This window comes from Gossypium arboreum, chromosome 9 (assembly GCF_025698485.1).
Source record: "Gossypium arboreum isolate Shixiya-1 chromosome 9, ASM2569848v2, whole genome shotgun sequence".
Lineage (NCBI taxonomy): Eukaryota > Viridiplantae > Streptophyta > Magnoliopsida > Malvales > Malvaceae > Gossypium > Gossypium arboreum.
Window position 1 is genome coordinate 63107208 of NC_069078.1, and position 72089 is coordinate 63179296.

General features: G+C 31.1%; 3 protein-coding genes and 1 non-coding gene across 6 annotated transcripts; 1 reads left to right on the forward strand and 3 right to left on the reverse strand.

The window, feature by feature from the left end:
• The first annotated feature begins 11648 nt into the window (after positions 1-11648).
• LOC108454229 (pentatricopeptide repeat-containing protein At1g61870, mitochondrial-like) lies at positions 11649-13698 on the forward strand. The gene is made up of 2 exons (XM_017752618.2): positions 11649-12971; positions 13422-13698. The coding sequence occupies exon 1, from the start codon at positions 11770-11772 to the stop codon at positions 12964-12966; it is 1197 nt and encodes a 398-aa protein (XP_017608107.1). The 5' UTR covers positions 11649-11769; the 3' UTR covers positions 12967-12971; positions 13422-13698.
• Positions 13699-17424: 3726 nt separating this feature from the next.
• LOC108454764 (phospholipase A I-like) lies at positions 17425-20313 on the reverse strand. Its single transcript, XM_017753332.2, has 10 exons — positions 19835-20313; positions 19525-19773; positions 19255-19417; positions 18931-19191; positions 18717-18838; positions 18465-18629; positions 18216-18384; positions 18001-18137; positions 17778-17916; positions 17425-17694 (listed from the first exon to the last, which is right to left on the reverse strand). Exons 1-10 carry the CDS (start codon positions 20039-20041, stop codon positions 17534-17536), a joined length of 1773 nt encoding a protein of 590 aa, XP_017608821.1. The 5' UTR covers positions 20042-20313; the 3' UTR covers positions 17425-17533.
• Positions 20314-23207: 2894 nt separating this feature from the next.
• On the reverse strand, positions 23208-26949 carry LOC108454370 (phospholipase A I-like). Of its 3 annotated transcripts, none has more exons than XM_053019552.1 (12): positions 26818-26949; positions 26425-26655; positions 26103-26315; positions 25784-26026; positions 25544-25706; positions 25216-25476; positions 24996-25117; positions 24544-24708; positions 24196-24388; positions 23966-24102; positions 23745-23883; positions 23208-23643 (listed from the first exon to the last, which is right to left on the reverse strand). In XM_053019552.1, the coding sequence occupies exons 3-12, from the start codon at positions 26313-26315 to the stop codon at positions 23495-23497; spliced, it is 1785 nt and encodes a 594-aa protein (XP_052875512.1). In that variant the 5' UTR covers positions 26425-26655; positions 26818-26949; the 3' UTR covers positions 23208-23494. The 3 variants fall into 3 exon arrangements, with proteins under 3 accessions (XP_052875512.1, XP_017608300.1, XP_052875513.1); XM_017752811.2 differs by having other exon boundaries at positions 26772-26930; XM_053019553.1 differs by having other exon boundaries at positions 26103-26344; positions 26772-26930.
• A 13450-nt stretch (positions 26950-40399) lies between these two features.
• Positions 40400-40508, reverse strand: LOC128281298 (small nucleolar RNA R71). The gene has a single exon (XR_008271511.1). It is a non-coding gene; the product is annotated as a small nucleolar RNA R71 (small nucleolar RNA).
• Between the last annotated feature and the right edge of the window lie 31581 nt (positions 40509-72089).

Sequence of the window (72089 nt, forward strand, 5' to 3'; positions counted from 1 at the left end):
TTTTAAGTGGGGCACCATTTATTCAAGGTAGTCAAGGTACTTTTGCCCTAACAATTAACGCATTTGTTATTTTATTCTTGTACTTAAAATAATACGCATAATGAAAATTTTTATTTTTAATATTTACATCTTTTATTAAATTGATTTTTATTTTATTTTAATTAAATTGGCATCTAGCCTTTTAAAATGTGTTAAATATGAATTTCAACCTTTAAAAAATTCAAATTGTTGTTTTTTTATTATAAAATACTTACTAAAATGTTAAATTTTTAAACATGGCAATCTGCATAATAATCCATGCGTACTTCATGCTAACTTTTTTTTAATTTTATGAACTTTATATGTATATATATATATATATATATATATTTAAAATTTTAATTTATTTATTTATGTGGCATATAAGATAAATAGTATCATGTCAACATAAAGTATACGTAGACTGTTTTGTGGGTTTCCATGCTAACATCATCAAAAAAAGTAATGTTCTAGTCAACATTTCCATTAAAAATAATATATTTAATACATCATATTATATAAACTTTGACAAATTATTTACTAGATTTTATCACACCCATGATGTGGGTGAACGAAAATATTTTATATTAAAAAACGTACTAATAAATGATTATAAGTGGGATGGCAAGGGTTTTTTATATGGATTTGTTGGTCTTGTGTTCAATTTTCAACTGATTTTTTTAGTTGTTTCATTGGAAAGTTATATAAATTTATGAAAATATTTTTATAATAATATTAATTACCCTTTAAAGTAATAGTATTTTAATAATTTTACAACTAAATTAGTATCGAATTGACTCGTGACACCAACTTAATTAATCAATAGATATTACATTTATTTATGTACAGATTATAGTATTGTGTGGCAAGTCCATTTCTCATCAGTGTAGGGTTTTCATATCAATCATGAAACAATGCACTGTGGCTAAATTTGGTTTGGCCTAATTACAAGATATAGCATGGTATATAGTATGAAATAAAATGCAAAAGTGTGGGTAGGACCAAATCAGCGTCATGTTGTGCTTAAATTCAACTTTGCCATCTTTGAATTTTATCAATGCCTTTTGACTTAAAAGTATATATATTTGATAGTCCATATTTAGTTGCTCATATCTTCTTTTTGACAGACCCTCTTAATTGGCCTGTTTGATAAAGTTTTGATTTCAAAGCATCTGATACACCAAGTTTATGTACTTGCCCACTTTCTTTGGCTGAAAGAGATTTTTATTTCCAGAATGGTTAATTTACTTGATGGGTCCCTGTAATCCTTTATCTATAAAAGTGAACCTTTACTTTTGAACCTTTACTTGATGGCAATAAGATCGAATGTTAAAAATGTTGATTTGGTGTGTTTTAAAGTGGCTTTTTTTATAATAATAATAATAAGCAAGCTACTGAGTCCTTGTTGCGTTTTAAAAAATATTGAATTTTGATTTTCTTTTCATGTTACTTTAAAATATGATAATCGTCTCCTTGCTTCAAATTAAATGTATAAAGATTAAATTGCTCGCTTTTATAATAGAGGGATTAATTTACTCAGGAAAAATTGGCGATAATCATGACGAATAACATTAAAAATCGATGCTTCAATTGATTTAATATGTGCCATAAAATCGAAGAAAAGTAAAAAAAAAAAAGATGGGTCAAATTCGATGAAAAATGGTTTAAACTAGATTTAAGTTTAAATAATTAATTTTGTTGTTATAGTTTACAAATGAATGTTTATGTTATTATTTAAAGGAAATTATTGGGTATATTGTCAATGGAGTTTTTCGACTTTCCAAGTAAGATTAGAGGTATAATAAAATATTTTTAAAAAAACACATGTTTATTTTTTTAAGTTGCTTGTGGAATAAATAAGATACATTGTGAGTGTAATAAATATTCACCAGTTATTTGTATTTTCATTTTTATGAAATTTTAACATTTTTACTATTAAATTAATTAAATAGAATATTGATAGAAAATCTAACCAAGAAGGTAACGATATGTTGGTTCCATCTTTATTCTTTACAATTAGCATATATAAAGCTTAACGAGTTGGGTTCCATTTGATTATTTGGCCCATGTAAATCAGCCCAAGTTATCATTCAGCCTTTTTTATGCTCTCTATTATATAAATACATACATACACACAGGGATGAACCAGATCCATGAGGCCGATAAATAGAACCCAATGACTCCAACTCCTTTAATTTAACTTTTCAAATTGGACCGATGATCATACCCATAAATTAGACTCCTGAATTACATCAGTAAACTACGGCTCTTGAATTGGATTCATAAACAACTTGATTGCTCCATTTTTGACTAGATGAAGTTGTTTAATTACTTCTTGATATTAGAGGGTTTGATTGGAAATTTTCACCAAAACTAAACTATATATATTAAATCTCAAGCCTCATCATAGTATAAGGGTTAAAACAAAATTTAACCATTATCTTATAATGTAAAAAATAAAACAAGGAAATTTAAAAATAATAATCACGTATTTATCTCTAAAACTATTAGTACATTCAAATTACATATACTTATGTAATATTTTAATAAAAATTAATAATATTAACTATTTTAACTAATTAATAACATTATAAAAATATAATCATCAAATAAAGTAAAATTCAAGGCTAATGGAAAGGTCAAAATTGAATTTTAACAACATTTCTCTAATGCGAAGAAGAAGAAGAATGTAACCACGTGCCAATAGAAGGAAGGTCCTTGGGCCTTCCTTTTTTATATATATAGGTATATAGAGATTATTTCACCCACCTTATTAAAAAAGAAATAATATTTACAAAAATGACACTGATTTAAAAATATTTACTTAAATGATTTAAAATAAATAATAAAATTGGGTTATAGGAACTAGATGGCCAGCACCACTATTTTTTATTAAAAAATAAATTTTTGAGATTTTGGACGTTAGATGACCGACACCCATATATTTTTTTTCAAAATTTTTTTTTGGAATACTGGCACACTGATGGCTGGCACCCCTTTATCTAGTTAAAAAAATTTATTTTTTGGAGTATGTGGTGCCAACCAACAAATAGCCAAAGTCACTCAACAAAAAGGATAGAATTATTGCAACATTAACCCCTCCTTATTTTCCTATCTTTTTGATTTCCCAAATTGAGTGTGGAAAGTAAAGAGATACATATGAAAATACAGAAACTAGGAAGAGTTAAAATTATTTAAAATCTTACTAAGCTAGAGATGATATGTATAAGTGATGCTGTGGATTTATTCACATTGTAAATTGATGAATATAGCTTCATAAGTATTATCTAAACCACACGGCTTGGCCACACAGCCGCGTGACCCCTGCAGTGTTGAAAAATTTTAAATATTTTTGAAAAAATTTTCGAGTTTTCGATTAAGTCCCGATATATATTTTGAGCCTCGGTGGCTCACATAAGGGATCGGTCATAAGCATACTATACCATTATAACCACAAGCGTGCAGTTGAACATAACTCTTTTCAATTAATCATATGATAAGTCATTTGATAAGATATTGCGTAACTTAAAACTTGCCACTCTTTCACGATCACAAGTATATTTTCATTTGAGCACTTGCCGTTTCAACACATCATATAAATAAACATATTACCATTTAACCAATTGCTTGGCACTTGTCTAAGCATCAACAGTAACACTTGTCAGCATACTTAAACATATTCATATAAATTCAACATAGATAAACTTATTTTCTCGTCATATTACACTTGAATTTATTGCTCATCTCAACATACATAATTTCCTTGTAGCAACATATCAAAGATAATCACATTTTTACATGTCATGATACCTATCATTCTTTTGTTGTTTCTTTATAAACATATATCATTCATTTCATTATATCAATATTTCACGCACCATCATTTCCATATATTTCAGGTATATATCTGTGATAATTCATTTCAAACTCATGTTATCTCATATCAGAACTTTACCCATTGAATCATTTAAATATCAATGGTACACTTATTTTAGATCAATATCAATAATAACCATAAGTCTTCCAATACTGTTTTCATATGTCACTTACCAATCTTTGTCAAATTAGAGAACGTCTTGCGGATTTGAGTTCGTCGTTTGCTCAGTGCCACGATTCACAACTCAGTATGGAAACACCATACTTACGTTTTACACTTTGCCATGGATCAACCATGGTCTTATCCGTCAATTCATCACTGATCACTGAACACTTTGCTATGTTTGGCACACTATATCACTTTGCCATGATTGGCACACTTTATCACTTTGCCATAGTTCAACTATGGACTTGCACTTCCACACTTTTCACTTGTCGCTGATCAGATAAATGTAGCTAAAGCTACCACTTATCACTTTTCACTTGTAGCCGAAGCTACCACTATTCACTGATCAGGTAGCTGGAGCTACCACTTTTCATCGATCGGTGGTGAAGCTACCACTTTTCATCGATCGGTGGCAGAAGCTACCACTTTTCATCGATCAAGTAGCAAGCTACCACTTTTCACATTGTACACACAAGGCGTACATTTCCTTTTCAAGTGTACACACAAAGTGTACATTTCCTTTTTAAGTTGTATACACACAGTGTACATTTCCTTTTCCAGTTGTACCTTTTAGGTACATGTATCCTTTTCAAGTGTCACCCTTTCAGGTGAAATTCCTTTTTATAATGAGATCATAAGATTACTCCTTTCGGAATAACCTTTACTGCAACACATGCAATACCTCATTTATAAGGGTAATTACCTGTCCAATCAGAATTCAATATTCGAACGGATTCTTGTACCCTTTTTATCAATCACATATATCAGATGTTAACATTTTCATGCTACATATTCATGTCATTTACATATCACAATTCTCACAAGTCAATAATTAAATCAATACATTTTCATACTTAATTAAGTTATATGAGCTTAATTAAGTTATATGAGCTTCCCTGGCTAAATTATAGAAATATCAAGATTCAGGGGCATTTTGGTAATTTTACATTTTTTCGATTTTTCACCCGATCTTGATCTAAATTAATAATTTCATTCAATTTATTAATTTAAATGCTAAAAAAATTCATTTTCTTCAATTTGGTCCTTTTTTGACATTTTTACAAAATTGCCCCTAAAGTTTTACTCTTATTCAATTTAGTCCATGAACCTAAAACATGCAAATTAGCCATTTTTAAAGTAAACCCATATTAACTAAATATTCATATATTTTCCTCCTCCTCCTCTCCATTCCACATCCTTAATTTATACATAATTCCACTATTTACTTATATGTTCACATCAAGCTGTCTACTTGAGTCATAGTTACTAAATTATTTATATCTTGAGCTACAAAACTCGAAATTAAGATCCGCTAATCTTTCCTGAAACTAGACTTACATATATTTTTACCATAAAATTTTTAAAAGTTTTTGGTGTAGCCAATAAGTACAGTTTATTCTTTAAAGTCACCTCTGTTCTGCTGTCTGACAGTTCTGACCCTTCTTTACTAAAAATTAATTATCTCCTCGTACAGGATTTGAATGATGTTTCCGTTTGTTTATCTTGAAAATAGACTCATTCAGGATTCTAAAAATATCAATTTAAGCCCATAATTATTTTTATCCAATTTTTGATGATTTTACAAAGTCAGAACAGGGGAACCTAAAATCAATCTGACCTTGTCTAACTAAATTTGTTATATCTCACAATTTACTATTTCATTGCTTACACCATTTCTTCTATGAAAAACTAGACTTCTTCTATGAAAAACTAGACTCAGTAAAATTTAATTTCATTTTTTATTCAACTTCTAATTCAATTTCCACAATTTTTGGTGATTTTTTAAAGTTAGACCACTGCTGCTGTCCAAAACTGTTTTAGTGCAAGATATTAATTACCATGTTTATAACACCCTTATTTTCTTTCTTTACACTATTTCTCATCACTTTCTCTTGTTTTCTCTTCACTAACATGTCAAGAACATAGGACCATATGTAAGGAAACTCTACATTAACATCAATCCCATGCTTTTTCAATAATATCAAACTTAAAAATATATTGATATTATGATGTTCTTACCTTGTTCTAGTCTTCATCTTAATTTTCTCTCTCCTCCAGCTTCTATTCCTTGAATCCAATTTGATATTCTAACTCCCCATAGTCTCCTTAACATTTTTCTCTCTTAGTAGCTATGGAAATTCTTTTGATTTCTAGGTGAAAATAGTAAATTTTTTGTGGAATGACTAAATTGTAAAGAAAAGAAAACTTTCTTTCTTTTCTTCTCTTCTAACATTTGCATGCATGGAAAGATGATGAGAATTCTTCATCTTTCCTTCCTTATATACTAAATAAATATTAATAAAATATTAATAAATATCTCATTAAAATATTAATAAAATAATATTTATCTAATTAATTAATTTAAAATATCATCAACATAACCATTGCATTCTAGAATTATCTCTCTTACTAATTGACCATTTTGCCCTTTCTGATCTTTTAGAATTCCATCCTTGAGTCATCACTTAATTTGGTAAAATTGTCATTTAGTCCCTCATAATTTTTCACCTATTCAATTTGGTCCTAATTCATCCATTTTCCTTAGTTTCTAGATCATTCCACCCTTAAAATATTTTCATTATTGGTCCTTCAAATTTTTCATATTTACACTTTAGCCCCTCAAATTTTGAGTATTTACTCTTGTGCAACAAGACTTTTCTCATCTTTACAATTTAGTCTTTTTTTGAATTAATATATCATAATATACTTCCCAAGGTTGACACAACTCAAAATTTTCCTTTTGTCACTTTATTTTCTTATTTTACTATATCAAGGATAATATTTTCTTGTAAAAATTTTCAGAGTATTACACTTACTTTAATAATTTTCTATCTTTTATAATAATTCAAATAAACATTGTTAAAATATTGTTTCTTTTATTTTAAAAATAATGAGTAATATATTTATAAATTTAGAAATGTGTATTACACGTTATTTTTAAAATAAAAGAAACAATAATTTAGCAATGTTTACTTGAATTATTATAAAATATGAAAATCATTAAAGTAGGTTCTAATTTTATAAAAAAATTAATTTAATTGTGCATATTAAATTTAAAATTTTAAATTTAATAATAATGTGAGTGATGCAATAATAATTAAAAACATAATGAGTAGTTCAATTTTATTTTAAAATATAAAATATGTAATTAAACTTGGAAAATAAAAAGATGGAAAAACAAGGAGGGGTTAATGTTGCAGCATTCCCATCCCTTTTGTTGGGTGACTTTGGCCATTTGTTGGCGAGCACCACACATCCCCAAAAAATTTTTTTTAATCAGATAGAAGAGTGCCAGCCATCAGTGTGTCAGCACCAAAAAAAATTTTGAAAAAAAATATATATGGGTGTCGGCCATCTAGTGTCCAAAATCCCAAAAATTATTATTTTTTAATAAAAAATAGTGGTGCAAACCATCTAGTTCTCATAACTTAATTTTACTGTTCATTTCAGGTCATTTGGGTGAATGTTTTTGAACCAAAATTATTTTTATAAATATTAAATTTTTTTGGGTTAGATGGATAAAATAGCCTATATAGATATGATTATTGTTTGAAATATCTTTTAAAGAATTATAGTTAAATCAGTGAATTAGAAAGTTCATTTCAGATCAACTCAATTTAAATATAGGTTAATTCAAATTTTAAAACTTGCATGTTAATTTTATTTAAACTATTTTAATTTTGAGTCATATTTGGTTTAGGTCAATTTTGAATGCAAATTATTTTAATATTTGGTTTAGGTCAATTTTGAATGCAAATTATTTTAATTTTGAGTCATATTTGATTTAGGTAAATTTGAACGCAAATTATTTAGGGTTTGAGTTGTTTTAGGTTTGTTCAATTCGCATTCAAATCATTTAGGTGTTTCAATTAGGTATTTTAGTCAGGTCATTTTTAATTATTTATTCGGATCAGTCTGAAGAATTATTTCTAATTTGAGTTTAATTGATTTTGAATTGATGTTAATGAAATCAATTTTGGAATTTGGATGAAATGTTTGATTATGATATATATAAAAATGCACAAACATCACATATATCCAATCATGTGGATCTACTAATTATACAAATTATAGGATTACTATATCATTTGATACACGAGTTTGGTTTCAATATTCAATGTGATATCTAAATTTTTTTTATTCAATGTAGTATTTAAATTTGGATTTCGTTACACAAAATGATATTTGTGACAAAGGGTGTTAACTTTTTCATGCTATTCGATGTGGTTAATGTAATATTTAACTCATGGCAACGATGATGTTACAACATTGTTATCATTCAAAAATTAGAAAAAATAGTAAACTATCTAGTTGGTCACTCAATTTTTAAGGCACTTTTATTTTGATCACTTAAAAAATAATTCTTGCAATTTTATCACTGCCATTAGACAAATGTATTATTTTAGTCACTCAATTATTAAATCCCCAACAACGACTAACTGGATGTCAGATCTTATTCACGCTTTCATTTTGGTCACAAAAAAATTCTTACAATTTTATCACTGCTGTTAAAGAAACTTATTATTTTACTGATGATTTTCAATTAAAATTTTCCATTTAACAATTGAGATTGAAAATTTCCATTTCCATTACTAATTCAAGTTCATGTTACATCATGGAGATTCACAATCCTATTTTATACACTAAAATCAGAATACAAAATGCAAACATTAAGACACATTTCCACACATCATAACCTAAATTTTACATAGATTGCAAATAAACAAATAAAATACCCAAATGAAGAACACCAAAACTAAACCCATTTTTTTCCATCACTTCATTACCGAAATGAATAACAAGTAAATCAACAAACAAAAATCTTAAACCCCCAAATAAACCCAAATAATCTAATATGATGGGAAATATTCTAAGAAATGAAAAACACTCAAACTATATTTAGAATTTTTTTCATCACTTCATTATTCAAACCAAAAATCAACAAACTAACAAACAAGAACCTTAAACCCTAAACTCTAGATAAAGAACATTCAAACTAAACTCAGAGATGATGTGAGTTTAGTTTGGATTTAGAGTTGATGGTTTTTGTTTGTTGGTTTGGGTAATAAGTGATTGGACAAAATTATGGCTTTAGTTTGGGTGTTGTTGGTTTAAGTATTTTGTTGGTTTATTTGCAATTTATGTAAAATTTGGGTTAATATTTGTTAATGTTTTCATTTTGTAAACTGATTTGAGTATAGGGATGGAGATTGGAAATCTTCACTAATGTAATACGAATAGGAGTTAATAATAGAAATGCAAATTTTGAATATCAATTGTTAATGGAAAATTAGAAGTCAAAATTGTCTACAATAATCAAATTGAAAGGATTTTTTTAGTGATCAAAATGAAAGCACGAACATGAAGTGGCATATGGAGTTAGTAGTTGTTAGGATTTAATATTTTTTTAGACGATCAAAGTGAACGTACTTTAAAAATTGGGTCACCAATTAAGTAATTTATATAATAAAAAAATCTAAAATCTAAAATATATATAAAAATTAAAACTATTTTATAATGTTTCATAAACATTAAAAATCAATTTTAATACTTTTCATATTTTTTATAAAAAGTATAGTTTTTATAAAATAAAATTACAAAAATAAATTAAAAACAATTTATATAAAAAATTAAATCAAACTCATGAAAATGTTCATTGGGTAATAATTTTTAGGTTTTTACTAATATAATTTAAAAAAATAAAAAATCTTGAAATGATATAGGAAAAAAGTAATGACAAAATGATATGGACCAAGGTGGTGCCGCCTATGGTAGTGGCGTGACCACCCTAGGTCCCACTGATTCTGTCATTTTAAAAACGAAAAAAAAGGGTTGTGTGGGTCCCAGAGGCCGCACCGGTTGTGCCTCTGGCAGAGGTGGCACTGGTTGTGCCTCTGGCATAGGCGACACCGGTTTTGCTATACTACATTAAAAAATAAATATATCCAACTCAAATACAAATATTTTTATTATAATTTAAAATATTTAATAAGTAAAATATTTTGGTTAAAATATAATATATTTAATATTTTCGGTTTTTATATAAAAATACTAAAATAATACATTTGAAACATTATGTACTTAAATAATATAAAAAATACGAAAATTGTATATTTTAAAAATAAAATTAAAATATTAAAAATACAAACAAAAGGCCAAAATCGGGTTATTTATTAAATTAATATAAAAAACACTAAATTAATACATGTGAAATATTATGTACTAAAATAATATAAAAAATAAAATACGAAAATAGTATATTTTAAAAATAAAATTAAAATTTTAAAAATACAAAGAAAGGGCCAAAATCAGGATTATTTACTAAATTAATATAAAAACACTAAAATAATACATTTGAAACATTATGTACTAAAATAATATAAAAATAAAATACTGAAAATAGTATATTTTTAAAAATAAAATTCAAAACTTTAAAAATATAAAGCAAGGGCCAAAATCGGGTTATTTACTAAATTAATATAAAAACACTAAAATAATATATTTGAAATATTATGTACTAAAATAATGTAAAAATAAAATATGAAAATAATATATTTTTAAAAATAAAATCTTGGAATTTTAAAATACAAACAAAGGGACAAATTTAGGTTTATTTACTAAATTAATATAAAAAACACTAATAATACATTTAAAACATTATGTACTAAAATAATATAAAAATAAAATATGAAAATAGTATATTTTTAAAAATAAAATCCAAAATTTTAAAAATACAAAGAAAAGGGCCAAAATCGGGTTATTTACTAAATTAATATAAAAAACACTAAAATAATACATTTGAAACATTATATTCTAAAATAATAAAAAACAAAATATGAAAATAGTATATTTTAAAAATAAGATCCGAAAATTTTAAAATACTGAAATTTTTTATTTCCCAATGAATTTAATTAATTACATATTATAATATATTTTAAAATAATATTGAACAACTTATCATGTGTTTTTAATTATTTTTGCATCATTGAAATTATTATTAAATAAAAATTAAATTAAATTAAAATATATTGAATCGCATCTTTGGGTGTATTAAATATATTATATTTTAAATTAAAATATTTTAAATTATAATAAAAATATTTGTATTTGAGTTGGATATATTTATTTTTTAATATAGTATAGCAAAACCAATTGTAAATCTATGCCAGAGGCACAATTGGTGTCGCCTTTAGGACCCACACAACCCCTTTTTTTTATTTTTTTCGTTTTTAATTTTTTTTCTTTTTAATAGAAAATGACAAAATCAATGGGGTCTAGGGTGGTCACGCCATTGCCATAGGTGGCACCAACCTGATCCATACCATTTTATCATTACTTTTTTCCTTATATTATTTCAGTATTTTTATTTTTTAAAGTATATTAGTAAAAACTCTAAATTTTTTATAAAAATAATTTAATTTTTACATAAATAAATTTTATAAGTTTTTGGATTTTAATTTTTAATGATTGATATTACAATGATATCAGGTTAAAAAATTTAACTTATCATTTTATGTAAAAATTTAAAAATATAAAAAATTTAAGCAAATATTAAAATCAAACTAAGTATATTAATTCCATTGTCGGGTCCATTCCGGATCCTGTTTTGGGTACAGTAAAAGGATCCTCCTTTTTTCAGTGTACCATTCCAAATGACACTGATCTCCACCTAAAGCAAAACCCCTAAACCCTAAATTACCTCAAAAACAATGGCTTTGTTCTCCCGCATCCGTACTTCGGCAACCGCTGCATCTTTCCACCTCCGTCGCTTCTCCATCCTCTCTCCAGACTCACCCACTCCTCTCAGCGCTCACCAGAAAACACGCGCCGCCCTCTCCCTCCTAAAATCAGAGCAAAACCCCGACCGCATCCTCAATATCTGCCGCGCCGCCTCACTCACCCCGACTTTCCACCTCGACCGGATCGCTTTCTCCGTCGCAATCTCCAAACTCTCCGAAGGTAACCATTTCCAATCCATCGATACTTTCCTCCGTGAACTCAATTCACGTCCCGACTTGCAACACGAGCGTTTCGTTTCCCATTCTTTAATCCTCTACGGCCAAGCCAAGATGCTAAACCATGCCTTGACGACGTTTGACGAATTTTACAACAAGGGGTATTGCCGTTCGACGAAATCCCTAAATGCTTTGCTTGTGGCGGCTATTTTGGCGAAGGATTATAAAGAAGCGAAGAGAATTTTCGTGGAATTCCCTAAAAGGTATGGCATTGAACCCAATTTAGAGACTTACAATACTGCAATTAAAGCTTTGTGTGAGTCTGGGTCATCGTCCTCAGTGTATTCCATTTTGGTTGATATGAAAAGCAAAGGGATTAAACCAAATGCTACTACTTTTGGGACTTTGTTAGCTGGTTTTTATGCAGAGGAGAAATATGAAGATGTTGGGAAAGTGTTAAATTTGATGAAGGAACATGGGGTTTCTGTTGGGGTTAGTACTTACAATATAAGGATTCGGAGCTTGTGTATGTTGAAGAAATCTAATGAGGCAAAGGCTTTACTCGATGGGATGCTATCAAAAGGGATAATGCCGAATTCGGCTACATATAACCATTTGATTTATGGGTTTTGTAGGGAAGGGAATTTGGAGGAAGCTAAGAGGTTGTTTAAGAGTATGGTGAATAAAGGTTTGAAGCCTGATAGTCATTGTTATTTTACATTGGTGTATTTCTTGTGTCAAAGTGGGGACTTTGAGACTGCTTTGAGGTTTTGTAAAGAAAGTATGGAGAAAAATTGGGTTCCGAATTTTTCAACTATGAAAGCTCTCGTGAAAGGACTTGCTAGCATATCTAAAGTTGAGGAAGCAAAGGAACTTATAAAGAATGTTAAGGAGAAGTTCTCCAAAAATGCAGATGCATGGGATGAAATTGAAAAGGATTTGCCCCAGTAGAGAAGGTAAGCAGGGTATCCTATCTTAGAGTCTTTTATTAAAATTAATCAGTTACATTTTTGCATGGAAATGAAATAAGTAGGGCCTTTTTACTCATGAAGGATGAATTGTTTTCATTTTGTTTGCTGAATTTTTGAAGAGCATATTTTATTTTACTAGGATTATTTTGGCAGTGGAACTATGCCCAACAATAACTTTTTTTCCTTCTTATGGAGACTTGTTTTATAAGTTATTTTAGATGTCCTGGGATCTTTACTGTAAACAGCTATCTCCATTTTTGAATGAAATCTGTTATGAAGTTGATGTTTATGATGGAAGTGCTGCTGATTTTGCTCTAATGCTGGATTAATTGATGAAACTTGACTTTGACAAGTAAGATTGATTGAGATATATTCTTGATTGGATGGTTGAGGCTATGAAACTTATTGAGCTAGTTCTCGAAAGTTACTTTGTAGGCAGCAATCTCTTTTTTTCTGGTACAATTTATGATATGGGGAGGGGATGACAATATCAGAGTTTGGGCCTTGCTCATTAGGGTGCTGGACTTGAGAAGACAATCTTATATCGACGTATTATGCGAATCGTGTTTATCCCATTAGGTTATTTTCAGGTAATTAATTAGGTTGATTTCTCCATCTTGCATTTTGCTTTTGTTGAATGTCTATTTTATTGTTTCGTTTTCCTTTTGAAAGTTAGGAATTTAATGAAAACCAACTCTTTTTAAAGGTAAAACTACCATACAAGTCATTGTACTGTATATTGGATTGCATTTTTTTCTCTTTTATTGCAAAGCAAATTGGTTTATGTACCTTACAGAAAGGAGGAAAATAGACTCTACATTGATGAGAGCTTTAACTACTATTTCCAAAAAAGTGTCTATAGTTGAAGCCTTATTTTGGCGCTTTATATGCAAGGTATAATAACAATTTAGTTCTCAATTTTTGCACTCCTTTTCAATTTGGTCTATAGTCAATTATTTGGAGCAAATTGTGTTTAATTAGGGGTGTGCAAAAAAATTCTAAACCGAAAAAACCTAACCAAAATAATCTCTTTTCTTTTTTCAGTTTTTTGGTTTAATCGGTTTTCATGGTCAGTTTAATTGGTTTATTTGGTCGGTTTTTGGTTTTGACATTTTAAACTGAATAAATCGATTAAGGTCATAAGCTATTACTCATTTACATACCCAAATTCAAATACTCATTAAAACTTAACGCTCTTAAAAGCCCAAACCTAATAAAATTTAAAAGCCAATTCACAATAATATTTAAAACTTAAATTGATAATTTAATTTTTTATGATGTTCATTTTATTTTTTATCATTTAATATATTAAAAAAAAACTCAAATTGATATACACCTGTTAAGAACAATAGCAAACTTCAGAATTGTATGTTGGCCATGTAAGAAAATAAATATATTTTGAGTTGATTAAAAATTGTTTGATTTAAATTTTAATGTTTTTATAATGATTTTAAAATAAAATGAAAAATTTAAATGAAAAAATTATACGTAACTTCAATTAGATTTTTTTCAACTTAAAAAGATTTTAAAAATTGAATTGGAAATTTTTGGTTTAATTTATTCAATTTGACTCCTTAAATTGAGTTTATATGGATACTTTAAGTTATTTGAATTTTGATATAAAAAAGCTGAATCAACTGAATGTACACTCTTAAATTCAAATTTTTTTAGTTGAATTAGACAAAATTTCATTAAAAACATGATGGCAAAGGTGGAGACTAAAGGTGTGCTTAACATCGAGTTTAAAATGTATTTTTCAAATCTATTTTCAAGATTGCAGTAATGTTAAATCGATAGTTTTAAAATTAAATAAATTGTTTTAAAATAGACTTTTCAAGTCAAAAAAGAAATTGAAAATTTAATGTAAGTTTTTAGCTTTTCAAAAAACAGTTTGAGTGTAAAATATTATATATATTCCTTTTATATTAACTATAAATTATAAATATGATTTGTATATTAAAATTAAATTTTACTAAAATTTTATATTTAAAATTTATATTTCATTTAGTATATTTTATTATATTTGAATTATGATTTAAGTTAAATATTTAATAATAATAATAAAGACTTTGAAAATTAAGGATATTTTCATTTGAGTCTATTATTTAATCACTTATGGAACTTCTATTAATTTACAACATCAATGGTTATATGTGATTCTAATATTTAAAATTAACTCAATTTTAATTAATATTTATTATTATTATTATTTTTTATGAATTGCAATAACAAGGCAAAGTTGAAATAACCAATACTACTAATGCAACCAATTAATATTTAGGACCGAATGCTATTTTTAATTCTCATTTATAATTTAAAGTATCTTATGTAATATTTATATTGGGTATATAATTATGTTTAACTAAAATTTATTTCAAATATATAATATATGATTTTGTAATAATTATTTTTAATATTTAAAATATATTTTATATATTCAAATTAAATTTTATAAACAATTCATATTAATTGTTTCAAAATATAAAAATTTATATTTCATATATCAAAATACTAACAATATTTTTTTTATATTTTATTAAAATATCATAATATAAATAAAATTTAACATCATTTCAAATATATACATGTTTTAACATAAATATTTTATTTCTTACAAACATTTTTTAACAACAATACAAAATACTTAAAATCTCAAATAAAAAATTTAACCCTGGCATTATTTTGCCATTAATGACAATTTTTATCTCATAAGCAATGCAAACAACAATGCTAATTAAAAGGGCACACACGGACACACTGGCCTTAACTTCAATCTTCTTTGAATTTTTAATTTTTTTACATATTTTATATTAAAATAGTAAAAATATATATTATAATTTATTTTTTTACCTTAAATTGAAAATAATCATAAATAAAATTTAGTTCTCAACATCTATGATATTTTTATAGTTAAATTTAATCATTTACCTTTAAAAAAATCAAATCATTTTTTAAATGGAAATGATTATTAAATTGTTAAATTTTTAATGATGTTAGTATCACAACCTACATGTTAGTTCACGTGTACTTCATGCTAACATGATGTTATTTGTATTATATGTCACATCAAAGAATAATTTTAAAATGATATAAATATAATTTTAAAAAATATAAAAATTAATAAAAATTCAAAAAGAACATGAAATATCTGAAGATTGTTATGCAAACTACCATATTTAAAAATTTAAAATTTTGTTATAATTCTGTTAAAAAATACTAATTCGATTTTTGAAAGGTTAAAAGCAAAATTTAACTTAAAAAATAATAAATTAACTAAAAATATAAATTTCAAGGACTAAATTTAGCATTATACCTTAAAAACAAAATACATGATTTTGGCTTACTGTGGCACTATCCTTCTCAAGCTCAAGTTCAACTATGGTTATTTGAATTGGACGAGCTAGCCAGGTTGAGAATAAACTAATGTATCGGTCCGAACTTGTTGAGTAAGGAAATGGTTGAATTGGATGATTGAATTTTTTTAAAAATATTTTTATGATTTTCTTAATATTTATTTAGTTAAACCGGTCAGGTTTTTTGGACTGATAAATTGATAACATAACCAATTTTACCACTAATTAAAATTTTAAAATCTTGAACTAGGGGCGTTATCAGTTTGGTTTGGTTGGGTTGTTTCGATTTTTTTTAAATGTCCATAATTTGATTTTGTCCAGTTCTTGATTTTTCTATATTAAATTTTGGTTTTGGATAAACATAATTTGACAAAATGAGGTTTATTTTATGGGTTTTGAATATTATTTGATAAACTTTCAAAAAAAGAATTCATAAATATTTGAATAACTTTTAAATTATTTTCATTGTTTTAAATAGAACATAATTATTTTTATATCATAAAAACTTAAAATTGAATATATGTTTAATAACAAATATATTTCAATTCGATTTCAAGTTTTTAAATCGATTTTTGGTTTTCTGAAATTTCTTGACTTAAACTGATCGGCCCCTACTAAAAAACAACGGTTGTTGGGTAATTAAAAAGAAGGTCCCAACTCTACAAATCCATGTGGGCCTAAAATATCTTTCAAATGCATTTTTCAATTGTGGGTCCAATTTTTCATTAAAAAATTTCTGGTCACTGTCTCTTTCAATTTTGAGCTTTTATCCCTAAAATAAATAACTTAAATCTCTTTCAATACAAAAAAAAATGGTAACGAAGTAAAAAAAATATTTTAAAGGATTAACTATGAATTATAAATTTTAGAGAGTTAAAATGTAATTTTATAAAGTTTTTAAAAATTAAATGATAAATTTATCATTTTAGGGAGACCAAAATTTTTTAACGCATTATATTAATCCAATATATATATAAAATCTTGTTTAATTTTTAAACGAAAACATGTGATATTATTGAAAAGATTTAATAAGTTTTTCTGTTTCAATAATACAAGAATTTTGGATTAAATTATTTCTGAGTGTATAATTGAAGGAGGTGTTGAGTATATTTATTGTAAATTCAAAAGAGGCAACATAATAAGACAGTTCCATCGTCTTGTACTGATCCGACCAGACAAAGATCAAGTGTTTTTTTATTTCTCAGTATCCCTATTAGCAGAGGCTTGAACCAGTGTTTCACATGCTATATTAAAGTATTCCGAATTATTTTCAATGTAATCTTTTGTAGCAGCTTCCAACTTCTGCCAAACTGCTGGATCAGTCTCGTCCAGCTTCATGTCACAACGTTCATCCACTGCAACATTATATCGTATACCAAAACTTCATTATCAAGGATTACATTCGAATATAGTTATGGATACATCCCGGGATTCTTACCTGGATTGAACCGGAAGTAACGGATCTTGGGGTGCATAGGCAACAATGCATTCAGTGTTTCCTCGACTCGGTCCACCGAGCATGCGCTCTCAATCAGCACTTGCCCTGCATCTAGACATCGCCAACCGCCTTTTCGTGCCTGCAACGGAGGAGATAGATAACTCGTAAAATCGATGGCATGGAGTAATGGCTCATTAACCACACAATTCTGATAGGCAGTTACCTTAGTAGGTACGGAACCAGAACCAACGGAAACTAAACAGTCAATTTTAGTATCAGGCCATAGAAGTTGTGCTTCTCTCATTGAAATGATTGTCGGATTATTCGCCATTAAACCACCATCTCGCCACCGGTATACATCTATATAAGAAATGTAACAAGCTTAGGCAAATTTTAAACAAAATTGTATACTGAAAACCAGCAGAAAATAAAAAATACCATCTGAGAAATCATCTAGATAATATGGGGCAGCACAAGATGCTCTTATAGCTTGCCATAGTTGGTATTTACAGCTTCCGATGAGACCACTTTGTTTGTGGCTAACCCGAGCGGTGGTTCCTGAACTTTCAGATGTCACACAAGGTGCCTCCGGTGTTCCCACGGGGTACTGCACATTAAGAATGTATAAATGCATACATTCTGCCATAATGGATGACAAAATAGCAACAGCAACTCTTGACCTCGAACCTGATAATTACGGAATACGAATGGCTGAGCGGGCATAACACTCACTAAAGTCGAGATGAGACAGACTTTTGGAATGTTCTTCACAGCAGACTCGATTAGTCGGTCATCACCATCCTCATCGGCACACAAGTCCTTTAACAACCTCTCTAACTTATCTGGATTGTGCTGCAAATAGTTTCACATGGTCACTAAACATTGTCAAGTAACTCTATCGACATGAATTCGCATATGGTGAAACGAGAAAACTCATACTTTGGATCCTTTTGCAACAACTCTGAAACTTTGTGATGAGCTTTTGTAAAGTTGGTCCAACTTTTCTTTCCAAGTTGCAGAATTGTTATCCTTCCGCACAGGTTCGGAGAAAACGACTTTTCCTACAAATTCAAAAAAGGATAATAGAGTAAACAAAGTGAAACTACAGCTACATATGAACAAATGGTTCATTATGCAGATCATATATAGTTACCGAAATTTTTGTATATTTCTTCCAATCGGTACGCGCTCATCGACTTAATACTAAGTGCAGCAGCGTAAATGCCACCGGTTGATGTCCCACATATAAGGTCAAATAGCTCATGCATTCGTTTTCCGGTTCTGTTCTCGATCTCCTCAAGGATCTGCACAGTTGCAAGACCTTTCATGCCACCTCCATCCAACGATAGTATGCGAATGCCTCGTTTTGGTATCTGTCTCCCTCCAATAGCGCATCGCAAGCTCTCATTCTCTCCTACAAAAGAACATAATATGATGATCCCATGATGTAAAGATTCTCAAAATCCAAGAAACATACCAAGAATTGCCAAAGCACGAGCTGCAGCTTTATTTACTCGTGGGTCGGGCGTAGCCGTCAGCTGCACAAGAAGTTCCCTCAAGCCTTCGACAGCGACAAGTTCATGACGATTCTCCGGACAGAATCCCAAATTCCCAACAGCTAACAAAGCAAGCCTTTGCACCTGATTGAAAACAAAAGGTTCATTCATCATGCATAAACATAACAATTCAAGAATCAATAGAAGAGAATCAATAAAAAAAAATCAGAAAGTTATTATTAGTTTATTACCTCTGGGTTTTTATGAACGCAAAGTACTTTTAATGAACTAAGAACATCATTGGTTACCACCATCTCAGCTATGGTATCTGATCTAATAGCCAATGTGACCACAACTTGCAGCACTGAAACCAGATTTTCTGAGACAGAAGAGACCATTAAAACAGCTCCAATAGGTTGCATGATGTCGCATTTCATTAACTTCATTGCCACGGAAACATCAGCAGCAAGTGTGGATAAAGAAGAACAAGCTTGTCGGACCTGACAATATAAGCCGTAAAAAAGCAGACTATGAAACAGAGAACAAGAACATGGAACTTACCACATGGTAGTTGTCGTTGCTTATCATGCTAATGAGCTGCCGTACTGGTTCATCATCTTTACCAACGAGTACACGGTTCCCAAGGTCTTGGAGTATTACCTTGGATACTGCAGAGGCTACAAAGGGATAATAAGGGAATCTGAAAATGAAAGAGCAAAAGGCACCCAACTTGTGTCCAGATGCAGCAAAATATGAAGTGTTCTCCATCTGCAACACCAACACAACACAACCGGTATTTGCACCGACTCCACCGTCGTGATCCGCCGCGATGCCACCCCACACCGGGTCTACAACCTCCTATATTGTAAACCCAAGAATCTAGATCTTTGAGTTCGTGTTGAAGAATCAAGGGTTGTCTAAATAAGGGAAATTGGAGGAAGCTAAGAGGGTGCTTGAAGATTATGGTGAAACGTTTATTTTACATTTCACGGTGATGATTTTTGAGACTGTTAAAAGTGTTTGTCAATGATATCATATATATCAAAAGAAACAACAGAGCTTTCTTGTGGTACCAAAAAAAATATGGGTAAAAATCCTTTCATTTTCGAAATTGAGTAAATTAAACTTTTTAAAAAATTAAAATAATTTAATTTTTATCAATTTTAAAAGTATATAATTAAAGATAATTAATCTTGAAATTAATAATTTTGTATATAACTTTAATTAATATAATAACAAATTTAATTCTCAAAATATAATCATTCTATCTACGTGGCTTTGATTTAACAAATTTAGTCTACAATATTTATGCAAATGTTGAGGCTAAATTTGTTAATTTTTAAATTAAAATTAAATTAAAAAATATGTAAATGTTAAGGATTAAATTTGTTATTTTACTAATCAAAACTATGTGATTAATTGTCTAACTTTCAAAAACGATAAAGATTAAATTGCTCCGAACTTTTTAGAGAAATCAATTTACTTAATTTCAAAATTGAGAGTTACTAGGGGTTGTTTTACAAAAAAAAAAAATCTGTTTTTGGAATGGAGCTTTTGTTTCTAAGTCAATTTGTTTAGAAGGTCATTGTACTATGTATTTTTGTCAAGTTTAGTCTTTTATGGTAATTTGATATTTTTAGTAGTTTAAATATTCCATAAGGACTGTACTTTTAATAAATTTGGAATTTAGTTCTTGTACTTTTATTTTCAGAAAATTAGTTCTCTTTTTTTTCGATTTCAAAATTTAGGTTCGATTATTAATATTATTATTTTTTGTTAAATTTATTTATGGGACATTCTAAAATAAAAAAATCACTTAATAGCCATATAATAATAAAAAAGACATTGTAATGAATTTGAATTTTAAAAATAATTTTAACAGCATTTAGTCTTTTTTAATTATAATTTGATATTTTTAGTAAGTTAAAATGCCATGCTATAAGTCCTGCATTCTTCACAAATTTAAAATTTAGCCTATGTACTTTTATTTCTAAGAATCTATTCATTTACTTTTTAGATTTTAAAATTCAAGTCCAATTGTTAAAACTTGTAAATCTTTTTGTTAAATTTATTAACGTGATATTTTGAAATAAAAACATACTCACTTAATAACTATGTAATTTAAAAAGATATCCTAATGAACTTAAATTTAACAAAATAATGTTAATAATGTTAACTACTAAAACTAAATCTTGAAATATGAAACGTAGAGAGAATAAATTCCTAAAATAAAAATACAAGGACTAAATTATAAATCAAGAATAAAGTAGAATGAAATATTTAACCTTTTAAGTTCTCTACTTTTTGAAATATATATTTTCAACTAATCAAACTTTTTTCATTAATTCCATGAAAGAATTTGATTTTAACTTATTTTAAAATTGGTGAGGTTTTATAGTTAGATAAATATTATATACTTTGTTTTTATCTTTTTTAAATATGAAAAAGAAACTTTGTAATTATAAAAAAAAAAAAGGTTACAATGTATATGTTACGTTTAGAAAAATAAGTGGTAAGAATTTAGTTTTAACAAAATTAATCCCTTGAAAATACATATAAAAAAAACTATAGTTAGAATAATGGTAAGAAAAGGACATGAGACGTTTGAACACATTAATTATTCAATTTAATACTTATAATAATTAATTTAGAATAAAACATGTAATCTGAGCAAGTTGGAAAATGAAATTGGTTGGGTGTTTAATGTTGGATTCATTGATCGAAGTCAAGATGCAATCACTTTCTTCTTGCTTTATGGAAAGGTAAGGTTGAATGAATGAATGAGACAAATTGGCTGGTTGGTTGGTGTGGCAATGGTGTGTGGGCTAATGGTCAGGCTATGTCACATTAATGTGCTTTGGAACAAGTAAATAATTGTGTGGGTCTAAATTTGTAAACAAATCATTCAATTTCGTAATTGTTTTTTTATTGGGTCTAAATTAAATAATTATTTTTATGTTGGGATTTAAATTTTTTTTTATTTAAGTTAATTAATAAATTTAACAATTATTTCTATATTAAAACTTAAACTTAGTACTTATTCTTATATTGAGACATAAATTTTAAAATTTTTAAAGAGAATATCCAAGACTAACCTAATATATATATATATATATATATATATATATCAAAAGTAATTTAGCCTGTAGCTCCAACCAAACCAAAACCTTTCCTAAAATGGGATTTAGAACACTTAAAATATTGGTGATTAAAGTTTTGCATGAGTCATGATTTTGGAGTTTAGTGTTGATATCAAAAGCTAAAAGGTGAAGTTTAGTAAATAATTTGCATTATTTAAGTTTTGGTTGATTGTTATTGAATTTCGGATTTAAATTTAGAATCTTTATATTTCAATTAAACCAAATTTAGGAAAAATCTTTTCTAACATTCCTTTTACCTATTTTATTTTAAACATGGGGTTAGGATTTATAGATATAAAATTTAGGATTTTAAACATGCTAAGATTATAGAATTCTAAGAGTTAGGGTTTAGATTTTTATAAAATGTATTATTTAAGGCGCAGGGTTTTAGGGTCTACAAATTTAGAGTTTGTGGATTTTATAGAAATTATTAATGTAATTTTAATAATAAAATACAAATTATAAGTAAACTTATATGTATAAAATTTTAATATTAAATATTAAAAATTGCTAAAAAGAAAAATTAATGGCTTTAACATGTATATTTACCCTATTATTTATTACCAAAATTTCCTAAAAGATGATATTATGATGATTTATTTTTCTTAACAAAAATTCCAGCTGGTCCTTATGATTTGGATATTTTTTTCTTTTATGAAAATTCTAATTTTTAAATGTCCCTAATGATACAAACACAGTTAGGAATTTTGAACATGAAAGGTAAAATATGGTGAGTAAAAGAACATGATTATCCTAATAATAACAAAAGGATAATATTATGTGACAGGGTATAGTTTACAAAATTTACATTTTTTTGAAACTTAATATTCGTAACTTCCAAAAAAAAAACAAAAGTTAACACTGATTTAATTCAGAGTTTCTGCAAATAAATAAATAAAAAATAAAGTTTTTTTTTTTATTACTGCTCTCATCTGATTCATCACAAAGAGGTCTCAGATGTTTTTTTCTTATTCCCTCTCTCTTCATCTACGTAATACGATTTACAACATTTATATCTTTTACACTGTAACAACAAAATACATGATTGGTTGTTGAGATTTATATTTATAACTCTCTCCACTTACGCATTTTTAAATGGTGCAACAAGTCTTTCACAAGCATCCTTGAAAGTTTCCGAATTGTTATCGATGTAATCCTTCGTTGCAGCTTCCAACTTTGCCCAAATTGTTGGATCCGTCTCATCCAGCTCCATGTCACATCGTTCATCCACTGCAACCAGGGACATCCGTTTTACACATAATTATTCATTTTTCCCCACGGTTGTAATGAATCTCGAATGCGGAATGGTACAAGGAAGTAAGAATTCGTACCTGGATTGAACCGGAAGTAATGGATCTCAGGGTGCATAGGTAACAGCGTCCTTAAAGCTTCCTCTGCATGATCTACAGAGCATGCACTCTCGATCAGCACTTGCCCTGCATCTAGATATCGCCAACCACCTTTTCGAGCCTACAATGGAGATACTCATAAGTATATGGCATGAAGTAATGGAAATGTTAAGACGGCGCACACAAAAAGAAAAAAAGGTTACCTTAGTAGGCAAAGAGCCAGATCCAATTGAAACTATACAATCAATTTTAGTATCAGGCCACAGAAGTTGTGCTTCTCGTATGGAGAAGATAGTTGGATTGTTTGCCAATAGAGCACCGTCAAGCCAACGGTATACACCTATGTAAAACATATCTTAACTTAATATAAAGGTTGAGAAGCTTAGACATACTTGAGAATTAATTGTTAACATAATCGAGCAGAAGAAATTACCATCGGAAAAGTCATCAAGATAATATGGAGCAGCACAAGATGCTCTTATAGCTTCCCACAAAAGATGTTTACAACTTCCAACAAAAGCACTTCGTTTGCAGCCAACCTGGGTACCCGTAGTTGGAGATCCTAGCATAGTGGTTCCTGAACTTTTAGACGTCACAATAGGCACCTCGGGCGTTCCAACAGGGTACTGCACATTAAGAAATATAAACATATAAACAAACTACTACATCTACTAAGATATTACCATATTGGATGATAAACTAGTCTACTTATATCTAGAGGGCCAACATAATACTTGAACTCAATTAGATATTATCAAAAAAGGAACAGTTGACCTCAGACCTGATAATTGCGGAATATAAAAGGTTGCGCAGGCGTAACACTCGCTAAAGTTGACACGAGAAAAACTTTCGGAATGTTTTTCACAGCAGTCTCAATTAATATGTCATCACCATCCTCATCAGCACACATGTCCTGTAGCAACTTCTCTAACTTTTCTGCATTGTGCTGCAATACTAAATGTTAAAAGTGTGTTTCTGAAAGAAAAGGCTATTTTGAAAGGTGAACAAACAGGCATTTGAAGTATCGACCTTACCATGCCGAAATACCTCTAATAAAAATAAGAAATAAGTTGCAGCAGGTGTGATCACAATGTTTGGGATATAATTTCATATAATTATTCATCCATCTTCATGCACACATGTACATACATTTTCAAGGAAAACATGAACGGAACACTAGCAGTATCCAATAAATAAGCACAAATTCAAATACAATAGAAGAAAGATTCATACTTTAGATCCTTTTGCAACAACTCTGAAACTCTGTGATGAACTTTTATAAAGCTGGTCCAACTTGTGTTTCCAAGTTGCGGCTTCATTTTTCTTTTTCACAGGTTCAGAGAAAACAACTTTCCCTACAAAGTCAAAACAGGGAACACTATAAACAAAGTGAACTACAAGTATATATACAGTGTTGATGAATAATGATTCTTTATGCAGAGCATATAGTTACCAAGATTTCTGTATATTTCTTCCAATTGGTCTGAGCTCATCAATTTAATACCAAGCGCAGAAGCGAAAATGCCACCCGTTGATGTCCCACATATAAGGTCAAATAGCTCATGCATTCGCTTTCCCGTTCCCCTTTCAATTTCTTGAAGGATCTGCACAGTTGCAAGACCTTTCATGCCACCTCCGTCCAACGAAAGTATGCGTATGCCTGTTTTCGGTACCTGTCTCCCTTTAATAGCACGGCGCAAGCTTTCATTTTCTCCTACAAAATAACATAATACGATGATCCTATGATCTAAATATACCCAAATCAAATCCAAGAAACATACCAAGAATTGCCAAAGCACGAGCTGCAGCTTTATTTACTCGTGGCTCGGGTGTAGCCGTCAGCCGCATGAGAAGTTCCCTCAAGTTTTCAGAAGTGACAAGAATGTTATGATTCTCTCGGCAAAAGGCCAAATTCCCAACAGATAGCAAAGCAAGCCTTTGCACCTGATTTCACATATAAAAGGCTAATTATATGCACAGCCTTTAAATATAAGAGAACCAATTAAAAAGCAGAAAGTTACCTCTGGGTTTTTATGGCCAAACAGTATCTCTAATGATTTCATAATATCATTACACAGCATCTTCTGAGCTACAGTATCAGACCCAAAGGCCAGTGTGACCACAACTTGCAGCACAGAGACCAGATCTTCAGGGGAAGGAGACCTCAAAACATGTTCAATTGGTTGCATGATGTCGCATTTTATTAACAATTCACTATGAAGATTACCAGCAAGATTTGATAAAGAAGAGCAAGCTTGTTCAACCTGACCATAAAAAAATGATAAATCAGAACAACAACGATAAATCACATGAAAAAAGAACAACGTATAAGCAACATACCGAACGGCGATTGTCACTGTTTAACATTCTTATGAGCTGCCTCACTGACTTCTCATCTTTACCAACAAGTAAACGGTTCCCCGGGTCTTGCATTATTAGCTTCGACACAGCAGAGGCTAACAATGGATGATAGGAAGTAGGAGAACGGAATATGAGGGAGAAAAAGGTACTGAGCCTGTGCTTAGATGCAACAAAACATGAACTATTCTCCATCTGCAAACACAAACAAAAGAAACAAAACACTTTTGATTATCGATTTATGCATAAGCATACAAAAAAAGAAAAAAAGAAAAAGAAGCTAATATTTGCTTTAACTTATTACCTTTTATGAGACAAAGCTTTCTTCAAAATCAACTCAAAAACGATGGCTTCACTTCACTCTTTCCACATACAGCATCCTCTGTTTCACTGAAAATCACGCGCCGCCGTCATCTTCAACCTCAAAAAACCTCCGATCGCAACCTCAAAAACCGATTCTCCGTCGCGAAATCCCTCAATGAGGTGTTAAACAGTGCGTTGGGGGCCGTTGACGACGACGCCTCGGACGAAAATACTTAAAAAAAAAAAAGCAAAGGATAAGAAAGAAATAAATATGAAAATGGAGGAGTTTAGTTTGGAAAAAAAAGAAGGGTTTTGCATTAAATGTTGAATGTACTGATTCCCACTTACAATAAAAACAAATCAAAATTATGATCTGAGAGATGCTGTTACTCACTTGTGTCTGGTAAGACAATCAGTTGAGTATCATCCCACAATCCTTACATAATTCAATTTAATATTATTACATTGTCCATCTCTTTTTATTATAATGCACCATTTCCATTTCATTTTTTTATAATCACTTCCTAATGCTTTTTTATATTTCTAACCTTAACTGTATCTTGCAGTATTTATTATTTTTTAATTACCAACAATTTTATTTTTTATAAACATCACTATAAAATTATTGTAGTTTTACACTTTTCCTATCTCTTTCTATGACTAATATGTTAACGATTCAATCATTAACTTTATCAATATAATTATACTTGTTGTACATATAAATTTTCGAAATGCTAAATAGTGAATGTGTTATCGGAACAACGTTATATTCCATTACCAAAGCAACTCAAACTATCGTAATTAATTCCTTCAAAACTAAACAGTGAATGTATTATAATTTTATAAAGTTTCGTGTTATATAATTGTAGTGCACTTAATTTAAGTCTAATGAACTCAGTTATATTTACTCGGGGTCATACAAGGTTAAACACGAAGTCAAGATACACGTTTTAACTCAATTTGTCAAAATGAAAAGTTGTGTTTCAAAACATATCTCTTCTATTTTGGATCTCTAGTTTTAAAGTGAGTTGCTTTAAGACAATCAAATTCATGTATTGGGACAAGTGTAAAATTACCTTAGGATTTTATTAGTCTACTAATTAGTTTGGGTAATATTTATAGATATTTTACTTATATTTTTTGTGGAATTAGATATTACATATTTGGATAATATTTATATTCAAATATTTTAATTTTTATCTATAGTTGATATGGGTATTAACTTTTAGATATTCATTATTTAAATTCATATTTATTATACGAAAAAGTAAAGTGAATATTAACTTTCAATAACCATTAAAACAATGATTTAATATATGGTGCGTTATCGGTGCATACATATCATGTACCATTACTTAATAATAAAATGATACATCATCATTAGTGTAAAATAAAAATATTGAAGGACATAAAATAAATACTATTAACTTTGTTAAACGTAATTAAATATTAATTATATTTTTATTTCTCTTTTGGGTCTTGGTTTTCAATTTTGGCTTTTGAATTTTAAATTTTGGGTTTTAAGTTTTGATTTTTGAGTTTCGGTTTGATGCTTTTGTATTTATTTATATTTAATAATTATAATTAATATTTTTAAATAAAGTTATTTATATTTATTTTAAACCCTTCAATATATATATTTTTGTTTTGCACCAATGATAATGTATCATCTTATTATTAAGTAATAATGCTTGAAACCTATCGTCGATAATGTATCATTTATTCTCCTTTTAAATATGTTGAATTTCATATTCAAATAAATATTTAACATCTTAATAAACAATTTGGTTAATACAATCTACACTATTAATAAAACTAAAATTAACATGCTTAAAAAATTAAACTGCGTTTAATAGATTTATAAACAAATTCTTTACCAATACACTAATAATAATCATTGAGTAAATTTAAAAAATTTAACTTTTAACATAGAATGTTTTCTCTCACCAAATTTGTGCATATAGATAATGCCACACGTTGCATTGGTATTACAAGTTAACTCGATATTTAATTTTAAAATACAGAATTTTAATATTAAATTTTCTTTTCACTAACTTGATAACTTTTGACGTGCTATAGAAAAAGGTAATAACATGATAAACAATTGAAGTACATTTAATATTCTCAATATTATGTATTCACCTATTTTAATTTTTTTACTCATAAGTTAAACTATTTATTTATTTATTTTAGTTTCAGTATATATTACATATGTATTGTTATAATTATTAATTTGAAATAATATATTTTTTATTTATTATATATTATTTTTAAATACATATTTAAATTTAAAATTTATGATTTCTATATGCGAATTTTTAGTATTAATAATTAAAATACTTCAAAATTTTAATAAAGTATAGTTATGTAATAATGGGGTGATTGGAATCTAAAACGTAATACTTTATTTAGACCAATGAACTCACATGTTCTCACCCTTTTTTTTCCTTTTACGCATTAAACTGTATTATATTTTATATATTTAGGGTAAACTACATCTTTAGTTCTAAATTATAGGTAAATTTTCATTTTAGTCACTTCACTAAAAAGTTATAATTTGGTCAATAAAGTTTTCAAAACTATTATTATTTGGTCAATTGTTATTAAGTGACACTTTTTAGTTGATTTAATAACAATTTTAGATCCCAAAATTTATATTTTATATTAATTTGACCCGATTCTATATAAATATTATAAAAATTTCTCAAAATTATTTAAAAATTAAAAATTCTAGAAAAACAAAATCTGAAAAATGTTGTTGAAGAACTAATATGTATGAAAAATAAGGAAAATTATCATTCAATACAAATTAAAAAGAGAACAAAAAAAGTTAGATCATTACATATTTCTTCCGTGTTTTCAAAATCAAATTAATAATATTTTCAAGTCAAGTTCCATGCCCTCAAGAATATCTAGAACTAATATTACATAGGCTTATAAAATTGACTACGAAGTCATTTTCTAGCAAAAATACAAAATATGCCACAGAATTTTCTTTTCAAACTCAATTCAAAATTTTAATTCAATAAATTTATTTTTCAAAACCCAAATTGTAAAAAAAATGATATTCTAAATTTTTCTTTTCTTGTAAGAAAAAGTTATGGCAAAAACAAAAGAGGTAAAAAAATAGAACCAATTATTTTGCTTAATACTTTTTAATGTTTTTAAAGATTGGGTATTAGAGATTTTATATAGCTAATACAAAGAGAAAATTTGGAGGGTTTAAAAAATTTCCTTCATTTTCTCTCACTTGATCTACTTTTGAAAATTTATCTACTCTTATTTTTATTTGTTTTTGAATTTTTAAATTTTTAAAAAATTTAAATTTTATCATTTTACATGTAATCAAAATAAAATTGATAGAAAACATACAACTTTAGTAATCGAATTGTAATTTATTTTTAGTTAGCGACTAAAATAAAAATTTATCCATAATTTAATAACTAATGATGTAATTCACTCGTACTTATATATAATTAAGTCCTTTCACAATGGACACATGTTCATTTGTTTTATCCTCTCTTTTTACATGAGAAGATTATTGGTAAATTTCAATTCAAATCCCTCTACTTTTTAGATTATAAGAATGATTAAATTTTAATTGATCTCTATATTTCGTTCTAAATTGAGATCTAAACCTATATACTTTAACTTTGACATAGTTTGATACCTTAATTTTTATAATGTTATTAGTTAGACTAAATACTTTATTCTAACTAAAATGATTATGTGAATTTTAAGAATTGTTAGCATAATTAAAATTATTTATTAAATTCAAGTCCCTCAAAATACCATACCAATACAAAAGAATTCTAATAGTGTTAACAAATAGATCTAAATTTTAAATTCAAAAATGAAAAAACTAAACTTCTAAAAATAAAAATATGAAAATTAAATTCTAAATATCTGAACAACATAAAAATTCTGAGCAAATTATAACCTTTAAATTTGTACATTATTTAATAAAAATAAGTGGATAAAAATCATACTAATTTATTATCAAATTAATTATAGAATTTTAGCACACTAAAGACGTGTTGGAAAGTCTGGCCAGAAGAAAAAAAAAAAAAAAAAAGGGAGACGTTGGAAAGGTCTTCAAACTGATACTTCAGCTTGAGTTTGGTGGCATTATGATTTGCGATAAATGGAAAGCCCATCATTAGCATTCAACTTTCAAGAAATATAAATTTCTCGGCAAAAAATGGCGTAAAGGCCCTTTTTTTAATTAATTAGGTTTTTAGGTATTTTTTAAATTAATTAGGTCTTTAGGTTGGTTTTAAAATTATTAAGAAAATAGATCGATTTAAATGAAAAACGTGTTTTGCTGGACGAGCTTATTATACAGGTGTCAGGAAAGCTCTTCCAGCTAGACGCTATTTCCAGCAATGGTAAAAAAGCAACTGCTTTTTGAACATTGCCATGCCAATGGTACAAAATAAATATGCCAACGGTTAAATTTTTTTACCCTATAAATCCCCCTCAAATTTTTTTTTTAAATTCACATTCATCTCTCAACTCTCGCGACTCTCTCAACTTTCTCAAACCCTTTCAAGTCTCTCAACTCACTCGTTTTAAAATTTTTGATATTTTAATTTAAAAATATTATTTTTTTAATTATCTCGTTTTTATTTGTTCAAATCGATTTCTCACGAATGGTTGTCTCTCTAATTCGTTTCGACGACATGCATATTTTTGCTACCTAATTAGCAATGGTAAGCCAAAAATTTTAAATTTCGTTAATTTCAATAATGTTAAATTTATTTTTTTTAATTTGAAATTGTTCTTATTGTGCAAATAGGTGGATGATCATGTTCTGGAGTGCTTCACTCATAATATGGGAAAGCTTGCGATCCCTAAAATTCGTGGCCACTTGTAAGCAGCTGGATTCTTACAGCATCTCGCATGTCTAGGGCCTGCAAACTCGATTTGGCACTAATCAACGTGTTGGTGGAAAGATGGAGGCCTGAAACACACACTTTCCACCTTCCATGCAGCGAGTGCATTGATAAACCATAATATATACATATTTTTACCCCATGCTTGGCATATTTATGGATGATTTTTCCTTAGTTTTATTGAATTCGATGCTCCTAATCCTTTAAATTCATGTTTTATACTTAGGTGAGCATAGGAAGGCGAAAAGAGCAAGAAACGGGCCAAAAACAGACAAAATGGGCCTAATTCAGCTTAGTACACGGCCTAGGCACTTCTACACGGGTGAGCCACACGCCCGTGTGTGACACACGGGTAGACCACACGCCCGTGTGTCATGGCCGTGTCGACATTAATCCAAGTCAGAATTGTACACGACCTGAGCCCCTTCACACGGACGTGGCACACGGCCGTGTCCCTGTCGAGCCTAAGTTAATTTTATTCGGAAAAGGCTTATTTTGGGCGAATTTGGGCATTCCAAAGTCTATTTAAAGACCTTAGAAGAGGATTAAAGGGACACGCAGAGTTGAAGGCAGAAAATACTCAAGGACATCCATCAAAATCACCTCAAAGGCAGGATCTACATCAAGACTAAAGATTTCCATTCAATTTCCAAGAAGTTCTTTGGGTTTGTTTATGCTTAATTGTTTTCCAAACTTTGAGATGTTTTCCATTATTATTATGAACTAAACTTCCTAAATACCTAAGGGAGATAAAACCTAAGACAGATGATCGCGTGATTTCGTGATAGATTTTAAATATTTATAATTAATCGTTCTTGAAACTAACTATTAGCGCGATGTAGGCAAGTGTACCTATCGAACAGTAGTATAGTTTTAGCAAGACCGGATTGTCGAACCCAAATGAGCTAAAAGTACTAGTAATGACTGCCTTTTTATTATCTAGCCTAAGAATAAGGGGGTTTTGTTTTCACTAACTAATTAACTAATCTAAGAATTCATAGAAAGTAGAATTGGGGGATTACTTTTGGAAAACGATTGAATTAAGAAAATGTAATGACTCGAATTTTTACAGTTATCAAAAAAGTGCATTTTCGGGTCTCCGTTTCTGAAAATAGATTTGTAAATATTTATTAAAAATATTTACGAAGTTAAGAGAGTGATTAATTAAAGTTTAATGAAGTAAATTAGCTTAAATAAAGGATAATTAGATAAAAGGATTAAATTGAATGAAGTGTGAAAGTTTAATTATAAGATAAAGAAATTGAAAGGACTAAATAAGTAAATAAGCCAAAGGAGTTATGGCAAAAATAAAATACATGTGTAATAAGTATTATACATACATTTGTAATACATGTATGTATTTACTTATTATTTAAGTAAATAATTAATGTATTTATTATTATTAAATTGATATTATATGATGAATAGATTAAATAAAGACAAGTGTATGGTAATGATTTGGTACAAATGTATTAATAAAAAATACATACATTTGTAATATATGTATTTGATATTAAACGGATATTTATTATTTAGTGAAAGATATTTATTAAATAAATAATTATATAATAATATATTTATATGATAAATAAATGTAAAATAACAAGTGTATGGTGGGGATGAAATACAAATGTAATAATATATGTGTGCCCAAGTGTAAAATAAATATTTGATATTAAGTAGATATTTAATAAAGTCATTATTATTATTATTATTGTTATTATATATTATATATATATAAAGTAAAACAAAAAAAAAAAAAGAAGAAAAGAGGAAATAGAGAATGAGACGAAACAGGGGAAAGAAAGGAGGGAAAGAAAAATAAAAGGAAAATTGAGGTTTTTGAAGCCTTAAGCTTTACTAGGTAAGTTAGGGAGTTAATGAATTTTTATGTGTTGATTAAGTTGAACAAAAAGATGAATTAAGGGCTAAATTGATAGAAATTCAAGTTAGAAATGAAATAAGGATTGAATTGTAAAGTGATTCATAAGTTTTATGCTTTAAGGACTAAATTGAAAGAATTTAGAAATTATGGTTTTATGATGAAAAATAGATAATTATGTCTAAGTTTGGTTAAAATTGAGTAGAAATAAAGTATGAATTAAGATAAAAAAGTAAGTGAATTTAGTTAGGATTAAATTGAAATTAAAGTAGAAAATCAATATTTTGCATTAAGACTGTTTGAGACAGCAGCAGTAGTTTAAGTTTGAAAAATCACAAAAAATTGTATAAATTGAATTAGAGGATGAATAAAATATAGAATTAAATCTTATTGAGTCTAATTTCTTATATAAGAAACAATTTAAGCAATTGAATTGTAAATTATAAGATATAATGTTGTGAGACAAGGTCAGAATGAATTTGGGTTCCCCTGTTCTGACTTTGGAAAATCACCAAAAATTTAACAAAAATAATTAGAGGCTTAAAGTTATATGTTTAGAATTCATAATGAGTCTATTTTCAGTATAAATCAACGAGAATATTATCTGAGTTCTGTACTGTGAGATAATTAATTTTTAGTGAAGAAGGGTCGGAACTGTTAGACAGCAGAATAGGGGTGAATTTAAAGAATAAACTGTACCTAATGGCTAAACTAAAAATTCTGAAAATTTTATGGTCATAATATATATGAGTCTAGTTTCAGGGAAAATTAACGGATCTTAATTTGGAGTTCCGTAGCTCGATTTATAAATAATTTAGTGACTATGACATAGATGGACAGCTTGAATATTCATAAAAGTAAATAATAAAAATTATAGATAATGTTACTTACAAGTGTGTTATATACACTAAGGATGTGGAATGGAGAGGAGGTGGAGGAAAAATATGTATGAATATTCATCTAGCATGGCTAATTTGCATGTTTTAGGCTCAGGGACTAAATTGAATAAAAGTAAAACTTTATGGTTAATTTTGTAAAAATGTCAAAAATGACCAAATTGCATGAAATGGATTATTATTTTATTATTTAAATTACAAAATTGAATGAAATTATTAATTTAGTTCAAGATCGGGGGAAAACATGTTTTAGGGATTAAATTAAAAAGTGTTAAAATTATGGAAAATTCTGATATTTTATAGAATTCATGGTTTGCTATCAATATGTATGAGAATAATATCTAGAAATAAGGATTAAATTTCAAGAATTTTATTTTCCTGACCCTAAGGATGAAATCGTCATTAATTAAAAGTTTAGGGGCAAAATGGTAATTTTTCCTAGAGCATTAATTAAATGCATTAGAATATGAAATGAATGAAAATGATGATCAAATTTATTTATAAAGATCTGGACGACTCAAATATGAGACTTGATCGTGGAAAATAAAAGATATCGAATTAAAAAAATTATAAACACAAACAAGCAATGAGGTAAGTTCATGTAACTTGAATTATATTCTTAAATGCTTGAAATGCATGTTTTTGATATGAATATGATTTGAATGTTCATTATATGAAATTTTATGAAACATTGACATATTTGATAAAAGAGAAAGAAATCCCGGTTGAATGAAAGGAAATTTCGATGGATCTCTGAAAAGGAATTGACGGTAAAAAGGATCTAGCCCGGACGGGTGATCCTATCCTGATGTAGCCCTCCCGAAGAATATGTGTAAAATGGATTTAGCCCGGACCTGTAATCCGAATTAGGGTCTGAATTTAGCCTAGATTGGTAATTCAGATCCAAGCTCATTAGAGTAATTGTCATTGCAGAGGATTTAGCCTGGACTGGTATTCCCGACAATACTCTATGAGTTTATATTACAAGGGATTTAGCCTGGACTGGTAATCCCACTGTAAGGATGAGGTTTGCGGGAGTGTGCTCTCTGATATGAAATGTGTAAGACCATAGTTGAAAGATACCATGGCAACGTGATATGAAATGAATAAGACCATGGTTGAAAGATACCATGGCAACGTGACATGAAAAGAATAAGACCATGGTTGAAAGATACCATGGCAACATGACAGAAAATGAATGAGTAAGACCATAGTTGAAAGACACTATGGCATCATGTTAAAAATAAATAAGACCGTGGATGGGAGACGCTATGACATCTATTGAACAATTGATATTCAGGTAATACTTATCAGATGACGAATGGTTATATGAAATGGTTGTGTGAAATGTTTATAAGAACTGGTCATATGGAAATATATGTACAAAATAGTTGTATGAAATAATTATGAAGATAAATAAATGAAATAAGTATAAGTACATGGAATATAATTTATGTCAAGTTTGATATAAACTATTATCGAATAAATATACATAAAATATATGGAAATGATGGGCATGAAATATTGATATAATGAAATGAATGATATATGCTTATGAAGAAACGGTAAGAGCATGATATGTTTCATGACATGTACATATCATCTTTGATATGTTGATACAAGGAAATTATGTAAGTTGAGACTATTATTAAACTCAAGTGCGATATGTAGAGAAAATAAGTATATCAATGTTGAATTTAGATGAAATGTGTGCAAGTATACTAACAATGATGTTGTTTGACGCTTAGACAAGTGCCAAACTATTGATTGAACGGTAACATGTTTAATTATAAGGAGCATTGAAATAGTAAGTACTTAGATGAAAATAAAATTTAAGATTTTGCAAATTTTTTTTTATAATCCCGATTTAATTCCTGTTGGTTTCTAATGTATGTTTGGGGCTTCGAGGGCCCCATAGAGAGACGTTATGATTATTTCTAAAATATGAATAATAAATGACTAAGAATTATCTGAAAATGTTTAGTAAACTCCAGCAATGCCTCGTACCCTATTCCGGCAATGGATACGGGTAGGGGATTTAAATTTAGTGGTATCAGAGCTAACCGGGTTTAGCCGATTCTAGGATTAAGTCGAGTACTAAAAGGAGTCTAGAGGTACATGCCATAATTAAGTCGAAATTGAGTTGGGATCGGATGCTGATATATTTATTTGGTACTGTTTTATAGTTGAAAATGTTAGATGAACATATCAATGGTATTAATTACAAAATGTATACTGGAGACGAGTAGTCTCGTGAGTTAAAAAGGAAACTAAATTGGTAATATTAAGTGTTAACTTAATAAGTGATTAATTGCTAAATGTTGACTGATGAAATGATAGAGAAAAGATGATATATAATTATTTAGCATTATGACTGATGCATTTTAGTGAGTAAAAAGAAACTGTGTTTGCTACGATATCTACCCCTCCTGTTTCTCAATTGGTTCCCGAAGTGCTTTAAGGTACAAGGATTGACCGAACGGGTAAGTCATCTGCTATTAAAACTTTGTGAACATAGTGTGGAAGAATTGAGAATTTTAATTGGAAATGATCTTGGAAGAATTGGAATCTGGTTAGAGAATGTTATCAGGATTATAAATGAATTGTTCTGTACACTGATTAGATGTTAAAAAGGTATAATATTTTTATTAAAGGATTCAGCTTACTAGTGGTAGAAAATGTTGATCTATGTTGTGATTAAGAAAGGGTTATTTGGAAACTTTTTGAAAAGGGTTCTGACAGAAATATATATACTTCGGTCAGGGATTTCTTGATCAGGGATGTGAAGAATTTTTGAAGCTTAAACAATGTTATATGATTGAAACTGTGTATGACCATGGTTAAAAGATACCATGGCAACCTGATATGAAATGTGTAAGACCATGGTTGAAAGATACCATGGCAACGTGATATGAAATGAATAAAACCATGGTTGAAAGATACCATGGCAACGTGACATGAAAAGAATAAGACCATAGTTGAAAGATACCATGGCAACATGACAAAAAATGAATGAGTAAGACCATAGTTGAAAGACACTATGGCATGATGTCAAAGATAAATAAGACCGTGGATGGGAGACGCTATGACATCTATTGAACAATTGATATTCAGGTAATACTTATCAGATGACGAATGGTTATATGAAATGGTTGTGTGAAATGTTTACAAGAACTGGTCATATGGAAATATATGTACAAAATAGTTGTATGAAATAATTATGAAGATAAAGAAACGAAATAAGTATAAGTACATGGAATATAATTTATGTCAAGTTTGATATAAACTATTACCTAATAAATATACATAAAATATATGGAAATGATGGGCATGAAATATTGATATAATAAAATGAATGATATATGCTTATGAAGAAACGGTAAGAGCATGATATGTTTCATGACATGTACATATATGATTATCTTTGATATGTTGATACAAAGAAATTATGTAAGTTGAGACTATTATTAAACTCAAGTGCGATATGTAGAGAAAATAAGTATGTCAATGTTGAATTTAGATGAAATGTGTGCAAGTATACTAACAATGATGTTGTTTGACGCTTAGACAAGTGCCAAACTATTGATTGAACGGTAACATGTTTAATTATAAGGAGCATTGAAATAGTAAGTACTTAGATGAAAATAAAATTTAAGATTTTGCAAATTTTTTTTTTATAATCCCGATTTAATTCCTGTTGGTTTCTAATGTATGTTTGGGCTTCGAGGGCCCAATAGAGAGACGTTATGATTATTTCTAAAATATGAATAATAAATGACTAAGAATTATCTGAAAATGTTCAGTAAACTCCGGTAATGCCTCGTACCCTATTCCGGCAATGGATACGGGTAGGGGGTGTTACAGAAAATACCTAAGGAAAAATCCACCTAGACTTCACTTATTATTCTAACTTCGAATTAGACGATTTTTTCATTTAACTTGTTCCGTAGAGATCCCTAAGTTATGTTATTATCCCTATTCAAGACTAATAACACCTAATCCCTAAATTGAATAATTGAGACTTTTCTTTAATTAACACCCTAAGGTTGCATTAACTCGATCTATGGATCCCCTTATTAGATTTCACCCTAATCCGACAAAACCTTGTCACCCTATCTCTAGGTGCGCAATCAACTCCGCTTAATTATGACAAATGTACTCTTAGACAGGGTCTATTCCTCCTCTGAATAAGAGCTTATCTTGAATCAATATCCTGGGATATTGAAACAAGAATTAAGAACACATAATTAAGAACAAGTTAAATATTTATCATACAATTCAGAAATTAATAACAAGATTCGTCTTAGGTTTCATCCCCCTTAGGTATTTAGGGGATTTAGTTCATAACTAAAAAGGAAAACACCTCAGAAGAATAATGAGTACAAAACATAAAGAAAACCTAAAACTCCTGAAGGGAAATTGAAGGGAAATCTTCAGTCTTGATGATGAATCTGGCTTCTGAGATGGATCAATCAGCTTCCTTTGAGTAATTCCTTCCTTCCTCCCTGTGCCTCCTCTTAGTTTCCTCCTCTAGGGTGTATTTATAGGCTTTAGAATGACTAGAAACCCTCAAAATTAGCCTTTTCTGAATTGGACTCAACTTGGGCTCGGTAAGGACACGTCCGTGTGAGTCGTGCTTCGAATCTACCAAATTGACACGGCCGTGTGGTTTGCCAGTGTGAGGAGGTCCAGGCCATGTTGAATTCGTACTTTGGCCAATTTTTCTCTATTTTTGTCTTGTTTCTCGTTCCTTTCGCTCTCCTATGCTCTCCTAAGTATAAAACATGAAATTAAAGCATTAGAAGCGTCAAATTCACCAATTCTAATGGGAAATCATCCATAAAATGCGTTAAACATGTAAAAATATGTATAAATTACGGCTTATCAACGAATCTTATTATTATTTGAGTTATATGATAAATACTTGTTCTTATTTTTAATTGTGAATTTAACCCTTGCTTTAATATTCCAGGATATTAATTCATGTTTGTGATGTGCTTATTCAGTGGAGCAAAAGTCACTGTTCAAGAGTAGATCATTCATAATTAAGCAGAGTTACATACAATCCTAGAGATAGGATGATATAAAATTGCTGGATTAGAGTCAAATCTAATAAGGGAATCCATAGATCGAGTTAATGCAACAACAGGGGTTTTAATTAGAAAGAGATTTCAATTAATCAACCTAGAGTCAGTTGTTTTTAGTCTCGAGAGAGATATTAACATAAATCAAGGATTTCTACAGATTAAGACAAGTGAATAAATCGTCTAACTCAAAGGTAATAAGTGAAGTCTAGGTGGATTCTTCCTTGGGTATTGTCTTCTCCATCGGTTTTCAAAAAAGTATTTTCCAACTTTAATCTCTGTCGTAATATTAGTTAATTAGATAATTAGTTTTAGTTTAAAAAACATTCTTTAATTCTTAGGCTAGATAATAAAAAGATAGTAATTACTAGTACTTTTAGTCCTTGTGGATACGATAATTCCGGTCTCACCATAACTATACTACTGTTCGGTAGGTGCGCTTGCCTTAGTCAAATTTTTAGTTAGTTTAGCGACCATTAAGTTTTTGGCTCCGTTGCCGGGGACTAAGATATTAGGAACTTTTAATTTTTATTACTTTAGCCATTCTTTATTTTTTATTATTGCAATTTAATTTTATTTAATTTTTTCTTAATTACTAATTTTTCTTTTATTTATTTCTGACAAGTTTTTATAGTTTATGACTAGAATAAACTCGTTAGGACCTTTACTTTTTGATAGCAAAATCGAAAGCACAGCTCGCAGAAACCGAAGAGAAATAAGGTGAAGCCTACAATACATAGAGGAAGGGCAAGAGGAAAATATTCATACCACAACTGAGGAAATGGCTGATAATCAGAATAATCCGTTACCGCTTGTGGTTGTTACAAATCTAGTAGATCAAAATCCCGCTCCTCGTACTATGTATGATTATGCTAAACCTACCTTAACATGAACTGAATCGAGTATAGTTAGGCCTGCTGTTGCTGTAAATAATTTAAAACTGAAACCTAACACGATTTAAATGATACAACAGTTTGTTCAGTTTGATGGTTTGCAGAACGAGGATCCAAACACTCATTTAGCAAATTTTCTGGAATACTGTGACATCTTTAAGATTAATGACGTTTCTGACGATGCCATTCGTCTTCGGCTGTTCCCATTCTCATTTAGGAATAAGGCTAAACAGTGGTTGAACTTGTTTCCGCGAGGATCAATCACCACTTGGGAACAAATGATCGAAAATTTTTTACTTAAATATTTTCCGCCGGCTAAAACGGCTAAATTAAGGAATGGTATTTTTTTTCTTTTGTGCAGATGGATTTAGAAACACTCTATGATACATGGGAGAGATACAAGGATCTATTGAGAAGGTGCCCTTACCATAGGTTACCCCTTTGGCTATAAGTTTAAACTTTCTACAATGGTTTGAATCCCTCGACTAGACAGATGATTGACATAGCTGCTGGTGGGACTATTAACAATAAGACACCTGAAGAGGCTTATGAGTTTATAGAAAAGATGTCACTGAAAGTGGCAAGTCATGAGGACAAAGCCGATGAAAGCGGCTGGCGTTTTTAACGTTGATTCGATTGTTATGCTTTCCAATTAGGTAGAACTTTTGAATAAAAAAATTGATGGGTTACTTGGTTCTTCACAGGTTCATCCAGTAATGCAGTGCGATGCAAGTGGGGGTGGAACGAGCAATTTAGACTATCCATCCTACGGCCTTAACATGAAGAACGAGCAAATGAACTATATGGATAATAATCCTCGGCCTCATAATAATCCTTATAGTAACACTTACAATGCAGGTTGGAGGAACCACCTAAATTTCTCATGGGGAGGCCAAGGAAATCAAAGACCACCACCTTCCCCAAGCTTTCCACAACAACCTTATCAGCAAGAGAAAAAGCCGAACTTTGAGAAGATGATGACAAAGTTTATTTCAGTAACGAAAACTCATTTTCAGAACACTGAAACTGCACTTAAAAATCAACAAGCATCAATTCAAGGGCTCGAGAATCAAATTGGGCAACTGGTTAAGATGATTTCAGAGAGACCACTAGAGAGCCTACCTAGCAATACCAAACCCAATCCAAAAGAGCATGTGAAAGCAATTACATTAAGGATTGGGAAAGTGTTAGCTGAATTTGAAAAGAAGTTGCCACTAGAATATGACTGAAAAGAAGATGAGGAGGAAAAACCCAAAAACAATGAAAAAAACGGTGTTGAGGGAATATAAACCACCAATTCCATATCCAGTAAAGTTGAAGAAAGACCGTATGGATGCACAATTCGGTAAATTTCTTGAACTTTTTAAACAATTACATATTAATTTACCCTTTGTTAAAACTATCTCGCAGATGCCTACATATGTAAAATTTTTAAAGGAGCTTCTAACAGCAATGTTTTTATTATATGTTTCGACTAACATATAGCTTTTACAGGTGGAACCATGGGTCGAGCTATGTGGGATTGCCCGAGGAGTTAGAAGATATTAGGTTATTGTTAGATGAACACTTGGAAGTCGAAGTTAGTTACTTATTCTTTTGAGCCAATATTAATTACGTAATGATTCGTAAAAAAAAATCATACATAACGATATTTACAATTTTACTTTTCAATTTTAATGGATGTTGACATTGATGTAATATCTTGCATCCCGTTGGAAGTGTTGGAAAATCAACAATAATGTGAGACACAAAGGTGCCGTTGGTAATGTACGCAATGGTGGAAATGCACAAATCGGACTGGGTGTTGCAGCAATTCGGGTGAAGGTAATGAATTCCGCCGCCACTGTGAGACCTGAAAGAGTTGCACAAGGTAGTTATGCGGGGGAAGGACAACAACGATTGGGTGGTATAGCACGAGGAGCATATCGAGGCATGAGATTATAGGATGCAATCTTTACTTGTTCGGGAGCCATTTTTCTTAGCGGACACAGTGGCAGTTAATGATTACTTAACATGGTTCAGAGCCATCGGCAAGCCATATCTGCTAACACTAGAGGTGAGAAGTTTGAAAATTTGACCGAATAGGTGACGTTGATTGCCATAGCAGCGTAGGAAGGGACGCAGTTGCACGACAGGTTCATCATCTGTTCCAGTAGAAGATGCGTTGCCTATGGCTACTCAATATCCGGGTCATCTCAGTCTAGTTATTCCTGTTCATTTATCTAACTCTATGTTTTTTCACAAGCACCACTACACTACAGACCATCACACAGGGCCGATTCTTCTATTTCTGCATGTATATATTTCATACCACCGACGTCCCCCGCATACTATACCCCCAAATAGATGTCGATGTTGAACCCCGTGCAGGGACAGATGCTGAACTCCGCTACTAATAATGGTACTGATGCAGACTACAGTACAGCAGTCGATGACGATGTCGATGCCTGGTACCTTTCTAACGTACCAGAGATTTGGGGCACCTTATAGTTACATGCCTATAGTGACCCAAACACCACACGTATCACTTTTTTTACGAGGGTGGCTCATCGTTGCAACCATCGGACGTAGAAGTGGCGAATACACAATGGAAGGCGAGGACAACCTCCTCGTCATTATCATCTACACGACCATCGTCCACTGCCTTGTGGCACACATTCTCCCCAACGACACGATTGAGTTTATTTTTTCTTACAATTATTGTGATGTAAATACAAATATGTCATAAATAAATAAAAATAGAGGTTATTCATTAAAAAAAAAACATTTGTCTTTATTACTATCTATCATGAGTTATGCGTAAGTTAACAATAAATAAAAAATGTCAGATTTTGTTATCGACGTATTATTTTGAATATGAAATTTGATTTGGATTTAGCTTGTGTTTTAAATAAGAAGGAAAAGAAAAATAAACATGCAAAATGTTGAATAAAAAGAAGTAGGTAGATCATATATTTGATGTGAATGACATTTTACAACTAAATAAATTGTATATCCTTATAACCAATCGCAATACAGAACACCAAACTTTATAGTTTATACAGAATACAACATACAATGTTAGTATGGCATGTTGAGGCCCCAACGTACCCTTGTATAGGGACCATGTTGCTTCGTATGCCTTGGGTTTCTATAATACTCGCATAATTTTTGTTGACTGTCTTTCTCTCGAATATCTATATTGTTCCTTATTCGGGTGGAATTTGGGCGACTTTTCGAGATGCGATGTAAGTATTTGTTTGGAACCAACCCAAATAGTGCACTGGACACGGATGACCATATACTCTCATCTAGGATGGCTGAAAATTTAGGATTCCGGACACTATGAATGTGTTATAGTCAGTAGACATTGTTGATGTAAGGCGCATACTCAATTTGTATATTCTCAAATGCGGTAATTGCATGTGCATATGAGAACTGAAGTATTTGGAATCTCCCATAATCGCAGGTCCCTTTCGTTAGATTTATACGATAGAATGCACCTGACATTTCCTGGTCGGGCCTATCATGCTCCGTGACTCAAAAATTGAGGTTCCGACATAAGTGGCACACTACATATATCATGTTTGCTCTCGTTGTATTCCGCTGAATCTCTTGCATCACGTTATCATAGATGTATTGCATCTCTTTATCTTTCCAACATACATCGACTCCATCTTAGGAAACAAGGCGGCCAATCAAAAGAATGTCTCTTTGACAATTGATGTTACTAGAAAATGACGCATTCCCTTCAGTATCGAATTGATACAATCGACCAAGTTTGACGCCATGTGCTCGTATCATAGATCCCTGTCGTACGACTTGTCTAGTGTTTGAACAGTATATTCAAAACATACACAGGACCGTAGGCATTAATGGTGCTCAAGTTGTTCAACTTTTTGATGGAAAACATGTTAGAAGAGCTCGTAACCTGTCAATAAATAGGTACCAATTAGTGCAATGAAGTAACCCTGTATTGAAAATTTGATGTATAGTGAATACATAGTTGGAACTACAAACCCATGTCGAGCATTAGATCTCACTCAATCGCCAAAAGATATTTTTGGTAATAGTTGGATCCCATATGTCATATATAGTACCGATGATGAGTGCAATCTAAGAGGGATCCGTGATGATCAATCACCAAGAGTATTTCGGGTCCCTCATCTGAAATAACACATATGTCGGGTTATGAGCAAACTAGGTTGCGTAATAGGTTCAAGAAAAAATCGCAGTCATTTGCCGTTTCTCCAAGAGTTATTGCAAATGCTATAGGTAGAATCTTTCGATTACCATCTTGAGCAACAGAAAGCATCAGATGCTGCTAATACCTTTCGTACAGCCAGGTGTTGTCAATTTGGACCATAGGATTGTAGTGTTGAAATGCATTTCTACATTACTCAAAGGACCAAAAGAACCAATGAAATACTCTTTTCCTTAGGACCAACTAATCGCTGCAGTACCCTGGGAGCGTTTTAAGGTCAGTTACGAAACATAGTACGTATCGATCCAATACCTGACACCATTGTCATATAGTTTTACGAACTCTCCCACCCGTGATAAAACTTCTCTATAGCCTTCTGTTTTGCAACCCACACTTTGTAGTACATTGAAGTGTACTAGTACTAGCTACGTATGTCTGCAATCAGTATTGGTATTTCAATCTAGGGACTAGCCTTCACCACCAATAAAATAATGTCAGTAATCATGTCCGAGTCTAGCCTCGGGTAGTCCTAACTTGCACCTATCACAACATATGTATAGGGACCGGGATACTTTTTTATCATCCACAACCCTATTTTCTTCTAGTAAGATGTTATAATTTTCCACTTACACCTTTCGTCCTTCATTGCGTACTTTCCTTCGAATTTCTCGGAGCGAAACTTTGTGACATAGTAGTTCATGCCATTCTTGATGTTGTACCGCTTTACTGCAGCAAAAAAACAATCCTTGTTGGGGTATTCCATTCCAACTTCTAGTATTCCTACATCACGATCTGTGCTTGCATGACCAGTTGTTTTGTACGGAAGCCGTGAAAACTCTAAACCACTCTTGATCGATAGGTCGACGTTTTTCATGTAGGCCAGAGGTTCATACACCTTAAATCACACATCTGGGTCTGGAGCATTGTCTGAGGCATCATTATCAGACTCACAAGGTTTCAGCTCTATTGTAACCGAATCTGGTTCAGAAAATAGTGTCACTTCTGAACATCTGGACCGCATTGCCGGATTGGCTCAAGTTCTGACTCCTCCCCCTCATTTGTGTCTGCGTCCCTTTTTCCTCATTTACATCCTCTTCCTCATCTGCACCTTCATTGTCATCTTTGAACACAGTGTTGGACGTACCCTCGCCGGCCCCTATCGAAAGGAATAGGTTATTGGTTTTCTTGAAATCCATGTGTTCGCCAGAATAATCAATGGGTTGACCGGTGTACGTCGATGATCCCTAAGTATAACTTATTTTTCACCATAATATCGACCCAATGCCAAAGTTGAAATCAAATGCACTAATTGAATATCGAGCCTGAGTGTCTAGATTTAGGTTATGTTGATGCCCTGACTGGTACTGACCCTTGAAGTTTAGATCGATGCTGAAAATCGATGAGTGTCTACCCATAAATGTTCTGAGAACATTGTAGTAGCCGCTTTGAAGGAGGCCAGGAAACCCACCGTAAAATTGTGTAGTAGGAGTTTCTACTTCAGCTTTGATACCCGTATTTACTGTGATGGTAGTAGATAGGCCAGGTTTATTAGCATAGGTGAACTTGACATATAACTCAATAACATCATTTTTTCTTAAAATGTGCAATGATATGACCGTCTCGAGATGTGTCTCGCTAATCACATTAAATAGCTCATATTTATAGGGGTCAACAGATGCAAGATATATGTATTGCAACCTTATAATTCTTCCCTGGCTCGATCCTCCAACTTTCCTTCTGCTTCTAGTTCGTAGCTCACGTATTTGAATGGTACTATTGAACATAAATTTTGCGGACTTCGCTCAACAAACACCACCTAAAACTCTATATTACAGATTTGACTGCCTAGTATATAACGAGTTTCACTTGTCGACTCATTTCAATATTGGTTATGGTTTGGATGAATAAACGCAAAAAGATAAGCAGAAAGTTGTCTAAAGGAGTATACACAACTCTCACCCGTGATGCAAGGTTATTCTGTTTCATATTAACTTGATGTGTATCTATGTTATGAAAATTACGCCCATTTTATAAGAGAATTATATAGGGAGAAAGAGAATTCGTGCTATGAATTTTTTTTATGAATATGCATATTCATTGCATAGTGTATGGTGCAAATAATTTTCATCACGCATTCAGAAATCATACAATTTCATTGAGATTCTGTGCTGCATAACGTGTGCAATAGTCATTTGAAAAGTACTTTCTGCCCAGGGAATAGTAAATTTGTTAGAGAAAGCTCACCTAGTTAGGGGGATTTGACATGGCAGGAAAACCCCCTCAATTGGGCAAGCTTTCTCTCACAAATTTATTATTCCTCGAGGCAGAAGAGCCTGATGCTTTGAATAATTTGGATGCTTTAAACACTTCAACATGTTTAGAATATGTTCTAGCGTCCTTTGAAAGTTTTCCTTTGCAAACATATCCTTCCATGCGACTATAAAATGGCTCTAACATTCCAACCTTCATCATCTCTCACTCATATAATTTCTCTCCACTCCTTTCTATTTCTCTACTATAAACTATTTATCAGTCTTAAAAATTTCAGTCGCTGAAAATATTTAGTTTACATTGGAGGTATTATTGAGTCATTGGTGGTGCGATATCACTTTGAGCTGCACACATTTCATATATGATGCCGAGAAGGGATCATTGCGTCCGAAACCTATCATAGAGAAGTCAGTTATGGGGTGATTTTTCTTTCTATGATCAATGGTGGAAGTCGATGTAGAGGTTTCAATTGACGACCGTTATGTGGTAATGGATCGGGGTATAATAGGGGAGCTAGTTAATGGTTGTTACGCAGCCATGAGCTTAATTTTTTCCAAGACTCAAAAATGATGCCCTATAGTTAGCATACAAAAGTTTGAGGGCATATTCATACGGAAAAACTCTAGGGCTTTTAGCTATAATCGGTGTAAATTTTTTCTCCATTTCTAGGAAACCAATACCTTTAACCTTCCGTTTAATTCAAAGGCCAGCATCGTCGTAGACACAGAAGGACTCTTGGGGGGAGCGATTGTTGCGGTATAGTAAAGGTGAGGCTCCTTTCGGAGTGGCAATAGTTGTCATTATTACACAACCCATTAATAACTACAACTGCTGTCGCGACGACCCAAGTTTGAGCTTTATTGTGCCAGAACATTCGCTCTCCTCTTGAGAGCCTTCTTGTGTCCACCTTGGTGTTAACCTTCGAACAAGAATGAAAGGTTAAAGATACTAGCTGCTTGGAAATAGAGAAAAAAGTTATGTTGATTACACCTGGAGTCCCTAGAGTTTTTCCTTATTATTATGGCATCAATCTTATGTATGGTATGTATAGGCCATTGTTTGCGAGTATCCAAAAAACTTGAACTACTAACTGCATAACGACTGTCACCTAGCTCCCCAATTATACTCAAACTCTTAGTCATATCACAGCCACCAGCTGAGACTTTCATCTTGACTTCAACCCCTGATCGTATCAAGCATTATTATCCCAAAACCAGATTTCCCTATGATAGGTTTCTAAGGTCATGGTCCTATCTTGTCATGACATATGAAATATATGTGCATTGAGGCGCATTATCACATCATCGGCCCCTCAAAAATACCTAAGAATTTCTATCATTTCAGTCAAAAACCCTAAACACTTTCAAAATATCCTAAAGCCCTAACCCTCGAAAGAGGAATGGAAAGCGCACCCAGCTAGACATGCTTTTCGTTTCTCTCCTAAAATTGGCCTATTTCCTTAATTAATTTTAAAATTGGCCTAAAATGCATAATTAATTAAATAAAACGACCTATAGGCCTTGTCTCCTCCTCCTTTCACCTTCGTATTGTAACACCACTTACCCGATCTGGTTGCCGATCTCGAGCAATAGGATGCTAGAAACAAATACCAAACAATTACATATAAATTATAACTCAAAGTATCAATTAATTATCAAGCAATTCATAAATAATCAAGTTAACATGTGATTCAATCAATTTTGGGTTAATATCGAGCTTACGAAAGCTTAAAACTAACCTAGTAGTAAACAAGGATCATTTTGAAACTAAACAAAAAGTTAGGAAAAAATATGCAAACAGGGGTCACAAGGCCATGTGGGATGGGACACACGATCGTATAGGCAAGCCGTGCAACAGACTGATATTGTATAGTATTAGAGTCACACGGTTGTGCAAACAATCGTGCACACTCATCAAGGCCGTGCAGGTTAAAAGTGTTAATATTCAAAAATGTGTCACACTGCCGTGTAACAGATTGTGGCCGTGTGCACTAAAATCACTTAAAAACTTACAGACCACACGACTGTGCCATATGCCTATGTATGGAACACAACTGTGTCTCAAGCTGTGTGTACCTGGAATTACTTTTTAATGCAAGATTTCTATGTTAGCTCACTTAAGCAACAAGCAATCCTTTTAAACCATATTTAACTAATTCAAAAGCATCATTTTAAACAACCAGCTTAAGTGCCTAACCAATATGCCACAATTGGCACCTCAATTCACAATTCAGTATTAACTAATCTATCATATTTATCCATACCAATATGCCTTCAAGGCACCTCAAAAAGTTCAACCAAACATATGCTATTAAACTCTTTTTAATACATAATGAACCACTCAACTTCAATCACAAATCATACACCAAAACTTACCATTCAATACAAGATCAATAGTAGCATACCGTTCATCACTTTCAACTAAATACCAATCACCACATCACCTAACATATTATCAAATCAACCTTTAGACCATGAATCACATAAACCAAATTACTTTAGCAAGACATTAACAATATGACCTTTATCACTATATACATAAACATTTATATATACATAATCTCAAAATGCCAAAATGAGCATTATAACCATAAGACATCCTAGGCACATGCCAAGATCAAAATGAACACATCACCAACATTTGAGTTTGGGATTGTTGCTAGATGTTGAATCGATGGTCAAATCTTTAGATACCTAACCTACGCTCAAAAAATAAAACCATACACTAAGTATAAGTTAGTGGCATTTCTATAATTTGAACATAAAAGCGAAACATAATACATTTAAAATGCTCAAGTTAAAATTAGATGATGCTATGCAATTAACATGTCAATTGTGCAAGTTCTTATATTCATTGCTTACTTCAAATACATTCTACCAATAATGAAACATGACAAATCTGCCTCACAAATTATTTGATGTCTCAACTCATATGATGATACATTCTATTTTAATTTCCAAATCCATAATTTCTATTGAACATTTCTATCAATGTTCCAAACCATTTCACAATTGATTACTCTATTTCTTAATTCATTTCCATTTCAACATTAAGTATTTTTTTAATCATTTATTTCCTTATTAACACGACTCAGACTCAGACGGATACATAGATCCAACTAACACACCAGTTTGGCACCCAGTGCCTCATTAGATATATCCAAAGCAAATAGTTGCTCCCAGCGCTATCAATATGTTTGACACTTAGTGTCTCATCAGTATAACCAAAGAAAATTGGCACCTAGTGCCTCATCAACATGTAGTCGAAGTATCTCTGAACTCTTCTTATCCTATAGCATGCCAACTATATTCGACCCTACCCGAACAGTTAATAGGGTATTCATTGCACAATTTATTATCAATCAACATATCATTTCACATATATATCTATTTATCATTTTAATCATTCATCCATATACATGAAAACATCAATCAGCTTTATATGCATTCAGTTACACATTCACATAATCATATACATTTTCACATAATTTCAATTTAGTCCTCCCTACCGATATTCAACTCAAGTCAATTACAAGATAGCTCATCATATCAAAATGTCTCACCTTAAATTCTTACAATGCAACAACAGGTCAATATGCAACAATTTACAAGTAGTTTGAATTATAGAAACATAAACAGTAAATTCAAGCTATTCGCCAATGACTTTGTCTTTTCCTTTGTATTTCGAGGAATCCGGGTTGACGTTAGCTACGGATTAAAACAAAAATATAAAATCATCAATACGCAACCATTTTTACATTCAATTGCTATTTTATACAACTTTGACATTTTATTCAATTTAGTCCATAAAATTAGGACTAACATAACTTTCAAATCTAGCCTCATATTTTTATGTCGATTTCACTCTAGGCCTAATTTAACTTCCTATTTCACATTTCTATAACAAAATTTGAAATTTATGCAATTTAGTTCCTATTGCACAAAATCATCAATTGACTTTACAATTTAGTCTTTTTTCAAAACTAAACTTAACATCTATTAAATTACTCCTTAAAACTCTAACTAAAACTCTAACTATTCAACAATGATAACATCCTTAAACTTTAACAATATCAAAAAACATAATATGAGTCGACTAACTTAAGCTTCCAGGACTCCAAAAACAGAAGAATTATAAAAAAAGAAAAAAGAAGAAGAAGAAGAGACTAAATTAAACTAACCAAATTAGTGCTTGAAAGTTTGGAAAACTTAGCTGTGTGAAGCTTGTCTTCTCCCTAGTTGTTTCGGTTGAACTCTTTGAGGAAAATGTTTTTCCTCCACTAAGTTTCTTTTCTTTTATTTTATTACCAATTTATTTTTATTATCATATTATTTAATGTTTAAAACATAAAACATACATGTTTTTAATTCCTAATCGGCCATTATAAAATTTTAAGGGTATGTTTATTTTATAAGTCCTTACATAAGTTTAATTTAAAGGTTTATTTTATAAGTCCTTACATAAGTTTAATTTAAAGATTCCTTAATAAATTATATTTTCGACACTTTTATGTTTTAGTCTCTCTACGCTAATTAAACCCTAATTTGATAAAATTATTCAATCAAAATTTAATTCGCTTCTAATATAATTCTACAACCACACTTTTCGACATCACTAACTTCTGAATCGTTACACATTTAATTGTTGTTTTGGATAGTTTAACACACTTAAGTTTAAGTATGTTTAAGTATGTAATATATTTTAATTTAATCTTAAGAGTTTAAGAGCGTGTTTGGATGAAGAAATTTAATAGTTTTAAGATTTTAATATGCTTGATAAATATGTACTTTCTCTATTTATTTGTGATATTTCTCCCTTGAATTATGCTATTTATGTTCTTAGTTATATTATTTATACTTGTATTTTATTTATTATTGATTTAGGGTATAGTTGAAGAAAAATAAGTTTAAAATTTATTTTTGAAAAGTTTTTACGGTTTGCACTTTCAACATATTGCAATTTTAGTATTTTAACCATAGCTTGAGCTACAAATTTCCTTTTTGGGCCCATAATTCACCAATTCGAAGAGTAAATAAATTTATTTAATAGATGAAGCCCAAAAAAATGTCAGGAAAATATCCAAAAATGGCCTGCAAGTTTGACGCGCAAGTTGCCGAATTTTTGAAAAGTTCTGCATTATTTAATTAGGGACACTTTTGTATTTTCTCCATTATATTATTTTTGGACATTATTAGGTTAAGATTGAGGAAGACACAGACCTAGCCATTCTTTTTTATTTTATTTTATTTTGTTTTTGTTTTTATTTTTATTTTATAGGTTTCTAAACCCTCTTTCCTAGTCGATCGAAATTTGATTTAATAAATTCCTGAGACTTAATTTGCTCTTTAATTCTTCTTTGTTCTTTGGTATTCATGCAACTTCTGTTATAATTACGATTGTTCAAGTTTATTAAATATGTGACAAGTATTTGATAGCTTAGAATGGTTGCCAAGTCTATTAGAATGATTAAATATGTAATTGTTTAATTTATTTTAATACTAGTGACGAATTGCATAACTTGTTTATGTTGTAGTTTATGTTTATGTGGCATGGATGTGTGATATAGTTTAAATGAACTTCGTTGTGGTGAGTTTGTTGGTTTGAATTAGGTCTCTCTAGTTTTGATGTTGTCGGTAAGGTAGATCTTGGGTGTTGAGTTACCAAGTTATTTATCGATTAGGGAAATAATTTCAAACGAGTTGTCTTTTGGTTATCGAAAAAGTAAGAAGAGATTAGTTGTTTTGCGTTGAGTCAACAACTTGAACTAATTTATTGAAGTCACTGAAGATATCTTTGTATCAATGATCGAGTTCACAGGTTGCACAAAGATTTTACCTTTGGCTAGAGTTTTTCCCCATTGATTTGATTTGATTTGATTTTATGATCTCTTTTCACTTTGTTTTAGTTTTAATTTTAGTTTTTAATTTTAAACCTCCTTTTTATTTGTATTTTTATTAAAGAAATAAAATTATCATTGGTTGTTGTGGATACAACCCTACTTTCTGTAATCTACTAATCTTATATTTTCACTACAGGAAAATAGACTTTTAGCAGCGCTTTTTTTAGCCTTTAGCGGCGCTTTCTAAAACGCCGCAAAAAACGTCGCTATAGGTAACGCCACAAAAATTTGTGGCGTTTATTGGAAAAGCGCCGCAAAAGGTCAAGGCTTTTAGTGGCGTTTGTTGGAAAAGCGCCGCTAAAGGTCAAGGCTTTTAGCGGCGTTTGTGGGAAACAACGCCGCTAAAGATCAAGGCTTTTAGCGGCGTTTGTTGGAAAAGCGCCCCTAAAGATCAAGGCTTTTAGTGGCGTTTGCGGGAAAAACGCCGCTAAAGGTCAAGGCTTTTAGCGGCGCTTTTTCTACAAACGCCGCTAATTTTGGCAGGTTTGTAATATTTTTTTTCACCAATATCCAGCCCTTCCTACATTAAAATCCAACCAAATACAACAAATATAATATAAAATGCAGCCAAAAACAGCAAATTTAACATAAAAAATACAACCAAAGTCATTAATTCTAAATGATACTTCAAATTTAACTAAAGATATATGATATAATTAATAAATAAAGTATAATTTAAAATATTTTTACAATAATGTCTTACAATAAGACAACTAATGTCTAAGACGGCGGCTTTTGCGATTTTTGAAACATATGCATCATCTCTTTGAAGTCAGAGCTGGAGGTCATCGTACTTTTTGCTCGTTCGCTACCATCGCTCGTGCCTCTGCCTCTCCCATTGCTGCATTGCCTCCTCTCTCTCTGCCTCCGCTCTAAGTTGTTGCTGGAGTTCTTCATATTTTCGTTGAACCTCGGCAATTTGCTCAACCGTGTTCGCTTGCATCTGAGCTATCTGGTCTCTTAACCTCTGAACTTCAGCTTGAGCTTGACTTCAGGAAGGCATGTATTCTTTGGTGCCGGATCCAAAATATTGGGCCTGGGTAACACCAGATCCTTGAAATCGAACCCGACCGTACCTTTCAGGACCCAAAACTTCAGTGATAATTCTGTTATCAATGTTCTCAAGATTAATAGAACTATCACTCGAAGCAATCGCTTCATATTCCGCCTTCTTCTCCTTTAGTTTCTCCTAAAAAATCAATTAAAGAGTTAGAAACGAAATATATAAATAAAAAGAAATGCAACATAACTTAACATTATTTAAAACTACTAATGATGAATTGAATTAAACAATTATAATTAAAGATTATAAATATTTAAAATAAATCAAATATTATTAAGTGAATATACCATAATTTCTCCACTTGGATGTCATAGGAGATCCATCTTTCTTCCTATGCGTAATCTCAAAAAGCTGAAGGCGTCCAACTTTTTGTTCGGATTTGACTTCCTACAATATAGTAGTAAGAATATTATTTAATAATAGAAAGTTATTAATATTTGAAAGAATTAATAAATTCATAATACCTCGGCCTCATTCTGAAGCAAAACTTCTCGACCTCATTGTGTGCGTGAATTTTTTTTTACTGCTGCTTGTTCCAACTCGCTCATGGTCCTACATAATAAAATTATTATTACGTATATAGTAAACACTATATATAAGAGTTTGGAAATACGTAATACCTCTTCTTTCTTTGAATTCCAAAATCTAACCGCATCTTCCCATTGATACCTCAGCATTCCTGGCGGAACATTTCTCAGTTTTTCCTCGAGATTTATGTCTTTCTTAAAATATTGTTTCTTTAAAGTGCTTTTATTGTCTCTCCATCTTTTACCTAATGCCTTCTTGATATAATCATCGGAGACTTCTAAAGCAAATCTCTCCTAAAAAACATAAGTTTAGAATGTAAATATAAATGAAACTTAAACCAAAGTATTATAAATTGCATTCACATTTTGTTACCTTAATATTAGCGAGAGCCTGGTTTTGTTGCTATCAGGCATGTGATGCCATGATTCGTAGTTGATGGGCAACATATTTGCATTTCGTGCTAAAATGCCCAAATAGCCTGCTAAAAGTCGAGCTTCAGATCCAACAGTGACGATGAGTATTTCTACTTACTTTAACACGCTCGACAGGATCTAAGTCGTATAAATCTCTAAGTAGCGTCGTCCTCGAACTCTGCGTCCCACCACTTTCAATTGAAAAATGATATACTATTATTATATTAAAATTAACAAATAATTCAATAATAAAAGTCAACACATGTAAAATGAACATAATATTACTTTGAAATTCTTCAGGCTCATCAAGTGTCTTCGGCACATTCGAAGATCCAACAACTGTCTGCTGTTCACTATTTCTTTCTTCCGAATTTGGAGTATTCTGGACAATACTTAAATCACGTACTCTTCTTCTACGCATTTTTCCTACAATACACATAAAATAATTAAAGTTTTAGTAACAAATTACAACAATAGTAGTACATATAAAATAGTTAAATTATATAACATGACAAAGATTAAAATTATAATATTACATATAATTAAAAAAATTGTAAAATCTTACTACATCATTATTCGTAAATATCTTCATCCACATCATGTCGAACCCATTGATGTTGTGTATTAGTACTAGGGATATTTTCATCTAAGTTTTGTTTTGGAAAAGGTAATGTTTCTGATCTTTCGATGATGTCATCTCTACTTCCATTACCCATTTCAAACAAGTCTCTAGGGGTGTTCTGGAGTACAACATACCAACCCTCATCAGTTGGATCTTTCGAATAAAAAACTTGTTTCACTTGAGAGGAAAATACATATGGCTCGTCCATCAATTGTTGTCTAGTGTGAATCAAGCGAGAGAAATTCAACATTGTAAAACCAAATTGATCTTCTTTAATTCCTCGAGCAGTATTAACATCAGCCCAATCACACCGAAATAAGACAACTTTCCATCTGCCATAGTAATCCAACTCAATAATGTCGGTAAGAAGTCCGTAATACTCCACATTACCCTCAACCGGATTACTGTCCCTAGCACTAGCATAACTTGTAATTGAAGAATTAACAACAACTCCACAATTTTGAGTTCTCCTCATTCTCTCACGATACTTTGTATGAAATCTGTATCCATTGATGATGAAGGCACTATATCTTTTTATTATTCTGTTCGGACCTTGGGAAAGCCATTTAACCGTCATTGACGTCCTTTCCACTCAAACCTATTGAATCGAAAGTAAATTGAATAATTAACTAAATTTCGGATTATATGTAACTTATTAACTTTAGTTACATACCGTTTGACTTAACCATTCATGAAAAGATTCTGTGAATAACTTATTAATCTCTCGATGTTGCAATCTTCGAGAGCGTGCACGAGATCTCAAAATTTGTTTGTACTCACTATGTTAAAAACAAGTGTATTTGGTTAGAAGATAAACAAATCAAAACGACAAATATGTGAGGAAATTTTAGAACTTACTTGCGTAACGGTTCAACTAAATCGTGGTGAAAAAGTACATATCGATGTGCTTGTATCCACGATATATCATCTAATTCTGCAATTTCAACTTTGCCGATTGGTTCTCCATAACTTTGGAATAAATAAGTTTCGGCCAAGTTATGATCATTGAGCCCAAGATTTCTATTTGGTCTATTCAATCGTGTTTCAACATCTTCTAAATATCTAGAATGAATGTCATGCACTCCTCGCCAAGTAGCCTTCAAAGAATTGATCCTTCGGATAACGCTTATTGCGACAATAAGATTTCAATTTGCGTAGGAACCTAAACACGATATAAAATATTTATCAAAAGTTGTAACTAAATGTATAGACGTGAATAAATAAATACTTGACAAATAAATTAGCACCTTTCTATTGGATACATCCATCGATAAAAAACCGGTCCACCAAGTATTGCTTCGTGAGGGAGATGGATTACCAAGTGCACCATAATAGTGAAGAAGGAAGGTGGAAAGATCTTCTCCAAATTGCATAAAGTCAAAGCAGCTCGATACTGTACTTTCTTAAGTTCTTAAACATCCAAAACTTTGCCAGAAATAGCTTTCATTATATTGGATAGTTCAATTATACAGGACGTCACATTTTTTGACATGCAGCACCGTAAAGCAACTGGGAGTAAATCTTGCATCAAGATGTGGTAATCATGTGATTTTAATGAATATAATCTTCGATCTTTAAGACTTACACATCGAGATATATTTGACGCATACGCATCTGGGACTTTTATATCCTTCAACACCATACAAAACACCTCTTTCTTCAAAATTGTCTTTTGATTTTCCATCGACATTCAAAATTGTCCCAATTATGTTCTCACAGACATTCTTCTCAATATGCATGACATCAAGATTGTGGCGTAAAATATTATGCTCCCATTAAGGTAACTCAAAAAAAATACTTCTTTTTTTCCACAAGTCTGCCTCATTAGGATCATCCTCTTCGTCAGATTCATCATCAGATTCATCTCTCGATATTCTCTTTGATTTCGTGTTAGGTGGTTGATTCATCTTCCCATAACTAAAGTTGATATCTTTTAACATAAACAAGATTTCAGATCCAACGGTCTGCTGAGGAGCTCCTCTGTACTCTTCAGTACTGTCAAATAGAGTCCTCTGAAATCTAAATTTATGATTTCCATCTAACCACCGACGATGGCCCATGTAAGAGAACTTCTTCCCATTGTACAACCACTTCGAACAAGTTTGCGCAGCACAACAAGGACAAGCATAACGTCCTTTAATACTCCAACCAGATAAATTAGCATAAGCCGGGAAATCATTAATTGTCCACAATAAAGCTGCACGTAAATAAAAGTTCTCTTTTCTTAATACATCATATGTCTCAACACCCGACTATAATTGTTTTAACTCTTCAATAAGTGGCTGCAAATAGATGTCAATATCATTTCCGGGACCTTTCTCTCCAGGAATAATCATTGATAAAATATACGAAGATTGCTTCATGCAAATCCATGGAGGCAAATTGTAAGGAACAAGCACCACAGGCCAAGTACTGTACGAAGTACTCATGATTTTAAATGGATTAAAGCCGTCAGCTGCTAGCCCAAGCCTCACATTTCGAGGATCGCTTGCAAAGCTTGAAAATTTCAAGTCAAATGATTTCCAAGCTAAAGAATCCGTAGGATGTCTTAATAATCTATCATCGGTCCGTTGATCATTATGCCACCTCATAGTTTCGGCCGTCTTTGACGACATGAAAAGCCTTTGAAGTCTTGGTATTAGGGGAAAGTATCGCAAAACCTTGACTGGCTTCTTTCTTAACTGTGCCCCAACTTCATTTGCATTCACATCTTCTGTATTCCCATTCATCCAACGAGACTTGCCGCGAACATTACAACACTGTTGGTTCTTCTGATCACCCCAGTACAACATGCAGTCATTTGGGCAACTATGAATTTTATCGTACCCAAGGCCCAAATCTTTTATTAGTCTCTTCATATCTTGACAAGATTAGGGATTTTGTAAAGGAAACATCTCTCTCGTAAATCAGAAAAGATTGTAAAAGAATTTCCATCCACCCTCCCAAACATTTTAAGTGAAATAAACGAATGCAGAAGGACAATTTCGAATATTTTGATCCCTCGTAAAGTGCTTCGTTCATTTCATTAAGTAAATTGTAGAACTTCGCCACTTCTTCATTTGGCTCCTCATAAGGTGCACTTGTTCCCGTTTCGCCAAAAACATTTCTACCAATATTACAATCATCGGATGCAATAAAGTCAGGTGGAAACGATTGCTCACCATGACTGTGCATATTAAATGCATCCCGCAACATACCTTCCATGTCATCTTGTCTAACATACTGATGGTAATCAGCATCAGGATAAGTTAGATTAATCGTTGAAGAAGTTCCACTAGATGTACACTCTCCATGAAAAATCCATTTTTTATACCCTCGAATAAAGCCATCAACAATTAGATGTTCGTAGACAACTTCACAAGTATGCCAATTGATGTTGCCACACTTCTTACACGGGCAAAGAATCATATTCTCTTGGCTTGCATTTTGAAATGCAAAATTCATAAAAGTTTGTACTCCATTTCGATAGGCGTTGCTTACCCTTGACAATTTCATCCAACTCCTATCCATTTCGTAGTTCTTGAATTCTAAAGTTGACAATAAATTACACAGGTAAGCTGTTTATTATGTAAGTCTTGATATGATATATTTTTATGTTTTATGTAAGTTATGTAGATTATGTAAGTTATGAAATTTGAACTTTAAACTATATGCTTTTAAGGAAATTATTAGATTACACTACATGTATTAGTTAAGTTATGTAAGTTGTAATGTACGTTATGTGAGTTATGTAAATTATGTAAGTTATGTGAGTTATGTAAGTTGTTATGTAAATTATGTAAGTTATATGAGTTATGTAAGTTATGTAATTTATTTAAGTAATGATTAATATTAATACTATTTTGATAAAAATTAGTTATAACTTTTAAAGATATTTAAAATTATTAAATATTAAAATCAAACATTATTAATATAAAAAATAGTAATTTGAATATAGTATTTTTTAAGATTCATCATACGTGGCATTGTTACACCTAGGGAGGATCCATTATATCTTATAGCTCGATATAAGGCAACCAATCAGGTTTCCAGCCTATATACTTTGAATCTTTAAAATATTTAAAAAAAGGTTGGAGAGAAGGTCAGCTATTGTTGTAATTTTAATGGACAAGCAAGCTACATGGTAATGAATATTCAATAGTAAATGAGCTCGATAGAACTTTTTCAAGTCTTTTGAATTTTTAAGATTCATCATACGTGACGTTGTTACACCTAGGAGGATCCATTATATCTTACACTCGATATAAGGCAACCCGTCAAGTTTCCAAACCTATATACTTTGAATCTTTAAAATATTTAAAAAAGGTTGGAGAGAAGGTCACTATTGTTGTAATTTTAATGCACAAGCAAGCTACATGGTAATAAATATTCAATAGTAAATGAGCTCGATAGAACTTTTTCAAGTCTTTTGAATTTTTAAGATTCATCATACGTGGCCTTGTTACACCTAGGAAGGATCCATTATATCTTACAACTCGATATAAGGCAACCCGTCAAAGTTTCCAATTTATATACTTTGAATCTTTAAAATATTTAAAAAAGGTTGGAGAGAAGGTCACTATTGTTGTAATTTTAATGCACAAGCAAGCTACATGGTAATAAATATTCAATAGTAAATGAGCTCGATAAAACTTAAAATGTATGATTTATTTTGAATAAAAAGTTTAACTTAAATGATAAAACAGACGGTAATATTTGTGATAAAATGACAATAATATTTGTGATAAAACGGAAGAGAATATTTCAATAATAATTTAAATTGAAGTTAAAACTATATAAAATATTTTATTAAATATTTGTATATTAGATGAGACATATTATATTAATAAATAAATTTATCAAAAATCGTGATAGAAATATTTTTATATTAGATGAGACATATTATATCAATAAATAAATTTATTAAAAATCGTGATAGAAATATAGAAATATTAAATCACAAATTACGAAAATATGGTAGAAAAAATTAACGTGGCAAGCATACATGTCGAAAGGTATAATATTATTAAAAGGTTGGAAATTGAGCAGAAATGATCCATTTTACAGTACCATTGTAAGTAAAAACATACGCATTGCAACCAGTAGCAAAGAGATCCCAAAGATAAGCAGAATAAGCAAATTAAAAAAATTAAAGACAGCATACCAAGTCTCTAAGGATAAACAACATAAGCAAATTAAAAAAATAATCAAAGGACAGACTTGAAATAAGTTAAAAACATGATCCATTAATTATCCATTAAAAACTAATCTTACAATAAAGAAGAATGGTAATTTAAAAAAACGAAAATAAAAGAAAATAAAAGAGTAGCTAACCTTCTGGTTATGTAAGCTTTGTATTTGAGTAGTATTTGTACTTTGTATTTGGTTTCTTAGATCTCGAGTGGTAACTGATAGAGCAGTTGAAAGCTTCGGCTCTTTTTGCTATTGCTGATCCGATCTTGCCCAATCCAACAATTCCAACTGATTACAATTATTACAAACATGATTAATTATTCAGATATAGCTATCCAAATGAAGAAGAAGAAGTCGACCAAGATAATCTTTTAGTACAATGCCAAATTGATTCAGACTTCCTCATCAAGTGCTGTCATCTACATCCATATCATTCTCCACACCTTTCTCACCCAGTTTGAAGTAGTTGGCAAATCTATTATTAAAAAAAACAGATTAAAAAAGCAAAACGCAAAAAGCAACTGTTACTTATAAACGCAAAAAGCAAATAGCAAATCTATAAACCTTTTTTTATTATTAATTTTAAAACTTGCATGTTTTGATGGTTAATTAATTGAGTTACTCTAACATTTGGCATTTAAATTTATTGTTTGGATAAGATGTGGAGTGTCACAAAATGATTCCTTCCCACACCCAGACTTAACTTGTACTTAAAAACATGGATAATGAGAAAATAAAAGGTATTGCTATCAACCTTGAAAAGGAAATAAATAAGGTAAATTGCTCAAAATTTAAAAAGAAGTATGGATAGACCAAAAATAACCAGGCAACATCTAAATGCATAGACATTTAAATGCAAAATTTAACAAGGTATTGCTATCAACCTTAAACTTTTATCGCACCAAAAATAAACATAACAACATCTAAATGCATAGACATGGAAGCTTATATTTCAAAGAACCCTCATCACCATGTTTGTTCCAAATTTCAACAACTTGCCTAACTACCAACTACCAAGTACCCGTAAATCTTAGATGCGAACAAATTCAGATTTACAAATTGTAAAAGTCGAATCAGCTTTTTATACCATCTTTATATTGCTGCTATTGCTACAAATTAGGTAGGCTCTTAAACTAAACTGATATTTCCACTCATCGGTTCCTCTTGAAATGGCCTGTAACATAAAATGCATAGATCTCTAGGCACCATTTGAAAGTGGTCATTCTGCTAGATGAATGGTAATAGTTTTGTTAGCAAGTAAACCGGAAAGGAATGGCATTTACTAATTCTTAGAGCGAAGCTATAAACAAGTGAGAATAGCGAATTGCTCGCTATCAAAGCTTGCAGATTGCTCTGCCGCCATCAAGGTACAAAGGCCTTGTTGCTCTCTCGCATTTGGCAACAACAAATGTGTCTAGTTGTGGCTCTGGAACTGAAAATCATAAACATAAATCAATAATCAATTGGCAAATTGTAAACAAAATTGTAGCCAATGAGTGGACTTTGTTTTCAAATCAACCACAAGTTCCAAGTACTTGAACAGAAATCACTCAAGAAAAACAAACTAAAGCCTGTTAAGGTGTAAACCTAAGAAAGAACTAGTTACAAATTGCAAGTACTTGATTGTTGTCAGAAAAGCACTACGAAGGTAGAGTGCTCGACTTAGTTCCAGTAGTCGGGGTTCAAAACTTCAAATCCTCATAACCTCAAATATATACAAGAAAAGAAGGACAAAAAAACCTTCTGAGCGCATAACAAGAACAATATACCTCTTCATCCTACTCTTTCCTTTAACTGAGAGAGTGGCCAACAATATTTAATCAGTTGAGATAACAACGAAAATAAATCTAAATTTACCGATTGCTTACAGCAGAGGAGGGCGACGACTATGGTGACATAACAGAGAGTAGAATGGACGGCGCTGAGCAGGTGGTCCGGCCGGCGTCTTCAGCAGGAGATGGTTATGGATTTTGGGGAAATTTTAGGGATTAGGAAATCTGTGGAATTGGGGGAAATTTGTTTTGGAAGGAGGGAATGGCCAAGTATCGGGCAAGCAATAGGATAAAATGAAAGAGAGGAAAACGACAGCGTTTTGCTAAAAAAATTGGACCTTTTGTGGCGTTTCCAAAAACCGCCGCTAAACCCACTTAACTGCACACTAAAACGGTGACGTTTTAACTATTCTAAATTATTTTTTGTGGTGTTTTCAAGAAAAACGCCTCTAATTCTAATCTGTTGTGGCGTTTCCATACTAGCGCCGCTAAATACATCTAAAAAACGGCACCGTTTCAGTCAATGTACATTGTTTTTTGTGACGTTTTTGAAAAACGCCGCTAAAGTTTAACATTAATTCTTGTGGCGTTTTAGTAGAAACGCCGCCAATGCTAATCTATTCCGGCGTTTGGTACCCTTGCGCCACTAAAGATGCATTGTAAAACGGCGTCGTTTCGATTAATGAAAATATGATTTTTGTGGCGTTTTCAAGTGAACGCCGCTAATGTTACTCTATTGCGGCGTTTTTCATATTAGCGTCGCTAATCCCTCTAAACAAACGGTGCCGCTTTTTTTTAAGTAATATGATTGTTTGCGGCGTTTTTGTCTAAAACGCCGCTAATACCTTAAATAGTAATAAATATTTATAGTTTAATTATTTATTAAATTACTTTAAATTAATTTTTGTTTTGCTTCTAACAATATATTTAATTTGTAAACCCCTGAATACTTTATAAACTAAACCATAAACTCAAATACCTTAAACCCTAAATTTTAAACTCTAAATCCTAATTCCATATACCCTAAATTCGTAAACCATAAACGTCAAGATTTTTATTACTTGTTTAAACCCTAAAATAATTTGATTTTTTCTCATTTTTATCAATACTCCTTACCCTAAAACCATATATAATACTCTAAACATGTACTAATTAAGACCTTAAACCCTAAATGGTTAACCACACAAACAACAAAATTTAAATTATTAAACCCCAAATCTAAAATAACAAGCCATAAACTTAACATGATGACCATTAAACCCTAAACCATAAAAAACCTAAATCGTACGTAAACCTTAAACCTTACATATTCAACCCTAAACCCAAAAATAAATTTAATCAATACTAAGTACGTATTACTTCCACAATTTATTATAATACAATATAAGCGCTTTTACATTAATATCTATGTATATACACATCAACATCCATGTGTGAATATTTTTTTGGGATTTAGAGTTTGGGGTCTATAGATAATTAGTACTATTTAGGGTTTATATATATATATATATATATGTTTTTACAATTTAGGGTTTAATTTGTTAAGGTTTAGGGGTTTAGATCTCACAGCGTCGATTTTAACAGCTTGATAACTTAAATGAAAATTTCTAAATAGTTTAGTAATCAATTTGTAACTTTTCATAGTTAAGTAACTAAAATGAAACTTTCTCATAGCTAAGTAAATGGTGTGTAGTTTATATTTTTTATAAAATCAGTTTCAAATATCAAAATAAAATCAAATTCAAAACAAAAATAAGAAAATAATATGAAAAGTAAATCGGATCAAATTGGAATGAGTGTCGGTTATCGTACTCGAAAATGGCTGCTCAACTTTTTATGGCGTTTGGATAAAAAATGGTGCTATATATCAACTATTTGCGGCGTTTGGACCAAAAACGCCGCTATTACTCAGTTTTTTAGCGGCGTTTTTGTGCAAACGCCGCTACTGCATAATCTGTGCGGCGTTTTTTGGCCAAACGCCACTAAAAATGCCGCTATAGCCCTATTTTCTTGTAGTGTTTCAAGTACTTTGTAGATCTTAACAACCTAACAATGCTAGCATTTTAAAATTCATCAAATCAAAATGCTAACATTTATAATTGTTTTGTTCAGATAAAATAATTAATTTAAAAAATTAAGTTATTGGAATTTTATGAATTAAAAATAATTATAAAAGAAGAATAATTATATTAAAAATAAATAGTATAAAAATATTCAATATGGATATTATTATATTTTTAAAAATAATAAATATTTTAATAGCATAAAATTTTAAAAAATATATGTAACACCCCGAACCCGAGTCCGTTACCGGAGTCGAACACAAGGTGCACACAGACTTAACTTAATTGTTTTCACAGTCCATAAAAAAAATTTCCAGACAAGCTGGTTACTGCATCACTGTCGCCTTAAAAATCATATCTTGAGTTTCAAAACTCAAAAATCAGTTTTGTAATTTTTCCCTGAAACTAGACTAATATGTCCATCTAAATATTTTTTTCTAGAATTTTTGGTCAAGCCAATTAGCACAGTTTATTAGTTAAAGTCTCCCATGTTACAGGGGTCGACTACACTGACCTTCGCGCGTTACAACTTGAGTATCTCCCTGTACAGGGCTTCAATACTGATGCCGTTTGTTTCTGTAGGAACTAGACTCAAAGAGGAATCTATACATATATGGCATGACTCCTAATTATCTCTGGTTAATTTATAATGAATTTCCAAATCCGGAACAGGGAATCCAGAAACCGTTCTGGCCCTGTTTCACGAAAACCTAAATGTCTCTTAACATATAACTCATATGACCGTTTCGTTTCTTCCATGTGAAAGTAGATTCATCAAGGTTCATTTACATAATTTATTCACTATTTAATTCCATTCCTACTATTTTTAGTGATTTTTCACATCCATATCACTGCTGCTGCCAGCATCTATTTTTAGGGTAGACTTTATCTAACACATAGTTTCTATGATTCAACTAACCCTTTTGCATATATAGTCCAAAATATAATCATGATGAACCATTCTAATGGCTGATCGTTGCCAAACATTTCCATGCCTCTTAATGAGCATATACATACCGAATGATTATAACATTATGCTCAAAACATTTATAAGCCATTTTCGCATGGCTATCCAAAATTATACAAATCCAAAGGGTCCATGACCCACAACAAAAAGGGGTAGTCCTATACATTAACCAAAATATCCTCTCACTACTAGTCTATTCTATACATGCCATAAGATATTCCAAAACATAGCAGTACCAAACAGTGGATAGTGATAGTGTGACCGCTATTCTTGACGATCCCCGAGCCTGTAGCTTCCAAATGATATCTAATAAACAGAGAAAACAAAGTAAACGGAGTAAGCATTTCAATGCTTAGTAAGTTTTAAGCAGTGTCAACAGATAACAATCAAATTATAACATAGTTGTTCGTATTTTTATTTCACTCTTCCTTCGGGCATACCATCCCTTTTACCGAATATGCACATCTCATCATATACAATAGGCAGATAAACTTTCACATAAAAGTGAGCTCATGTGACATAGATATATTGTATGATTTCACATAACCTCTCACACTGATCCGATGTCACATACTCATAGGAATAGTCTCATGGATTGCTCTCGTATGCATCACATAACTACCTTATGATTTAGTTCAAATCAAGCTCGCATATAAACTTGGAGTACATGCCTGTTTAACCTTTCGCATTGAATATATTTATAAGCAATTCTTATTACGAAGTCTTATAGCTTTAACCTCTACTCGGATTATCGGCGAGACCTTTAGCTCGATTTAAATCTCCACACGGTTATCGGGTCTCACCCGGACAAAATCTCCACACGTAGTCATCGGGTCTTACCCGGACATAATCTCCACACGTAGTCATCGGGTCTTACCCGGAATATATTTCCAAATTTCATGTACATTTAATCACATGTTACAACATTCACATTAGCCATTCGGCTTTACCACATATTCATATCTCATGCATATTTCACATTCGCCATTCGGCTTTACCACATATATACACTTTCACATTCATCACATCGGCCATTAGGCCTTATCACATATATACACTTTCACATTCATCACATCGGCCATTAGGCCTTATCACATATATACACTTTCACATTCATCACATCGGCCATTAGGCCTTATCACATATATATACTTTCACATTCATCACATCGGCCATTAGGCCTTATCACATATATACACTTTCACATTCATCACATCGGCCATTAGGCCTTATCACATATATATATCTCATACATATTTCATATTTTTCTTGTACATCAATCTCAGCAATAGCTTATAAGCAACTCAAATAGTTTCATCAAAGTTTACCACAAAATCACATATTCACTACAAGCAGTTTTCCTGAGCAACAGTCACTAAACTGTTTATAACTGGAGCTACAAAACTCAAAATCAATTTCCGTTAATTTTCCCCGAATGTAGACTCATGTATCTTTCATCCATAAAATTTTCAGAATTTTAGGTGTGGCCAATCAATACCAGATTTTTCTTAAAGTTTTCCCCTGTTTCACTGTTCGACTAATCTGACCACTCCTCACTACGAATCAGATTTCTCATTGTACAGAATTCAAAATGTGTTATATTTAATTTCATTTGAAACTAGACTCATTAAGGAGTCTAAGCATATAAATTTTACCTTATAACCATTTTTTTGCAAATTATAACGATTTTCTAAAAACAGAACAGGGGATTTCGGAGTCATTCTGACACCGTCTCACACAACTTTAAATATCTCTTTATAGGAAATTTCTTTGCTCACACGGCCTCTTTTATAAGGAACTAGACTAATTAAGCTTTGATTACATATTTTATTCAGCCTATAATTCCACACTAACAATTTATGGTGATTTTCTAAAATCACGTTACTGCTGCTGTCCTAAGCAAATTATTACAATTTGCTCTTAAATTTCCAAGTCCAAACACTTATGAACTTACCATTTGAGTTTAAAACATATCATGGCCACATCATATCTTATTAAATCAACTCATTATGTCCTATTATGATTGAATTTACTCAACGTTTAATCACTTAAAACTTACCTCGGATGTGGTCGAACGATCTCGGCGGCTATTCGATCACTTTTTCCCTTTCCTTATCCAACTTTGGTCCTCTTTGCGCTTAAGCTTAAGTAAAACAATAGATTTGCTTAAGTACTTAACTAATGTTATTCACTTAACAATCACATTTGGCAATCACATATCATTTAATCTATATCTAGAACAATAGATTTAAATATGTATCATATTTATGGTCAAACATAGCAAGAAAACTAAATAGGCTTTACTAGCCATACTTAGTTCTATTATAACATAACTTCACTTACTTATATGCACATTAACTAAGCACTTAACAATTTTCGTTAGCCAGCAAACTCATTCGGCACAAGCCTACTTCATTTCAAATTTGTCACTCTTGAACTTATCCATAATATCCTAAGTTCATTTAGTAGCTAGGCAACAATTATACAAAACAACAAGCATTTAACAACAATGTACTTAACCAATTCCTCAGCATACCTTCGCATTATATATATATATATATGTTAATGACGAAAACACTTAGGCCAATTCTAAAACATCCACGAATCATACTTCCAAAATGAGCTACTTCCATGGCCGATTATATTTCATCATTAACATACCTCATTTTTGAATCATATAATCAACATCACAACACATCTCCAAAACACAAATCATGCCAATCATATTTACTCATATGGCCGAATATACATACCCCCATATAATATCATTTTCATTTCATTTAACACTTAATTTCCACCACATAAACACTTGGCCGAATAATCCTAAACTAGCAAAACTCCACATTTGTTCATACCATCTTTTAAATTCACATATATCTATTTAGGTAGCTCATATTTTCCCCTTTCTAATATTTCTATCCAAAACATCAAAACACTATCCTTTTTGCATTTACCCCATAATACCGTATGCACAATTTGTCACCAAAACTAAAGAAAAATCAACATATGGGTTGCAATAAGAGCTTGACTACTAGCTAGATTCTCATAAAAATCAATAGAAATAACATGAACTCCTACCTTATTTAACCTCCAAGATAGCCGAATGCCCTAGACAAGTTCCTTCCTCTTTCCTTTTTTGTTTCACTGTGCAAGAAGGTAAGGAAGATGAACACTCTTACCTTTATTTCCTTAAATGTGACCCATGCCTTAACTTCAATTTCTTCTCTTTAGGTACGGCAATGGGGGAAAGGAGGATGAACATGCCTTGTTTCTATCACTCTTCCATTCTTTTAATTATTCTTTCTTCCATACTATAAAACCATTAACTATTATCATGCTAAAAAAATGCATATAATATCTATCAACCATCATCATGGCGGCCACTAAATTAAAAGTGGTCCATTTGACATGCAAGTCCCTCATGTCAATAACTCACGCATTATTTGGCCACTTTAAATTTCACCTATCACATTTTCAAGTCCTATCACATGGGTCCTTTCTTATAAATTAGCACCTAATTGATAAAATCAAGGCACGAAATATTCACACATACAAATTCCACATACAATAAGCATGAATATAACATCTAATTATTTTTGTGACTCGGTTTTGTGGTCCCAAACTACTTTCCGACTAGGGTCACATTAGGGGTGTCACAATATATATTAGAATTAAATAAAAAAGTATTTTTAAAATTTAAGTTTTTTTTTTAAAGTTGGGCTATATGTATTAAATGAAATAAAATTAAGAAGATTTTGAAAGGCCATCTCTTTATAAAGAATTTGAAAAATTAAATTGCATCCCTTTTCAAAATTATTCACAAAATTTAAAATTCTCCCATGTTTTTACAAAAACAACTAAATTCATTTTAAAATGAAATTTGTTCTACAAATCTCTCATCTAGACATATCCTAAAGGATTTTATAAATGATTTAAGAAATATGTAAAAATAAATTAAATTAAATTAAATCATGAAAATATCACTTTTCCCTTTGAAGGCATTATTTGGTTTTTATATTCGCTCTATATTTATCGAAATTCATTTTTAGTTCATTAGTCTTTTCTAATAAAATAGTTATATTTGTTTAACTATTATTATAGTGAAGAAGTTCAAAGCCTCCAATGAAAAAAAAAAAAAACTCAAAATTGACGGGTTACGAGTCGATCTGATTTGATAAGGTTGGTTTTTTCGAAATCGAGTTTTAGGCCATGCTAATTTTAAGACATAATTGAGTCAGGTCGGGTTAGGTTTAGCATGAAAATTCCCTTGAGGTAATTTTAAAATTGCCCTCCTATATATTTAATATTTATTAGGTTTAAAAAAAATTACAATTTTACCACCTTTATTCTCATTTTTTTTAGTGTCTTTCTCTCTCTTTTTAATTTATTTTCCAAGTTTCCCTCTCATTTTTTTTCATTATTTTTTCTTATATGATGTAATATATATTTTTTACTTAGTTATCTTAATCATGGTGTTTGTTGTGAATCTCACATGCACCTCTATAGTTGGATATGACTCCAAAGTGCGGCAAATGAGATCGCAACCATAATAGAAGTTTTGGAGCCTTTCATATTTAACTAAAGCCATCTGTTCAACACCCTCGAGCCTTGTAAGCTTGACAACTCTTCATAATGGCTTAAAGATATCCATCTAAATTCAAACCCAAATATATTCTTCGCTAGCCCCCCTTTTTTGTCTCTCCAAATAACAGCCATGGCCTCATCCATAGAACCCCTGAGTTGATGTGCTATAACTCAGCACACCTAAGTGTGGGGGAATTATAAAAATGTAACAAAAAAGGAACATTAGTCAAATGATAATCAATAAGAAGGCAACCTTTGATGTACTTGGTCATAACAAAAAAAGATTTGTCAAAGTTCCAAGGACCCAAGTTAAAAATTTCTTTCTATCCTCAACAGAACCAAACATAATAAGCATTAGTGAAAGGATAATGAGGAAAATTGTGCCTCTATAGTTGTGTACCACATGCTTTGGAAACTAGAAATAAAGCTTCATTATAAGAGCTATTTGAGACAAGCCTTCTGGTTTGCCATAATTTATTGTGGCAAATTAAGCTCTTTTCACTACTTAAGGGCTTGTATTCGAGTAGTTTTATGTCTTTTATGTTCATTTTTAGAATTATTTAGTTTTAAGGTTGAATTGAATAAATTGAACTTTTGGTGCTATTTTATGACCTTTTAGGTTGATGGCCTAAGGATGAACTAGCAAGTTGATTGAGTGTGCAAGACAACAACTTAAGCCGAAGAGTCAGTGGACTTCTATGGATATCACAACATTCAAGGAGAAAGTTGCAACAGCGAAGTAAGCCTCAAAACTTAGTCGATTTTCCAACTCAAATCCACAAGGCAAGCTACTAGAGTCAATGTCGCGACATCATAGAAGAAAAGTTAAGACATTCTACCTGAGGGGTTCAAGGCCAAGTATTCTGCCAGTAATGACACCAATTATAGGGTGTCGTGACATTGGTTCGACAAGACTAGTAATTTCTCAAGGGTGTTTTCGTCCACACAATCTCATTTAACCTGTTAAGTAGTTTGTAATTGACCTAAATAGATCATAATTAACACTATAAATATTAGCTCTTTTTTTTATAGATATAAATATTAGCTCTTGAGAATAGATTAAGAGGGTTTTAAAGTTATTCTTAGTTATTTTCATAAATTGTTAGAGTTTTAGAATAGATTTTTAGATTCTTTTAAGTTGTTCAATACTTTGTTATTTTTTAATTAAAGTTTCTTTTCAATTTATTTGTTCTTTTATTTTTTGTTCTGATTTTGGCCAAAGCATAATCAATTATTCATCATGGGTTCAAGAAATCAACCATCCAGTCAAGATTTTTTGATTTCTGAGCAACTATTTCATTTCTCTTTTATTTTGCATTTAATTGAATGTTTGATATTTGGGTAGGAATGTCTGCCTTTAGAATGGTCACTAACTAAAACCCTAGGAAGGTTGATTGACCGAAGTGAGAGTGATTATGTAACGCCTCAAATTTTATGGTTTTGTTTTAGTTAGAATATGACAAAACTGTGTATTTGGTTCAGTGGTTAAGTGTTCTGGGTGTGTGTGGGAGGTCCCAAGTTCAAGCCTTTCATGTGGCAAATTTTGAGATTTTTCCTGAATAAAGCCTTAATCTTGCTCAATAGGCTTATGTTTAATTATTGATAAATTTATATTAGAATGGGCCTGCTGGTCTGGTGGTTAAGTGGTGTGTTGATATGTTGGAGGTCCTGTTTTCGAATCCTTAAATAGGTAATTTTTTTACTTTGGATGTGTGGCGTAGTAGAGTTTGACTGAAATTGAAATACTGAAAGGTTTGAGTTGTGGTGTAGTGGGTAGTTGAGAGTGTCAAAGCAGTTTTGATTTTTTTCCCCAAATTTTCCCTATCTGACATTTTTCGCTATTACTTTCCTTCTTCACGTTTTTCCTTCCCTTTTCTTTTTCGATTCTTTTATTCTCGTTTACCGCTGTCCCTTCCATTCCCTTACTATTATTTTCTTGTTTTAATCTCCTATTTACTTCCAAGTTTCTGCGAATTGTCATTCGGCTTTTGGGCCCGTTATTAGTAAATCTTCTCCTCTTTTCTTGTCATGACTTTGTAACGATTATTCTAGTAATGTGTTCTTCTGCAAAAAATGTCGTAGGAGGAGGCTTTGCGCAGTGAATTACGTATCTTTTGGCCAGTGTTGTTCTCGGAGGGTGATTCAGTGGTGGTAAGTCGAGTCTCTTTTCAATCTCAATATACAAATTCACTAGTAAATCCATTAAACTAATGTTGGATATCTAGATTTTAGGCCTAGAAGTGCTCGAGAATGTTTTTGCAGCAAATCAAATTGAGGTGTGTACCTAAAAACGCAGAAAACAGTATTAGGTGAAAGCCGAAAAAGTAAACTGTCGACACTACACGGGCGTGTGTTCACCCTTATGGTCACCCGTATAGAGGGACACGACCGTGTGATCGACGAGATAAGCCGTACGTGCATGACACATCTGTGTGATGGCCAGGTAGGCCGTGTGCGACACACAGGCTAGACCAATTTG

Excerpts from the sequence above, each read along its gene's own strand:
- LOC108454229 (XM_017752618.2), top strand. The coding sequence starts at position 11,770 with ATGGCTTTGTTCTCCCGCATCCGTACTTCGGCAACCGCTGCATCTTTC.
- LOC108454764 (XM_017753332.2), bottom strand. The coding sequence starts at position 20,041 with ATGGAGAACACTTCATATTTTGCTGCATCTGGACACAAGTTGGGTGCC. Across the intron at positions 19,192-19,254 it reads TCGTGCTTTGGCAATTCTTG|GAGAGAATGAGAGCTTGCGA; the intron begins GTATGTTTCTTG and ends GTTCTTTTGTAG. Across the intron at positions 18,839-18,930 it reads AGAAATATACAAAAATTTCG|GAAAAGTCGTTTTCTCCGAA; the intron begins GTAACTATATAT and ends TTGAATTTGTAG.
- LOC108454370 (XM_053019552.1), bottom strand. The coding sequence starts at position 26,315 with ATGGAGAATAGTTCATGTTTTGTTGCATCTAAGCACAGGCTCAGTACC. Across the intron at positions 24,709-24,995 it reads TTGTTGCAAAAGGATCTAAA|CACAATGCAGAAAAGTTAGA; the intron begins GTATGAATCTTT and ends TTAGTATTGCAG. Across the intron at positions 23,884-23,965 it reads CTGGCTCTTTGCCTACTAAG|GCTCGAAAAGGTGGTTGGCG; the intron begins GTAACCTTTTTT and ends TCTCCATTGTAG.